This window comes from Amblyomma mixtum, chromosome 10, assembly GCF_055824585.1.
Source record: "Amblyomma mixtum isolate Tamu chromosome 10, ASM5582458v1, whole genome shotgun sequence".
Classification (NCBI taxonomy): Eukaryota; Metazoa; Arthropoda; class Arachnida; order Ixodida; family Ixodidae; genus Amblyomma; species Amblyomma mixtum.
Window position 1 is genome coordinate 185,029,708 of NC_143021.1, and position 71,849 is coordinate 185,101,556.

The window sequence follows — 71,849 nt, forward strand, 5'->3', positions numbered from 1 at the left end:
GAGATGGAGTTCTACCACCACCTCCGTCAGATATAGAAATTTGTCAGCTGTTTGCAACCTGCAGTCTAATCTCTGCATCAAATATAAAACTCAGCTCACCCCCTTTAGGCTCATGCCGCTCAACCTTCACAGTCGCCAAGTTCACACCTTACAATGTTGTAAATGTTTCCTCGGTAACTTTGTCACATATGATGAAATCATGGTGCTCTCAAAGGGCCTCAACTTCTGCTTCACCAGCGGCATATTTAATGAACTTCAGCTTTATAAATAACTAAAAAATTCCTCCCGATACCTTAGACAGAGGGAATACTACCACCATCGCCTCCGAAAATCAGGTCATGGTCCAAAATTTCCCTCTATTACCCATAAATGTCTGGGTTTATATATAAAGGCGGTGCAAAAAGATATCCTTTAGGAATCTGAAAAACGGCGCTCTTACCGCCCGAATCTTACAATACTCAAACGCAACGCATTGCAAGCTCTCAGCAGCCGATCTGACAATGTAACAAAATTTGTGGATAAAGGAGGAGCCACCATAGTTATAGATAAAAGGACTACTTCTTTGAGGCCCTGACACAATTATGCGGCTTCTCATTTTACAAGGCTCTCCCTATTCATCTCATCCCAGAGTATAACAAGAAGGGTACAGAATCTATTCAACTCTGGCAAAAAAAGAAGAAAATTGATGACAAGATCGCACAAGCACTAATTCCATTACATTCAGGTCCAGAACATTTTTAACTTCCAAAAATTCAGAAAGAAAACAATCCGAGAAGACCAATCGGCTCTTGTATTGGAACTGTTACTGAAAAAAACTCGAGTGATGTCGACGTCTCATCACGAATATCCGTCTTATATCCCTTCTGTTAAGGACATTTTTTGAGCGAAATTCTCGACTTAGTCATCCAATATTATTCCCTTTTGTTGACCCAGGACATTGCTTCACTCAGCACCAACATACCGCATGCTGATCGCATGAAATCAGTCGTCTATGCTTATGAGCTCTTAGAGTCCAAACAACCTGTTGACGGCAACACGCTTGCAAAGCTGCTAAAACTTGAGTTAAACAACTTTGAGTTTAATGGCCAGCACTACGTGCAAATGAGCGGTACTTTAATGGGAACAAAAATTGGACCAAATTACGTTAATATATGCAGGGCTGTACTCCAAACGGAATTCCTCAAAAGTTCTCTATGTAAACCAACATATTACAGAAGATTCACCGATGACATTTATGGTTTGGGCAAATGGTGAGGAAAAACTGACTAAGTTCATTTCTAACTTCAACAGCGCCCACATTAACGTCTCGTTTTTCTCTTCACATTCAGCCTCGGCAATGAATTTCCTCGATGTCCAGATGACCATCACGGAAAACAAACTTCAGACAACAGTTTACAGAAAACCCACAGACCGACACCACTAGTTACGCTTCCAGAGTAGTCACACTCGACATTGTAAAACCTCTGCCGCTTACAGTCAGTCCCTACGTTTCCGTAGGATTTGCTCTATAGAAGGCGACATTAACTCAAACTGCGAGCAGCTATGGGCAGATCTAGTCCGACACAAAAACCCATTGTCAGTCGCTAATGTTTTCTACCTCCTGGAATGTGGCACCTGTAAAGCTACGTGGGGCAGACAGTTACACCGACCAACAACCACAGATTACATGTGCGGACACGGTCAAATTTTCCACTTTCAAAACACAAAAACAACCTTTGGTATCCATTCGATAACTTCAGAGCTATTGTACTACAATCAGGGTTCAAAACCCATTATGGCCGCTAGCATTATGATTATGAGCATTATGAGCATTATGGCATTATGATTCTACCTTATTCACAAATTTAACAGTCTATCAAGCGGCATCAACGAAACAGTAGGCCGGCTTTTATGCTTACACCTTTAACAGAGTAAAAAATAATTACCCCACTCCGACAGAACGGGCGGCAGAAAGCATAGCAAGCATTGCTATCCACGTCGTTTCTTTTTTTCCATGACACTCGTATTATCACGCATTTACTATTAGTATTCTTTTTTGCCCCTTTTTGTTGTTATATTGTATTGTTACACATTGCACTGAATTAATATGTACAGTCTTTGTAAAAAGCTTAGAGCCCAGGGGGTTTACTTCATAGCTTTGCACTCGGACTCCTGAAGCATTCTGAGAAGTCCTACCCATTGAAGAAGACAGAACCAGAATCATTCTTACCCAGAGGAAATTTGGAGCGCTGGAGATGCATCACGAACCACACAGTGAGGCTCAGAAGCGAGCCCTCTGGGCTCCAAACTTTTGACAAAGGCTGTACATACTGTGGGCGTTGTTTTTCGACCTTTTTTGCCCTCTTTTTAGTGTCATTTTTGATGTTATGTCCTTCTTCTTTCCATACATTGATAAACTTTCATGCTGCTCTACGCGTGATCACGCGCCATGGACCATTACATTTGTTTAACCCTGAATAATCCTGTAGTTCCGTTTGTCTTACGGTACATTGTACTTGTGACTCACTGCAGTTCGTTTCTGGTATTGGATTTGTGGTTAGCCTAGTCCGTTTTTTATTTGTTTTTTTTTCTTTTTACCCGAGCACGACGTAAGGCTCGATTAAAAACTTGTGATTTTTGCTGATGTCCTATTTTATATTCGGTTGTGCTGCCACCACCCTTCTTTGAGTGGATTTTTGCGAAGTTGTGTGCAATAGCCTTTTCTTCTTTTTTTTTCTGAGATTTATTTTTTTTATTCCTGTTCACCACCATCTCTACTAGTTTCTATTGAGATGTTGCCTCCTCGCTGCGCAGGGGTCAAGCGCTTCATGCTTGTCAAAAAAATGCGGTAATAAGCAACACCTCGAGGGTCACTCCCTTGTCCTAAGAAAGCTATGAGGTGGTGGGGAAAGGAATTTTCCTTCCCTCCTTTTTATTTTCTGCCGTTCGCTCCTTTCGAACACTTGCATCCACCTTAAGGGATCTCCTTTTTCGGGTTGTCACGGTTTCTGTTTTTCCTTTGTCGTCTTTTTCATTCTGCCCCTTCCCTCCTCTATTGTTTGCACTGGTGTTTTACGCTATTTCTGAGCATCGCGCGTGCTTTAAAAGCTGCGCATTTCGAATGCCGCAGTACACTCGAAAAAGGCGAGTCCTCCAGCCGAAACGTCGCGAATCAAATCATGTTATGTTTTTCAAGGCAAGGAAACGCAAAATGAGGAGCTCGTTTGACATACGTACGAAGGAAACCAGCAGCCACCGAAACGAAGGAACTTGAGGGAATATTTTCATTTTTTATTTGTGGTGTTGATCAATGGCAGAATATACTGGGATTAAGTTTGGTACATTCGGGTTTAAAGGGACACTGAGGAGAGCACTATTAATATTTTTTTTATAGTAAAATCCGAAAGTTCGGCATGTCATGGCTTTGTTGCCACTTGGCCGGCAGCGAAAGATGCATTTATTTCTAAGAAATTTGGATTCGAAGTTGAAAAAGTTTTTCCCGCCGCTCTGATTCAAACTTGGGATTCGTCTATGACGACAGAGGACTAAGAGATGTGAAACATGACGTGCACATGACGTAACGCAGACTCCGTGATTTCTGGCTACCAGCAGTGCGGCCTAGCAGCAGCCGAAAAGAAAGCTACCGCCGGCCGCACGTTGAAGGCATCTATCGGCTATTGCGGCCGTCGCTACAGTCGCTTCGATTACGTTTGCACTGGCGTTTTGCCAGCGTTACGATGGATCTCGTTCTCGATGTCGTCAACGAAGTTCTCGCAAATAGACACCTTTAGCATACCGTGTACCTTGTTACCGCTAGCGGAATACCGGGAGCCCGCCTACCGCCGGAAAACAGGCGCTGATTTGTCCCGATGCTTCAGGAGCGCGCGTAGCAGCCGGGCACGTGGCGCCATCTGGCGACGTCAAGGAGATTTGCGCATGCATTGGCTGCGCCTCAGTGATGCATAGTTTCTCGGTTCCTGGTGTTGCTAGAACCATTCGTTCTAGCAACACTGTTTTGTTCTATGATCTCATCACGCTTGTACTTGCGAGTTTGGCCTGTGGCGGCGATACCTGTATTTTGGTTCTTGCTCTTTTCTACGTTACAAGAGCTTTGTTGTCAGTATGAGTGGTATTTTTGTAATCAGGAGCTGGTATTCTGTCGATACAAGCCAACTTCAATTTCTCCTCAGTGTCCCTTTAACGTCCCACAGTGACTCAGGCTATGAGAGGCGCCGTAGTGAAGGGCTCCGGAAATTTCGACCACCTGGAGAAATTTCCGGAGCCCTTCACTACGACGTCCCTCATAGCCTGAGTCACTTTGGGACGTTAAACCCAAATAAACCAATAAACCAAACCTAATACCAGTATTATCTGTCGCTTAAAGACAATTGATTGTAAAGCAGAAAAACAAAAACCGTGCCGCAGGTGGGATCCGACCCCACGACCTCCGAATTTCATGACTGGTGCTCGACCAACTCACCTACGGCGACTGCTGTCCAATCTTTCGATGCTAAGCGAAATCTTTCGTCTGAAGTTTTTCTATCACTAGCATCGAGCAGTTAAGGCTGCTAATACGTTAATAAAACGTTAATAGCTAGAACTTCTGCTAAAACGTTAATAGCAAAAAAAATGCAAGAATACTTATGGGGGATCAACAGATGTATTGATTGTTCAAGTGAAACTTACAAAGTACGAAAGAATTTCATTCATAAACTATTTCCCGTTGAACAATGCTTTTGTTCAGAACTGTTAAGTACTATATCGGTAGCAAACAAGGGAAGAGAAAAGAGGGGCTGGTTATCGACGTATAGCCTTTGTCAAAAGTTTGGAGCCCAGGGGGTTTGCTTCTGAGCCACATTGTGTGGTTCGTAATGCATCTCCAGCGCTCCAAATTTCCTGAAGGTAAGGTTATTTCTGGCCCTGCCTCCTCCAATGGGTAGGGCTGCCACGAATGCCTCAGGAGTCCCACTACAAGGCTTAGTAGCAAACCCCCTTGGCTCTAAACATTTGACAAAGACTGTACATGCCGAAAGTCAACAGTCACCGAAACGCAGCTTCTTTCTTGTATATACGAGATGTATATACCTGCCAGTAGGTGATGACGTCAGAAGGCAACGGCACCGAGATGGAAGGTGGAGGAAAAACAATGCAAAGCAATGGCCTAACAGCGTTAGCGCACCTGATTGTCATTGAGCTAACCACGCAAATGGATCTTAGAGAACGTAGCGCGAAAAACGAGACACAGAAAAGGTGAAGACAGGACACAAGCGCTTCTCACAACTGAATTTTTATTGGGAAGGTTATCAGAATATATACTGTAGATATAGAAGGTGGGAAGGAAGAAGGAAATACAAAAGAACAACACACAAAAAAAAGGCTGTAGTACTTGGCAAAACACATAATCAGCGTACGATCGAGAGATTATTGAAGCATTCCATATCGCGAAAGGAGGGGGAAAGTGTGTTAGTGGCGCATCCATCGCGTTGACAAAAAGTGAGATTGTGTACCTTGAATCGGTTGTTAAGTAACACTGCACGTGTTTTATGTTGCTATGTACAGTACGGTCCATTGTTAAAGGGAACAAGCGATCGCGTGACCTCCGCGCTTCACGAAGCCCTGCCACCTAGATGCGGCGAGAATAGGCGGCGTCAGGCGCATGCGCGAAATGACCAACCGTCATGCTTACTGTGCATGCGCCTTGTGCCGACAATTCCCTCAAGTTCTCGGTGACAGCGCTCCGCGAAGCGCGGAGGCCACGCGATCTGATGTTCCCTTTAACAGTGGACCGTACTGTACTTGCTTTCATCGCCGGCCTTTTATCTCGCCTTGTTATTTTGTGTGTGTGTTGTTGTTTTGTATTTCCTTCTTCCTTCCCCTATTCTATATCTACAGCATATATTCTGATAACCTTCCCAATAAAAATTCAGCTGTGAGAAGCGCTCGTGCCCTGTCTTCACCTTTTCTGTCTCGTTTTTTGCGCTACGTTTTCTAAGATGCAATTGCTCCGACTAGCCCAGTTTAGCTTACTTGTGCAGTCCACGCAAATGGACCGTCATTGTTTCAGTCATTCATACTACAGGTATTACTGCTGTCAGCAAAGCGCGACCACACCTCCCCTACAATAAAAGTAATTCGTTGACCATTGAGAGTAGTTGTGTACCGCACCGATAGACTAGCACTGGATGGCTGCCGCGTGAGGTCCTGGTAGGCAACAAGGTCGTTGGCGAGAATCCTGGTGGCCAACAGCCTGGCCGCGCAGTGCACCTCGGACAGCTCGATACCCATCAGCATCACCAGGGGCTCGAAGAACAGCGTCAGCGCGGCCTGCGCAGAAAAAGAATAGCGCCAAGGCGCCGAGACGCGCACTCGTGGGTGGGCAAGGCAAAAGGACGAGTATCACGCCTCTAATCAGCAAATCCTCCTTCTCCGGTAATCACGGTGACAATCATCAGCCGAGTGAATGTCCACTGGAACACACGTGTATGTATCAGCAGCGCGAACACAACGCATGAAGGAGAAGATAGTACAGAGCGCTTCTCCTTCTTCCTGTGTTGTGTTCGCGCTGCTGATACATATGGATCGCAACCAACTAGCCCGGCAGATGGTGTTATGAAACACACAGCCACATCATCTTTATCCCCCGGAGTCGCCTGTCTTGAATTAGTAGCCCAAATTCATCCAGACCCCTGTGCTACAGCTTTTCTCTTAGTCTGCACTGTTTCTTTTCTGCGTAAAAGCTCATTAATTCCTTAACCCATTTCCGTGTCTTTGTTGTTTTTTTTTGGGGGGGGAGGGGGGGATCTAGCGGTAATCTTAAACTAGATAACAGTGACACCATCCTGATACGCACTGTGCGTGCGGCCGTCCCACTGATACGCGCTGAGATGTGCGCTATGTCTTGATTTTTCTCATGCAGTTCTCACAAAAGTCATGTGATCATTCTGGCTGCATGTATTGCGGGACGAAACATTAGAAGGGGGAATTTCTTGGTCACCATGCACGAAAGTCTGCCTGACTGCTCTAACATGGCGGCTGCTCTGACGCGGCGCGCGGGCGACTGAGCAAACGGCAGGCGGGCAGTCGAGGAAGAAAGAAACCAGGAGACTGTCGACTGCGCTTGTGAGCGTACGGCGTCTTTGTTAGCGCTCGGACTCCGTATTTTTTTGCGTCTCTCTTGGTCTTCGGAGCTGAGCTCATGCTGTTTCTGACGACGCCAAGGTGAGAAATTTTTTTTGCCCAACTACTCCGCATTTCAGGCAGTTTACGTTCACCGCACCGGCCGGTGCCTTCCACTAGGCAGGTCATGAAGAGGCGAGCAAGATTCGTGGCTTGCCGGCTGTTGTGACGCGGTTCATGTCGTTCCAGTTGTTTCCGTCAGTGGCAAGGTGAGAAACGTATGGCTCTTGCTTAACTACTGCTGCATTTCAAGCAGTGTCTCTGAGCACGCCGGCCGGCGCATTATGGCGCAGTTGTGAAAGGTACGCCTATCTACTCGCGACACGGCGCTAGTACGCCGGTTGGTGCGCAGTTAGTAAAGAACAAAATGGAACACGACAGACGCCTTCTTGAAGTGCTCAACCGGCTGCAACGGACAGACGTTACTCTCAGCAAAGAAAAACGTTGTGTCCGTGTCAATCAGTTAACATTCCTTGGTGTGAACTCCGACGGCAATGGTGTGCGCCTGGATCCTGAAAAGGTTAAGTCATCAAGGAGTTGCCTCGACCTGAAAACTCTGCTCAAGTTCGTTCCTTGTTAGGCATGATGAACAACCTCGCAAGGTTCCTCCAGGACGCTACGCCTGTGTCGGCACCTGTTCAGCAAAGACAGCGACCGGTCTTGCGAAACCTAACAAGAGGAAGCCTTTGAGAAGATCCAGACTACTCTCAAGTCGAACAGGCGCCTCTCAAGGTAGAACCCCGAGTACTCGACAATCGTGTCAGCGGACGCGTCTTCGAAAGGAGTTTCTGCAGTTCTACTCCAAGACCAGCTCTCCAGCGAATAACGTCCTGTAGCATATGCCTCCTGATCGCTCACGAAAACTGAGCAGACGTATTCACAGATCGAGAACGAAGCATTGGCTTTGTCTCCGGCAGCGGACCGCTTCGACGAATTCCTGAGAGGTCTCACGTTTCTATTTGAGACATTAGCGCTTGTGTTGTGTCCCGTCAATTTTGTGCGCTATGGATCCTCATGTTGACTACCCACTAGCCCGAACCCTGACCCTTTTAAGTTATATTTGAGACAGATCACAAGCCCCTCCTTCCTTTGTTAGGTCGCAATCGCCTTGACTCTTCCACCTAGAATTCAAAGGTTCAAGATGCGCCTTATAAGATAGTGGTGGTGGAAAACGTTTATTTGCTCTATTTTACAAGATTTTTTTTTTTCGGCTTCAGAAGGAGTCTTCAATCGTATCATCAGGGTCGGTTCCCCTAGTCCAGGGCTCCGCTGCCCTGCGCGTACGCCTTACTAGTCCTTGTTGGACTTTCAGGATGTCGCTGGATAGAATCCTCTCCCACTGTTCCGCACTCGGGTTTTCAATTATGGGTAGCTTGTCTATTTTCTGGCATGCCCATGTGGTATGGTATAATGTTGGTTTGTCTCCACACCACGGGCACTCGCTCTTGTACTGTGTGGGGAAGATTTTCCTGAGGATGTTTAGGCACGGGAATGTTCCCGTTTGTAACTGTAGCCATGCTACGGCGTCTTCTCTATTGAGTTGTTTGTGTGGGGGCGGGTATTTTCGTCCGATCCCTCTGTAGTAGTTAAGAATGTCTGTATAGCTTTGGGCTACCGGCTCGGGTTCCTCAGCGGTGTCGGGAATGCTGGATGCTCGTTTTGTTGCGTACCCTCGAGCTATCCTATCCGCCTCCTGATTTCCCGTAATGTCGGTATGTCCCGGCACCCAAAGTATCATGTGTTTGGCCTGGTTGTTTTCGGTTTTGCCACTTGAGCGGAGAATGCGGAGCGCGCTGTGGTTGATTCGGCCGTTTATGTAGTTGCAGCATGCAGCTTGTGAGTCGGTGAGTATTGTTAAAGACCTGTTGGATCGGTAGCCCTCCGCTGCCGCTAGAGCCACGGCTGCCTCTTCGGCCTCGACTACCGTACAGTTCCGGATTGACACGCTGGTGATTTCTTTTAGGTCCGAATTGATCACCGTTGCCATTTTGCTTTTCTTGTGGTTTCCGTAACCAGTGTATGTAGCGGCGTATACGTACACAGTGTGGTTTCTAGTTGCCAGTGTTCTTTGTACGTACTCTGCTCTTGCTTCTCTTCGCACCATGTGTAGGTTCGGGTCTATATTCCTTGGTATCGGTGCTACTTTGATGGTGTTTCTATATTCGTCTGGTATAGTCTCCGTGCTTTGTGTCTCCTGTATTGTAGCTTCACCGCCGTATCTGCTCAGGAGTCTTCTGCCCGTTGCCGATAGTTTGTCTTTCGATTTGTGCTATTATTTGCGTTTCTTGGAGTTCTTCGAGGCTGTTGTGTAGCCCCAGAGCCAGTAATTTGCCGGTTGATGTTGATTGTGGTAAGTGAAGCGCCGTCTTGAGGGCTTTCCTCAGGATTGCGTCCGCTTGTTGCATTTCGTATTTTGTGCAGTGGTAGTATGGGAGGCTATATGTTACTCTGCTTACCACCAGGCTTCTGACCAGCTGCAGCGTGTCTGCTTCTTTCATGCCGTGTCTTTTCCTCGAGATCCTTGTTATCATGCGAGCTACTTGGCTGGTTGCTGTTTTAAGTATTGTTAGGTTGTGGGTGCACCTTTGGTTCGATTGTATCCACATTCCTAGTATCCCGATGAGTGTTTTTTCCGGGATTAGTTGTCCCTCGAGTCGGACGTTTAGCCTCAGGTTTTCTTCCTCGGGGACAGTGCGGTTCTTCTTGCCTTGCCATACTCTTAGGAGCTCGGACTTCTCTGTCGAGCAGGCTAGTCCTCTTGCCTTGACATAGACTTCTACGCAAGCCGCGGCATCTTGTAGTCTTTCTTCCTTTTCCCCGAGTGAGCCTTTGGTTACCCATACGGTGATGTCGTCGGCGTACATTGCGTGTCGTATGTTTTCGATTTGCTGCAGTTGTTGGGCTAGCCCGATCATGGCAACGTTGAAAAGGATGGGTGAAATAACCGATCCTTGCGGCGTGCCTTTGTTCGGTGTGTTGAATTTTTCTGATCTTAGCTCTTCCAGGCCAATTGTTGCTGTTCTGTTGGACAAAAATGCCTTGACGTAGCTGTGTATTTTCGTGCCGCAGTTCAAGTTGTCTAGTCCTGTCATGATGGCTTCGTGGCTTGCGTTATCAAAGGCGCTTTTGATGTCCAGTGCCATGATAATGTGTTCTCCGTTGAGCGGGGTGTTGCTCAGTACTACTTCTCTGATTTGTAGGAGCACGTCTTGGGTTGAAAGCCTGGTTCTGAAGCCGAACATGCTGGGGGGGTAAAGTTCGTTTTCTTCCATATAGTTTTGTAGCCTTCTCGTGACCACGCTCTCGTATATTTTGCAAAGGCACGATGTAAGGGAGATTGGTCTGAGGTTTTCTACTTGAAGTTTCTTGCTGGTTTTGGGATCATGATGACTTCCGCGTGTTTCCATTCTTCTCGTACGGTTCCCGCTTGCCAGTGCCTATTGAGGTATTCGGTTAGCTTATCGATTTGTTCGTCGCTGAGGTTGCGAATGAGCGCGTTGTTGATCTTGTCCGCGCCCGCGGCTGTGTTCTTTGTTTCGTTTCTTATTGCTGCGTACACCTCTTCCCGGGTAATGGGTCTGTATAGCTTTTCGTTTTCTTCTCCTTTGTAGCGCTCTGCGTAGGCTGCTGGGTTGCCTTCTCGTTGCACTTTTTGCGTACTTTGTCCAATAATTTTGAGTCTGTTCCTTCGTATTGGTGTACCAGTCGGTATATGGCTTTGTTGTTTTCTGTCTTTGTTTTTACTGGATCTATAAGTGCCTTGAGTATGCGCCATGTTTTTGCGGTGCTTAAGGTTCCGTTTAGGGAGTCGCTAAATTGTTGCCAGTTCTGTCTTGCTAGCTTCGTCGCGTACTCCTCTGCCTTTTTTGTGATTTCCGCGATTTTCAGCTTGAGTTTCCTATTGTATTTCTGTCGTTTCCACCTTTTGGTGAGTCCCCTCCTGGCTTCCCATAGCCTGAGAAGTCTGGAGTCTACGTCCGGTGTTTGCGGCGTACGCTCGATTTCTTTGGTGAAATTGCGTTGTTTTTCTGTGAGCAAGTTCCCCCACTCCGTGATGGACTCGATACTTCCTATGGCGTCGTCACATGCTGCTCTGAAGGCATTCCAGTCCGTTACGTTTGCCTTGCCTATCTGTCGTCTGATTTTATCCTCTATTGTAATTTGTGTATTTAGGATATAGTGATCGCTTCCTAGGTTTTTCATTAGGTTGTCCCACTCCGCTTGCCTTGTTCTTTTGACGAACGTGAGATCGGGGCAGGTGTCCTTGGTCACGCTGTTTCCGATTCTCGTAGGGGTGTCGGCGTCCGTGATAAGCTCACAGTCGATACTGTCGGCTGCCTGGGTTACTGCTCTTCCCTTCATATCTGTTCTAGTGTAGCCCGAGCTCTGTTCTCTGGCGTTGCCAGTATGACAAGTGCGTTTCCTTTGGCTAGTTTGTTTGCTCCCTTAAACAGCGCGTCGAATTTCGCCCTACTTTGTCTTGGGGGGCTGTATATATTTACGACGAATATACTTCCTCCCTTTCTTTTCTCCTTCGATGTGATCTCTATTATTACGTGCTCCACGTCTGTGTCGGCTATCCTATCATGGGCTATGGCGATGAGGGCTTTGTTGACTAGGATTGCCGTTCTTCTGCCTTCTTCCGAGGTTTCGTAGCACGTGCAGCCCTGGAGTGTTGGGGTGATCCCAGTTTCTTGTAGGGCAATTACATCAGGTGGAGTTAGTTGCGTGTTGATGTATTGTTGTAATAATCCGGGTTTTCTTCTGTATCCTCTGCAGTTCCACTGCCATATTTCTAATTTTTCTTCCTTCTTCGCACCTTTGGTTGTACTATCCATGTTTAGTTTTCGGATTCGTCTCTCGTACTGTAGTTTTCTAACGCCGGGCGTCTCTGATTGAACTTATCTTTGACGCCTTCGGTGATTTTCTGTTTTCGCAGGGTGCGGATTTCTGTTCCTTGCATGGATAGAACCTGCTGTTCTATTCTTTCTATTACTTGTTGCACTTCTGCCATAAACTTGGCGAAATTGGTCTGTGTCATTTCGGTGGGTTGACTTTGCGGGGGTGGTGGTGGCGGCATGGGAGGGCTGCTTGACCTGAGGTCCTGTATCTCCTGCTGTAGCCTGTTGATTTTTGTGTCCTGCTCTTCGCGCGCTCTGCGGCTAATTTCTAGCTCTCGCCTTAGTGCCCTGTTTTCTTCCTCTAGCTGTTTTTCTCTGTTGTTTTAATTGTTTTCCGAGTGCAGAGACAGAGTTTTGGGAGGGCCTGCTTCCCAGCTCAGCTTCGTGCCGCTGTTGGGTTTCTTCTTCTTTTTCTGCTGCTGCTGTTGCTGCCCCTTGATGGCCGGGGGCGGCAGGGGTGGAAAGGACCCGGACCGGCTCCGTGAACTGCTCCGTGACTGGCTCCGTGACCCGCTCCGTGAGTGCTTCCGGGATCCGCTCCGTTCGCCCTCCGAGCTGAACCATCTCGGTTGGTGTTGCCTCCGTTCCCTCTCCCTGCTGCTGCGCTGCTGTTGCTGCTGCTGAGACTGGTAATGTCGGCCTCGCGGCTATCTAGCTTTCTTTAGGCGGTCCTTACAGTCCCTGGATCCGGTGGCGTGGTCACCTCCGCATATCAGGCACTTGGCTTGGCATTGGTGGTTCTCCGGTGGGTTATGCATTCCACATTGCCTGCACGCCTTGGTGTTTGTCGTCGGGCAGACGTCGGACCGGTGACCTTGCTGGCAGCAAATGTAGCACACCTGCCTCGTCGGTCGATATGGGTAGCATCTGAATTCTGCTCCGGCTAAGATTACGTACTTGGGTAAGATGGGGCCGTCAAAGGTGATGACCGCCGATTCCGATTTTCCTAGCATTCTTGCGGTAGGCACCACAACTCCCTGGGTGCGCACTCGTATCTTTGCCTTGAGCGTTTCTGTCGGCGTTCCCGTGGGGATTCCGTGTATGACGGCTCGCTTGACGTCTTCCGGCAACGCCACGTATCTGTTCACTTCGTAGGCTTGACCTCTGACTCGTAGGTTGGTTATTCCCAGCATCATCTTCGCTACTTCTTCATTCGAAGTACTTGCTATGATGATGTTGGATCCTGTTCTTAGTCTGACTATAAAGTCTTCATCCGTGAAGTTGTTGTTGCATGCCTAGGTGATGGCTCGCGCGATTTCGATCGCCTTCAGCGCCTTGATTGGCACAGGCCATTCTTTGGTCTGATGATGATTTTTGCGTCGCCCTTTGGAAGCGGCGGTAGCCTGCGTCCCGGCTTTCTTTGTCCTTTGCGCGCAGCTGGCGCGCCAGCTGCTGCTCCGCTAGCGCCACCTGCTGCCGAGGCGGCCAGCGCCATCTTGCTATTGTTCTCCCCGCTCTGGGTCTCGTTCGCGCTTACACATTTTCCGGGCAAAAGCATCGCTACGGCGGACACTCTTTCTTGAACACGGAACTAGCCATAAGAGCACTGCCTGAAGCTAACGTTTCAGCATCTGTGGACGGAGTTGTCCGATATGCGCCCTCAGATGATATGCTAGACTGCATACGCTCAGAGCAGGCAAAGGATCCAAAGCGGATCCAGAGCCGAGAGAAACAAAAGTTGTATTTTGAGAGACGTCATGCTGCTAGACCTCTTCCCAGTTTCTCTGACGTAACCAGGTGTGGCTGCGAGAAAGGTGCTCCCGGGGCGCAGTCCTCCGTCCGTCTTAGACCCAAATGTCCTACTGGGTCCTGTCTGAAGGGGGAGCCATACGCCGAAACAGACGTCTTCTGGTGCTGCTCCCTAAAGAAGAAACCAGCCCCGCACAAGGCGGCCAGCGTCAAGGCAGCTGCCTTAGAGAAAACCACCACCAACGACGTAAAGACACGAACTGCTTCTGATCCGCTTGGTAACACCATCGTGCTGGAGCAGTCATCCAATCACAACCAAGCGAACGTACCTGAAAATGCAACTTCAACACCAGTGCAAAGAACGACGCGATATGGGCGCATCGTCCGAACGCCGAAAAGGCTCGGTATCAATCACTGAATGGTGGTGTTTTTTATTTTTTTCTGTGGCCACACGAAGTGCTTGTAAAAGAGGGGAAGATGTCAGTCATCCTGATAAGAAGTGTGCGCTCGCCCGTTCCACTGATACGCGCTGAGATATGCGCCATGCCTTCGTTTCCCTCACCCACTCCTCACAAAATTCATGTGACTGTTCTGGCTGTAGTACATATTGCACGACGGAACATTAAAAGAGGGCCTTTCTTGGTCACCATGCACGAGCATCTGATTGACTGGCCTGACAATACCTGCCCGTGCCATTTATTTTGTCTTCCTGCTGCCACTGTTTACCTTTACCCTCCATTGCTATATAATCTATCATGCCTGAAGGTCTAGGCATTGTGGGCACTGCTCATTCCGCTCTTTCGTGCCATTTTGCCTTCGTGGCACAGTGATTACGGCTCTCGGCTGCTGTCTCGAAAGATCTGGGTTCGATCTCGGCCGTGGCAGTAGCACTTCGATGCAGGCGAAATACTTGAGGCCCGTGTATTGTGCGATGTCAGTGCACGTTAAGAACCGCAGGTGGTTGAAATTTTCCCGAGGCCTCCGTATACGGCGTTCCGCATAGCCTGAATCGTTTTGGGATGTTAAGCCCCTTAAACCAAAATCAAACCACCCTTCTATAGTTTTACTTTCCCCTAGAGCAAGCGTTTATTAATGGTAGACGCTCTCATTTTGCGGACTCGGCACGGAAGGCGACGACGATGGGTGTCAAAATGCCCAGCTGTTAATGCGGACTTACGTGGGGTGTAACTTCCGGAAAGTGGACGAGCTTTCCCAGGCGACTGCACAGGTCGTTCACGCATGCCTCCGCCGAAAGGAAGGCGAAGAGGCTAAACGCGATGGCGGGAGCCATCATCGCCACGGTCGCCATGCCGCCGACGACCTCCTCCACGGCACTCCTCTCTGGGCTGCAACGCGTGCCAAGCAGCACCAAGACGGCTGTTTTTTTTTTTTGCAGCTGGGCTTGTTGGTGCGTATTCGTGAAAGACATGACAGCACAGAATGGCAACATGGACGTAAAGGCCCATCTCCATGGGCCCCTCCGAGGCGCTCGATCGCAGCGCCTACGCGTGCCAGCTTACGCCGGAGCCGGTCTCTGCATGCGCGAGGCGCAGACGCGAGCTAGCGCTGGCGCTTGGCAAATATCTGTCCATGTCAGATATCTGCGCCTCGCTCGCACCGGCGCCGGAAGTGGCTCGCTGGTTTTCGGTCGGTGTAACCCATCAGAGAACGCAGTCCTCTCGGCATCCGGTACGGCCAGGTACGGCCCTTCGCGCCATTTTCCTCGCTGAGATGAGCTGAGCGCCAGTGCCAGCGATAGGAGGAGACAGGCCATCGAGTTGCGTATGTTTTCCGACGCTTGTCGCGGTGCGGCGCTGGGCGCGTAGGCGCTGCCCTCGTGCGCCTCGGATGTGTCCATGGAGGTGAGCCTTAAGGGAACAGGATGTGCGCTGCGTGCAGCGCTCATCCTGTTTCCTTACCTGTCCGTGTTGCCATTGTGCACTCTCATGTCTTTCACGTTGATGAGAGAGAGATGTGGGCTGTATGCGTTAGCGCTTTCAACGGTGGCGATTTCTCGCGATCAACCATTAACTGCCACCTGCCAGGGTAGCACGGTGGGTGGGGACTTTATGTATAATGACAACCAGGAATTCCTTACCACTTATGCGGAAGAACATCCCGTTCTTCGCGCTCTTAACACCTCCTACGGCTGTGACAACCTCGCGACATACTTGCATAGACCTCGACTTTGAGAACAATGCACTGGTGCAGCACGTCGAGCATATATCCATCTATTTCTCCGACCACAAAGCTTCCTTCATGACAATCAAGAATGCAATTGGAGTGTTTCTTGAAGAAGCAATATGCGTGAAAAATAACAAGTTGTCTGTAATCGTACATCCATGCCTTGCTCGAATTCTTTGCCTCAATCTATCGCAAAGGTTAACCCTTTCAGCCCTGAATTTTTTTTGCTAGTTCGGGAATTTTTCTAAAGTGTTATTTTGCTTCACTGCCACCCAAGGAACACACTAAAGCAAAAAATTTTTCTAGAACTCCCTTGGTTTTAAAGGTGGCGTCGTCTCCTATATATAGGACACCAGGGCTTAGTGGTTGCAAGAACAAAAGAAAGCAATGTTTGACGTTACTCTTTATTTCAAGACTTTCACAAAAATTCAAATATTGAGAACAAACATGCTGGTTGCCTTGAGGTTCAGCTAATACTGGACGTTGATTAATCCGTGTGAAAAGTTTTGAAACAGCTGGAATGAGTTCAGTGGATGAACCTTGATAAACGAGGAAGTCGTAGAAAATCCCCAAGGCGCCGCACAGCATGAAAACTTACACTTCCCACTTATTTGGTTTCCCTTTTATTTATTGTTTTATGCCTCGCTGTCCTTTGAACGGAATGATTTGCTCATCGCTGCAAAGAGGCTCCTCGAAAGAGAGGTTTAGGCATCTTTCACGAAAGGCGTCCAAATCTGTCCTGACCTTCCAGAAAGGATCATTGCTGGTGTGGTCTTGTTAAAAAGCTTGTGCGCGCATTGCGCGTGCCGTGCTCCCATGGAACACAAACGGACGCTCGGGATAGAAAGAGCGTTTATTCATCCCGATCAGCCAGCTTACATAGCGTGACCGGGCGAGGGTAAGGGGAGGAAGGGACGAGGGAAAGCGTGAGGAGCATGCGCTTGGCGTTCGCCGTTGTGAGGCATAGCGTTCGCCGTAGTGAAGGCATAGCGTTCGCCGTAGTGAAGGCATAGCGTTCGCCGTAGTGAAGGCAGAGCGTTCACAACAGGTCTCCGTTCACGTCTGCAATGTGCAAGCAGATTCTAGCCGTGGCTAGCGAAAGACACCCATCGCTAAATGCTCTGAAATCAGCTTTCTGATTTCTTCTTCATCATCTCAACGGATTTTCCTTCTTGATAAATAGAATGCATGTTTGTTTCCTCGGCAGAACAGCAAAAACACTCTTCGGCACGTACCGAGAAAAATACGCACACGGGGTCGGTAGACCACCAAGATCATTCTCATTCTCGTCACCAGATTATTGATGGTGATACGTGGCTGCTAGCTTATTGAAAGCTCTCCTGCACCACGACCTGTCTTCCGGTGTTGCTTTGTCAACTTCATCACCGCTGGAGGCAGCCGACAGCGCAAATCCACGTCCTCCTCAGCGTCTTCAACCTCCGACACGTAACCATCCTTCAGTGCAGCAAACATGACATCTGGATCCTCGAGATGCAGATGTCTTAACTGAGGCCGCTTTACCGTTGAGTAAGGTCACAGTTTTTGCCTCTGCAATAAAACAGAAAGAAAAATTAGGCATTAGAAAAAAAAATGTTCCGCACTTGCATGCAACACGCGCCGGTGGTTTATAACCACTGAAGCCTGGTGTCCTATATATAGGACACACATATTGCGGCGTGCTGCGTCAAATGTACTAACCGCACAGAAAACGTTGTGCAACTTTTAAAGCCTTTAGTGTCTTTAAAACAACCTGCAAAATTCTAATCGCGAACACATTCTTAGGTATGGAGTAAAAAAATGGCAAAATAGCACTTACCATTGCAGCCGCCGTTCCCATCTTCCGCCATTTTGTTTGTTTACTCTCGGCGCTACGATGAGGAAGACGAAGAAGAAAGTGATGTCTGTGCTTATAGGGATGCCCTGGGAGTCGGCTCAGTTCTTGTTTCAGATTACTGGGCATTTAAATCATGACTTATAGCCGTTTTGCTTCGTGTCCTTTTTATAGGACACCAGGGCCGAAAGGGTTAAACAGCTGATGAGCTGCGCTCAGATTTCGCATTAGGAAGTTAACGTAATCGTCGGCAATATTTTTGTAACATGGGCTACACCGGCCGAGGTTGAGCAGTTTCGCGTGGCTACCGGAGAGCCGCGCTGCGCGTGCGTGAGGAGCAGTGACGTCACACGGCGCACAGCTGGCGTGTCTCGCCGCGCGCGCTCGCCTTCCTTTTTAAAATGATTGGAGTGTAAAACGTTGACAACGCCAACGCCATTGAAGACAATGAACGCCGACGGCCTATAGCTTCAGCGCCGCGTTACTGACACAACCTTGTCAATGCTTGCAGCCCACATCTCACTCTGATCGCCCCACGTAGATATAAGTGCGATTCAGGCGTCCACTGACCCAGGGAGCCATTATGCGCACTTCCTTTGCTTAAAATGATCGGAGTGTAAAACGTTAACGCCAATGCCAATGAACAGAACAAACGCCGACGGCCTATGCTTCAGCGCCGGGTTTCTGGTACAAAGTTGTCAATGCCGACGCATGCAGCGCACACCTGTGACTACCGCCACTTAGCTTAAAGCACGGTTTAGGTGTCCACCGTTCCAAGAGGGCAGTTATGCGCCTTCTTTCTGGTAAAGGTGTCCACCGAGATATGGACACCTCGCCTTCACTTCACGCTACGTATATCCTGGCAGAGCAGAGAGAGAGAGAGAGAGAGAGAAAACTTTATTGCACAAGGAATTCGGGGCACGCCCCAGGGCCCCCGCACGACCCCACTGCACTCAAGTGTTTATGTTCCTAAGGTCCATAACACTGGCAGCCCGGCCGGTTGCGATGGTCTGCACGGCCGGGTCCTCCGAGCGCAGCAGGGTCTCCCAGTCCTCCCAGGTCTTGAGGTTCTCTAGGTCCCGCGGGGGAGGGTCCACCGGGCAGAGGGAAACGATGTGGAGGGAAGAGGCGAAGGGTTCAGGGCATAGGGCGCATGCCGGAGTGGGGAAGGAGGGATGATAGTGGGCTAGGGTAAGGGGTGAGGGAAGATAGTGTGTCTGTAGTCTGCGCCAGAGCGTTGCGTTTGTTTCTAGGGAGGGGTGGGGCGGGGGGTAGAGCTGGCGTGAGGCTCTGTAGGCCTGCGTCAGCTCGCTGAATGAGTGCATGCGCTCCTTCGTGAATCCCCGATCCGAGAGCACCTGAGCCCGGTTTAAAGAACCTCGGGCTAAAAGGTTGGCGGCCTCGTTTCCGGGATTCCCGGAGTGCGCGGGCACCCATATCAGCTCCACTTGGCGGGGCGGGGGTGCATCGGGTGAGTATAGTATGCCAAAAGCAGGGACATGGACTCGGCCTCGAGCAAAATATAGAATCGCAGTTTTAGAATCACTTAAAATGTACCGGGCTTCCGTGCGGGTGGTAGCAAGTGCAATGGCGGCTTCCTCTGCAGCTTCTATGGAGGTGTCTGGAGGGAGAGGTAGTGTGAGAAGGGCGGATAAAGAGGAGTCCACCATAGCTGCTGTCGCTTCATCACCCGTGCAGGTAGCGTCCACCCACACGGTGTCCGGCTGGGGGCCGTACGCTCGATGAAGTGCCTTCGCACGGGCTCTGCGGCGCTGCTCATGGTGGGACGGGTGCATATTCCTCGGGAGCGGCCTGATGAGGAGCTCCTGGTGAAGGGGTCGTGGGATGGCGAGGAGGGTTGGGTCGTTGGCCGGTATTCTGATTCCGAGGGAGTCCAGGATATACCGACCTGTGGAGGTTTGTGTGAGCCTGATGTATTGGGCCTGTCGGTGGGCCGAGCAGAGCTGTCACTGCCAATTTTTTAAGCGAAAAGCTTCACTAGGCTAGTCAAACTCAAGTCCGGCGTATGCTCCGTGATCAGAACTTGATCAGAATTAGCCCCAGCTGCGCATGCGCAGAACCGAGGGACGTCACAGGAGAGGCAGAAAAACAAACAAACAAACAAAGACAAACAGTGCGCCAGGAAACTCATATCTCGGTGCACACTTGAACCCCGCAGTAAGGGAAGGAAAATGAAAAGAAAATTGGTTTTAAGCAAAGGAAAAGACGCCTGTCTCTCTCATATCTCGGTGGATACCCGGACAGCGCCGTAAGGACCTTAAGGAAAATGAAATGAAAAGTAGTTTTAAGGAAAGCAAATGCCTGTCTCTCATATCTTGGTGTACACGCGAAAGGAATGCACACCACAGTACATGTCTCTAAAGCAACCTAAGACAGCACCGTATTCACTACACGCGCGGCTCATCCTCGGCCTGGTGGTGGTGGTGAAAACATTTATTAAGAAAGGACAGAAGGTATGTTTGGATCAGCCCGTAAGGGACCGATCCTTACAAACACTAGGTGGAGGTCCCTAGTATGGGACCCCAGTGGCGGTTGCCGCCGCCCGGGCGCGCCCTACTAAGGCTTGTTGGGCCTGTAAGTCGTGGCAGCCGAGCAGGGTCGCCTCCCAGTCCTCCCGGGTTGGGTTGGGGATGGGGGGAATAGCGGGGTTAGAGGGGCAGGCCCACACCATATGATAGGTCTCAGAAGACACTGCACTACATCCTCGGCCTCGCCGCAGCTTTTCGCTTCGAGATATACAGCCTTAACCTTACCTAAGCCACAGCCAGTTTTTTTTCATTTCGAGTCAAAACAGAAATTTTTCCGAGTGCGGAGCAATGGGAGACTCTGCTGTCCAGCGACCGCTGTGAAGACCAACGAGGTCTGGTACAGCGAGCTCAACGGGCGGCAGTGGCCAGCGGAGCCCTGGACTGAGGGCAACCGACCATTGATTTGAGGCGGACGACTTCGACGGATAAGGCTCCTGGGGATAGAACCAAGACGTCTCTGAAGATGCCCCCAAACCGCAGAAAAAAGCATTGCTGAAAATAGTTTTCCCTTCCTTCCTTCCGCACAAATATAGAACTTTTCCACACACAGCATATTCACAAGCTACCCAACCAAAAGAGCAAAGGGTAATTTTTTACAACTCGTCGCGGTGGCTCAGTGGTGAGAGCGTTCAGCTACTGGCCCGGATACTGGGCTATCGGCTACTGGGACGGGTTCGAATCCGGCCGCGGCGGCCGCGTTTTGTTGGGGATGAAAGGCAAAAGGCGCCCATGTGCTGTGCGATGTCAGTGCAAGTTGAAGGTCTCCAGGTGGTAGAAATTATACCGGAGCCCTCCTATACAGAACCTCTTCCTTCCTTTTTTAGAAATTCGACCGCCACAGCTGGGACCGCGTCTTTTGGTTCAGCAGCCGAGAGCCATAACCACTGCGCCACCTCAGCGCCTAAGTGGTTATGGTGTTGTTGCTGAGAGAAGGGTGAAAAGGAAAATTGCACGGGCCTGCCAACTGGCTCCAGCCGAGCTACCACCGCTGCCACGTGCAGATAGAGGAGAGTTCAAAGATCAGAGGAAAGAAAAAAGGGAAAGAAAAGACGCGCGTCGCAGCAACAACTGCGTCCGCCGGAGCGGACGCTGCTGAAAAAAAAATTGCGCCTCTCCCGTAACCGAGAGTAGAGTAAGCATGAAATGTTTACGGCCCTAACACAGGCTCCATTGCTCGGCTTAAGCAGCTGTGACGGTGGTGGCATTGAAATGCAGGACGATGCAGAAGCGTACGCGGACCCGACGAGACGCAGGCCTGACAAGAATGTATATGCAGCGCGTTCGAATACTCCGCGAGCGTGTATACATCTGCCTGCCAGAGGGGGAAAGAGCATGAAGGCCAAGCGGCCGGTCTTTTACATGCGTGAGTGTTAAAGTGTGTGGGACCGCAGCGCCATCCTTGGGGATAAGCGAAAGTTTTCCGCGGAAAGCCCTTCTCGCCCTCTTTCTCTAAGCGGCCTTCTCTCAAAGCCCCTAACAGATCACGTATGACAACGAAGTGTATTGTGGCATGTATGTGCTTTTTCCACGCGTTATTAGAAATCGGAAATTATAATTCCGTGCATTATCAAATGCACAGCTCGACTGATATCTTGATAAACACTCAGAAGACACTGGCAGCAGTTATTTTTTGTGACTCGTTTGGAGAGCAACCGGCGCTTGTATGCCGGTCCCGCAGAAGGGCTTAGAGAGTCTCGTTGAATCTCGTGAAGTCTCATACGGTGCCCGGATGTTCTCGTTTCAGAGCCTGGATGAGTGGATTTCAGTGCCCGGATGATGGCTCTCGGTCCCGACGTGACGTCACCACAATGCCGAGAACGGGAGCTAAGAGCATTCCATGCTTAAAACAGATAAGCGGCCGAAGCCGTGCTCGCCGAAGCGAGAACAGATACCAGTTGCTTTCACACACTCTCGCCCCTGCGCCTGGTTATGGTGCTCGGCTGCTGACCAGAAAGACACGGGTTCGATCCCGGCCGCGGCGGTTGAATTTTTATGGAGGAGAAATCCTAGAGGCCCGTGTACTGTGCCATGTCAGTGCACGTTCAAGAACCCCAGGTGGTGTAAATTTCCGGAGCCCTTCACTACGGCGTCCCTCATAGCCTAAGCTGCTTCGGGACGTTAAACCACACAAACCAACCAACCAACCTTCCTTTCTTATTGCACTCCCTCATTTATCCCTTCTATTTCGACGCGGTTCGGGTGTCCACTGAGGAGTTTGAGCTTCAGTTTCTTTATTTCTACCACAGCCAAAAAGTTACATCATAAAAATATACGAAAAAAACCGCAGGAAAAAGCATTAGTGAAAATAGTTTTCCCTTCCTTCCTTCCGCACCCTTCCTTCCGCACAAATATAGAACTTTTCCACACACAGTGAGACAGTTACTGCGCCATTCCCTTTCCTCAAAACCTATGTTCAATATTTTATAAGTGTATGCAAAATTGTTTACACTCTGGCAAAATCTTTTGGAATACCAATATTCAAACTCCAGGAATGGTGAAATTAACACCCTCGAGATAATGGAATGACTTTCTGTTTCGATGATGCACATGATGCCAGACATTCAGAAAAAGAAGTGACATCAACACTGGCGGCAAAATCTGCCTGCAAGAAATGGTGGATGTGGTGCAACCAAGAAAACTCATTGAAATACATTATTCGCTGCGTTTGCTAGTTGATAAAAGAAAAACCTTATCTGCACTATGGAAAGTGACAAATTCACCTGAAAAAACATGTGCTAGCTTGGGCTCACACTGAGAAAAAGCTGCAAGTTCGCAACATACACAACAATGCATAAAACGCTCCAGAGGGTTAGCCCCCTTATCATCCTGTACAATCGCGACTGCTATCCCGCTCGATCAAACTCTCACTGATTTCACTCCGCGAACTACAGCTAGGAGAGAGAGAGAAAAACTTTATTTCGAAAGGAATTCGGGGCACGCCCCTGGGTCCCCGCACGACCCCACTGCACTCAAGTGTCTATGTTCCTAAGGTCCATAACACTGGCAGCACGGCCGGTGGCGATGGTCTGCACGGCCGGGTCCTCCGAGCGCAGCAGGGTCTTCCAGTCCTCCCAGGTCTTGAGGTTCTCTAGGTCCCGCGAGGGAGGGTCCGCCGGACAGAGGGAAAGGATGTGGAGGGAAGAGGCGAAGGGTTCTGGGCATACGGCGCAAGAAGGAGTGGGGAAGGAGGGATGATAGTGGGTTAGGGTAAGGGGCGAGGGGAGAGTGTTTGTCTGTAATCTTCGCCAGAGTGTTGCGTGTCTGTTATCTAGGGAGGGGTGGGGCGGGGGGTAAGCTGGCGTGAGGCTATGTATGCCTGGGTCGCCTCACTGAATGAGTGCATTCACTCCTTCGTGAATCCCCTATCCAAGGCCACCTGAGCCCGGTTGAAAGAACCTCGGGCTAAAAGGTTGGCGACCTCGTTTCCAGGATTCCCGGAGGGCGCAGGCGCCCATGTCAGCTCCACTTGGCGGGGCGGGGGTGCATCGGGCGAGTCCAGTATGTCAAAAGCAGGCACATGAACTCGGCCTCGAGCAAAATTTAGAATCGCAGTTTTAGAGTCACTTAAAATATACCGGGCTTCCGTGCGAGTGATAGCAAGTGCAATGGCGGCTTCCTCTGCAGCCTCTGGGGACGTGTCTGGAGGGAGAGGTAGTGTGAGGAGGGTGGATGAAGAGGAGTCCACCGCAGCTGCTGTCGCTTCATCACCCGTGCAGACAGCGTCCACCCATACGGCGTCCGGCTCGGAGCCGTACGCTCGATGGAGTGCCTTCGCACGGGCTCTGCGGCGCTGCTCATGGTGGGACGGGTGCATATCCTTTGGGAGCGGCCTGATGAGGAGCTCCCGGTGAAGGGGTCGTGGAATGGCGAGGAGGGTTGGGTCGTTGGCCGGTATTCTGATTCCCAGGGAGTCCAGGATGTACCGACCTGTGGAAGTTTTTGTGAGCCTGATGTATTGGGCCTGTCGGTGGGCCTCCACCAGTTCCCCAATCGTGTTGTGGAGGCCCAGGCGTAGTAATCTGTCTGTGGGTATGTTGAGGGGAAGATGAAGTGCTACCTTGAATGCCTTGAGAATCAAAGCATCCAAAGCGTTTATGTGATGTTTGGATAGTTGTGTGGGGTAGTGTACAGCACACGGCTGAGGACAAAGGCATGAATGAGGAGACATAGGTTGCGCTCCTTCATTCCTCTATGATGACCCGAAACTCTGCGGATGAGGTGCGATATCGCGCCTGCAACCTGCTTGAGTTTCTTGACGGTAGTGGTGTTTTTTCCATTGTTCTGGATGTGCAGGCCCAATACAAGCAGTGTGCTAACCTCAGGTACAGGGTATTCATTCAATTCAATGGCAATGGGGGAGCGGGGACAGCGGTGGTTCTTAGGACAGATGAGGAGCAGTTCGGACTTCTCTCGGGAGCAAGACAGTCCGATGGTCCGTGCGTAATTTTGTGTGAGTGTGGCTGCTTCCTGTAAGGTGTTCTCTATGCCGCCGTCACTGCCGTGGGTGGTCCACAGGGTGATATCGTCGGCATAAAGAGTGTGCTTGATGTGGGGAATAGTTGCCAATTTTCGGGCGAGGGGTATAAGGGTAATTTTAAAGAGAAAGGGGAAAGGACGGACCCTTGTATCGCTCTATAGTTTCAGGTAGAGCTCTCCTGCATTCCATCCGGCAAGTTCTGACTAAGCATGTGAGAGTGATGCAAAATTTGAACGCTGGGCCTGGTGCCGCATTTTTTCGTTGTCCGTCACTTTACCATGCATGCGTGGTGCGTACCCAGGTAATCGCAGCATGGCGAAAAGAAGTACCGTAAACTTCTGCAAACATATGCTTATTACACTACTCAGTTCTACCGGCCCACCACGAAGTCGAAGGTGGCAACTAGACATCTTGGGCGCTTACTGAAATGGTGCAGGTGGCCGGATCAGCGCTAGTCGGTTTGAGAAATAATTAGCACAATGATGGTGCAGCCCGTGACAAGTTCCGTGTTGCATGCTACATGATTGATGGTTGAATCATGGTGACGAGAATGCGGATAATTACATTTTACCACTGCGTTATTTGACTCTGTAAGGGGGGTCGAACGGGCTGGTTGGCAGTTCATATTTGGAAAAATCCAGCGCTCCCTTAAGACATGCCCTATCTTGCTGAGTCCGTGTCTTAAAGGTGCGCGGTTTTTTCTCACTTTGACTGTGTCGGCTCGCATTTCTTTATATTTATTACGTCATCCCCGTTATCAGGGAAATGCCTCCATAAGAGGGTAATTGCTTTTAAAATGCAATGCCTGCTTACCGCCAGATCCAGGTACATGTTTCGTGATGCTGTCGACCATGTTTGGACTGATTTGGAGACAGAAGTGTTCTGATGCGATTTAGATAACCAATTATGTGTGCGTCATTGCGACAACTTCGTACACATCAGCAAGGATGGTTTACCGAACATGGGCTTCCTTTTAATTTTTTTTTCCCAGCAGCTCGCTGGCGTCCCCTACATTGAAAGCAACGGTTATGTAGTCGAGGCGCGGCATCTGGAGAGTGTGCGGAACTGCACATGAGCGCGGCACACTGCGTCATCGTGCGTGTGTGTTCGACGAACGCTGGTGTTAACGCTGTTGTTATAACTTGTACGGCAGACGTGCGCATTTATTCTGTTTCTGCTATGTGTAACAATCATTGAAGTCATTTTCCTTTCTCTAGCCGGCTTTTCGCCCGAAAGGACCTGTGGCAACAATGTTTAAGACGAAGTGCGATCGAAACCGGCGATGGAGGCCCTTTTTTATGTTTCTCCGAGACAAATTTCGAGGCATTTGGCGGTGTCTTGTAGCAAACGCGCGCCACAACCCAATATGAGGAAGGTAGCCCTCGAAGGCACGGCTAAAAATGCATTTTCAGTTCAAGCAAGTACCAACCGAAGGAGAATAGGTGCCGCTTGTCGGGGATTTGGGGTAAGAAGGGTTAGCCACTCTAAGTAGGGTGAGCAGAAGGAAAGCTGGTTTCGGAAGCTAAGGTAAGGCTGCGCACGCCGCGCTCAAGGTTGCCTTTGCGACGCGAACTAGAGAAGCGGTGACGTTTAAGGGAGCTTGTCTAGCGTACATTTGTATTGCTTGAAGGGTAGTCGTTGACCGAGGTTGACAGAAAGAACACTCGTTCTTTCCTGATAGCGCAAGAAAAGATCACCATGTCTTTGCAGTAGCAGATGGAGCGGATTGACTTCGTCCACTCGCCGCTGTCGGCATCCAGCAAATGGAAAGATAGGACGTTTCGTGGCACTCTCGTTTAGAATCGCACCAAGCCACCGATTGCCTTCCATCTTGACTGCCTCCCCGGACGGAAAAATTACCTAGTCGCGGACAATTACAATGGTCGAACAGCACGTCGAACTGCCCATCGTCAAACGGGTGCAAGCGGAGCTCCCTCCATATGAATGGCGGTAAAGGGATGACGCCATCGCCTCTTTCGCTGTATGTTTCCTTTCGGCGACTGATGCGTTGTTGTCAACCCGCTGTAGTGACTCGTCAGTGAAACAACGACAGCTCCCTCCCTTCTCGCGACCGGCCGAAAAAGGTACGTCGCCGCACCCTAGTCATTGGCAGACGTCAGCGCCGTACTGTTGGATCTTTGTTGACTTATCTACATGTACAGCACACAGAGGCTCTGCTTAAAATGCATAAAATAGTCAAAAAGTCTCCCAGCCATGGTATGGTGCGCACGAATCTGTCAGATCTCGCATTTGTCTCTCGCATTTCTACATTTACAGCGCTTAATTCCTACAGCGTAAGCGTCGTTAACTACAAACAGTTCAGCATGTGCTGAAATCTTAAAGCATAAAGGCGTAGCCTTTAGACTGACTAGCTGCGTCCCCTGGTGCATGATAAACCGCGTCACTTCCTGATTTAGGACGACGGTCCAGATTCTGTTTTCTGTGCTGTCAATGACGTCGTCATTCGAATGCACAGTTTGGTTGGGAGGGCGCTTAATAGATGCACCCGCCGTGGTGGCTCAGTGGTTATGGTGCTCGGCTACTGACCCGAAAGACGCGGTTTCGGTCCCGGCCGCGGCGGCCGAATTTCGGTGGAGGCGAAATTCTAGAGGCCCGTGCGCTGTGCGATGTCAGTGCACGTTAGAGAACCCCAGGTGGTGGAAATTTCCGGAGCCCTTCTCTACGGCGTCCCTCATAGCCTTAGTCGCTTTGGGACGTTAAACCCCATAAACCAAACCTAAACGAGCTTAATAGATGCGAAGCGTGCACCTCTCGTATTCGTCGATGTTGTAGTGGGCCGTGATGGAGAGCGCTGTCTCCGGGTAGAGCAGCTTCGAGGATGCGATGCCCGCTACCATGGACAGCACCGACGCCACGATGAGGTCCATGGAGTTGAGCTGCGATTGGCGAAAAAAGGTTAAGGAGAGTCAGGTTTCTGCTTATCAAATAATCATTATGGCTTGCTTGCAGAGCAAAAGAGTGTCATAACTATAGGCGCGCACTGAAATGCACTGAAATTTTTATGGCTGCGTTTTTCCATTTACGGATCCAATGGTAAAGTGAAATACAAGAACCATGGTCGACCAGTAATTTAAACATCACATACTGTCGTTAAGATGATTCAGACTTGTTTTGTTCATGTTTATCTCTCTGATTTTATCCACACATCCCCAGCTGTCTTGGCATAAGGGTCTAGTCCCCATTTCCCTTCCTTTTAGCTCAGCCTAGCTCATTCACGACAGCGACTGTGCATTCGACTTTCTCCTCAATAAGCGGCGCTGTCGTAAAATGGCATACTCGGTAACTCCGGCATACTGGGAAACTCCGGCTTTTATCCACTGGCAAATATAATGTTATTTAAATGGATTGCAGGACGGATGTTCGGCTGAATTTTGTCCGCGTGGGCGTGTAATATTAGCCTCGAAAGTCACGTCTAATCTCAAGAGCCGCACCTGAGGGGAAGAGGAGCTATGAAGCTAAGAACAGCTGTAATGAGCTGAGAAAGTAAGAGCTGTAATGTGACGCTCTCCTTGTGGTTCACTGAGTCATCCAAGTCATTATCCAGAGGAAGAACAAGCAGCAACAGCCTTCGCTGAATAACCTGGCAAGAATCATTAAGCTGAGCCCAATTTTTTTCGCTCCGATGCCGGGCGAATGGTGGCTTTGCATCTGACTTCCCCGTTGCCTCAAATGGCTGACGTATGCGCGGTAGTTGTTGAGGATTGACAATATCATTTGCGTTTGTGTGAGCGGATTTGTTGTTGCTGACTGGAAGTACGGCCTATTGACTCGCTTTCATTTATGCGGATGTCGTATAAACGAAACCGCCTTTTGGAATAGTGCCACTGCGTTAACTGCGGAGCTCTGTCGTAATGAGGGAAATTGCAGTTTAAAAGCTTTGCAGGACTTTGTTCTCATGCTTGTCACCAACAGCGTTCCTTATATAAATCGGAAGTATTTTTTTTTCGCGTATACTTCCTTATGTGGGCCAGAAGTCCGTGGACTATCTACCGGATGTGCAACATTACCACAAATATGGGACGGCGCCCATCCAGTGCGCTGAGCCTAGCGGCCTATCACATTCTCTTGTGCAGCCGCTCGGTCAATATCTTTCTTTTGCGCTACGGTTGATGTCAACACACTGTTTGAATGTTTAAAGCCATACGGCACCACATTGCAGCCAAGGGAACTAAAAGCCCTTGTCCCGAGCTCCTGGTAATGAGGAGCTTACCGTCCCGTATTAATACTTAGCCCCCGGTGAGGGCAGATGCAGTGCCAAGACTTATGTATTATTTATATTATTATATTTTTTGTTTAATTTTACATGGAGGAATACTTGTACGAGGACCGCTTGCTCGCGACTCCTAGGTAGCTGCATGAGAGATACCGATGAAGTCGTCACTGGCGTCATGATTCGTGGTATTTGAAAAGCCCTGAAATAATTTAACGAGTAGAAATATATCTTTAAAAAAAGTGGTTGCAGATATATGCAGCGAGAGACAGCCAAGGAGCCTGCACTAAGGGCCAGCGCCCGGCCACACTTTGTCCTCCTCGTCCACCCCACACTAGCACCATACTTCGTCACTTTATTTCTTCAAGCCTATGGCGGCAAAAATATATCCGTGCAGCCCATAAGAAACACGGGAGACGCGCAGTGTTCACTCACCACACCACCGCTCCTGTGGTTCAGCAGTATTCAGTGTAAAGGACACAATGCGAACATATAGAATCGTGCCTGTGTCACTAAGCCCGCTTCCTTTCCATAGAGACCACTCTCACCAAAAATGTAGGTTTTATAAGTCAGCAAACACACACCAAAAAAACGAAATACCGGTGTCACTAGCGTCGCAACCAATTTTTGGGCTCGCCAATTTACGGCGCTGCATGAAACAACGCTTAAGTTCTCTTTGGCGATGCATGCAATATTCTGATCAATTTTTGGGTCCACAATTGTGGCAATACTTTTGCGATGACATTTCGCGGCAAGACTTTCACATTCACGGTTTGCAGCAGCACACCTGTATTCCATAACTTGTTGCAAGTCTCGATACCAGTAAGGCCCACTAATGTCTTCGAAAGTTCCTGTGCATGCAAGAAGACCTGTCCTAATGTCAAAACGTTGTCTACACACCCTAAGGCTCATCCCTCTATTGTTAACTTTGTGTTGCAAAGAAACCAATCTTCTTGCTCTGGTCTCTGCCATGGACTGCGGTAGTTATCCATATAATCGAGGATAGGTTTGAAGTGCAGAAAGATAGAAGGTGGGGGAGTAAAGATGGCTCGTTTATAATAGAAAGGCTGCTGTGGTCAATCGGAGGCAATGCATTCGCTGGCACAAGCAGTCAGTGTTTGCAATATGCAGATCAGACTTTTTTTTTTCAATCTCGCATTACTTCCCTAGGGAAATGTGATAACTGTTCTGAGAATTTTTCCGAGGCAATGAAACGACGTTCGGTGGAGCGCGACAACTCCGCCATAGGCAGCCGTACCCCAAGGCTGGTGTAGGCGGGCAGTACCGCGGCCGACACGGTGGAAAATCCGACGGTCATGACGCAGTGCAACTCGGACCGGGTGAGCCGCTCCACGTACGGACGCACCAGCAGCGGCGCCTCGCTCTGCAACGAGGGAGAGGAGGGGCGACGACTGTTACTAATGGAATACTGTTTTTGCACCTCTCAGAGCGCAACCTTTCCGAGAAACGCAAATGAAAGGCACATATTTGCCGTCATTCCTGAGCTTAAAATACTTGAAATCTGCTTTTGGCATAATGTACAACGTTTTTGTGCTATAATGGCATAATATTTCATCCTGGTGATTACTTTATTTCTGTAACCGAAAAGAATTTCAGTAACAATGGGCCATGTAAATCTTTAGTTGGAAGGAATTGAACACCGTCACTGCGCGTCCATTTTACCGAAAACGATGGCTTAGCTTGCGCTGGAGTTGTGAAGAATTGAAAGTTATTTTTGTGCTACTTGGTCCATAATGATTTAGTAAACAATTATACCGGAAACACAGAGAACAACAGAGAGACGGCAAAATAAACTAGCGCTAACTGACAACTGAGTTCATGCCTGAATGAGACACCTTATATGAAGCGAACAGATCTGTGAAAAGGATGGGAAAGATGCATAACAAGGATTGACGACACAGCCAACATAGTTGGATAGTTGGACATGTGCACAGCCAAGCAGAAGAATAGCACACCAAATCAAGTTTGTTTAGTTTCCTCTTTTCATTTCGTCTACAATTAGTCGCGGCGGCGAAAACACGTAAGGCCGGGGGGCTGAATCATTCACTGCCCAGCTTCCTTATGTGATAAGCTTCTAAACTGTCCGCGTCACCTTCTCTATACTTTCACCGAGAATCTTTGTCCCTTCAAACAGTGCCATGCATCCCTTGAACTTACGTGCGCATTTTTGCAGTGGGCCATTTTTTCAGCGCAATGGCATGTGCATAGGTTCATGTGCGGCTCCTGTCCTTTGCGACATTTTTTAGTACAGGTAGAAATATTTTCTATATCAAGATTTTAAAAGGTGGCTGGTTTTTAAGGTTTTTGGGTATGCTGATGATTTTTTTAGTACTTCTAACACAGAAGACCAACTTCACCTACACCTCTACAGTAAGTGAAGTTCTAGCTACTTTTAACAAACATGGTTTTGGATTGAGTTTTAGCCGCCATGAACTAACGGAAGTCTGTTTTACAGCTCTTAGATCTTAAAATGATGCTCTCTGAAGGATATGTCTGTTTGGGCTATTATCCACGTGCCAAAAAGGAGTTGTTGCCGGACAATTCGATCCACTTCAAAACAATCAAAAGAGGAATAGCGTCGCTGTGCATGAAATCTGCTCTGCAAAAATCCTGCCAACATCAAATGCATCATGTTTTAATAATCAGATGAGCCGGCTTTTGGCTAAGGGGGCTCCCTATTCTGTCCTGAATGCCGTTTCTGAGACCGTCCTGCAAGACGCAATGCGAAGAAAAACAGCAGATCACCAAAAGGCCCCTAGGCCTGAGGTTGTGCCCTGCACCCACCGAATATGGCAGAATGTCAAAAAAGTGGCAAGTCGGCACGGCAAGGCAGTTCTTTTCTCGGCTCCCCAGAAAAGTGTAAAAGTTATGCCCACGGATGTGCAATACCAAAGAATGGAGACGTAACAAAAATCATGAAACGCCGTTTGTGAAGTGTTCTACTGAAGTGGTATACTCCATTCCAATGTCATGTTGAAAGTTTCGTGCCAGCCAAACTGGCCGTTGCGTCAATGACTACGTAGGAGAACATGCCGTAAATTTAAAGAACCTAGATGACGAATGCGTAGATTTAGTTGCGCACGTAAGTGGAAGATACAAAGATTCATGAAAAAAGTACAGACAAGACGGCGCGCATAACTTGAGAACCTTATTACATAACGAAACTTGGCAGTGAGTGCTTCAGTTTTGCCGCCGAGTTAGACTTCCTAGAGGCTACTATTGTTGACGAAATGAAATGAGAAAACTAAACAAACTTTATTTGGTCCGCTATACTTCTGCTTCGCTGCGCATGTGTCCTACTAAGTTGGCTGTATCATCAATCCTTGTTATGTATCTTTCCCATGCTTTTCACAGGTCTTTTCGCTTTATATAAGGCGCCACCTTTCAGCAATAAAATCAGTTAGCGATTGCGTATGTGTGCCTTCTCCATGTGGTTCTTTATGTTTGCGCTACAAATTTTAATAAATCGTTCTGAAGGATGTCGCTCATAAGAGGACAATCTGAAGCGAACTGAATCATCCTGGCTGGCCCCATTGAACGCAGTATTTATCCGTTGGCCAAGGCTAATCTGGGTGCATGCAATACAGATATGATTTGGGGGAGGGGGGAGGGGGCTTAGTACGACAGGAACAAGGACATGAGAGGGACACAGGACTTATTTCTGTCGCGCTAAGCTCCCCTCCAAATCATGACTTACCAACTAGACCACTAGACTAAACTTCCACTTTGCTTAGTACAGAACTGCATGCGATGCACGGCGACATTACATTTGTATTGCGGCCACTGGATGTCTTATTGTTCAGAGGGATGTAATGCGGTTGATATAATGAACGAGGGATTTAATACTGGTTCGCGCGCATCCACACCGACCAGAAGGCTGACGTTTGCGGCAGTAAATCAATTGGGAACTTAATAGGACGAGATGTGGGGCGCTCTCTGCCTTGCCGTAGTTCTACAAAGCTTATAGCACAGGGCAGTTTATGATGGACGGCGTGGAGGCTAATGGGATGCGATGCGTCCGAGATCGACGAGCATGTATGGCAAGATCACTTTTGAAAATTAATGAAATTACATTTATAATTGCTTTCCCAAAGTTCACGGGAATGCTTTGGCAGTTACCGCTTACAAAAAGTAAAAACATTACAAGTAATTTCGCCCCGCCGCGGCGGCTCAGTGGTTACGGCGCCCGGCTGCTGACCCGAAAGACGCGAGTTCGATCCCGGCCGCGGCGGCCGAATTTCGATGGAGGCGAAATTCAAGAGGCCCGTGTGCTGTGCGATGTCAGTGCACGTTAAAGAACCCCAGGTGGTCGAAATTTCCGGAGCCCTTCACTACGGCGTCCCCATAGCCTGAGTCGCTTTGGGACGTTAAACCCCAATAAACCAAACCAATTACAAGTAATTTCGAGTAATTTCGAGGAATGATGGAATTACTTTAAATACACTTTTAGGTTTTCGTACATGTAAAGCAGTGCTCTAGTCGGAAGCCTTACGAGCACTCAAGTTTTTTCAGTTTATAGCAGCATAGGATGAACCCGGCTTTAATGTAGAAGTCAAAAATATTGCTTTTTTTGAAGAAAGCGCCAGGACTGTGCTGATTCGGCGCTTGCTGACGCCGATGAGATTGACCGATTGTTGAAAATAATCAGCTTTTCCAGAGTTGGATCCCATTAAAAACTCTAAAATCCCTGATCTCGCTCTTTGCCACGCGGTGAGGTTAATCTTTTGATGCGTCATGAAGTGAGGGCCAGGTGATAACGAAGAATTCGTCGTCTGGGTTTCGTGGGAGTGCTGCAGTGATTGCGGTAAGCGGTACGGTATTCTGACGCACGACGAGTCAATGATACCAATGGGAGAACATTGTGGTCCACTGATAATTTTCGTCGTCTTTCAGGTAGGTCAGTCTCAGTAACTAGCTTGCAGATAAAATAAAGTAAATCCCTAATTCACACGTGCAAAGGCAAATGCACATTTTTTATATGCCAGACAGATTTTGTTAACCAAATATCCCCACACACTTTTTTTCCATTTCTCTGGCCGTTAAAAAAAGATAACAGAATGCAAGCAGAACAAAGAAAACAGAAGTACGGCAAAACTCTGGTTGCGTTTACTGCGCTAAAAACAGAATAGCAGTGAGCCCTATGTCTTGCTGCCCTGAGGGCACCGTCTTGAAGCCTGTGATTCAGGTTAATTATTGGTTTGGCAGCAATTCCGAAAGCTTCCACTCCGGACTTTTCGCACCGCGCGATTCACTCTGTATCACTCTTCCTCGATGCATAATACTAATTGTCCGCTGTTATTTGTACTGTGCTTCCTAGAAGCATTCAGCGACCGCGTTTGGAGGACGTAGGGTTAAAACTGATGAATTCATATCGGCAAGTTTTGACATTTTAATCACGTCGCTATGATTAAAGTTTCAAGAGACGGCACGTAATGCATGATGGAATTTCCTAGGCGCTGGAAGATATTCGGTTCACTGAAAAATTAATACTAACACAATATAAGCACCTGAGGACCATACCCGTAACACCAATACGCCGCTGCTGCTGGTCCAGTTCCTTTCATCTCTCATATCAGAGGTGCCGTTCAGGCAAGAATAAAACTGTGACGCTTTATCCTATCTCGGACGCCTCTGAACACATGGAAAGTATAACTGGGAAAAAGGGAAAACGCCCAAATACATTTTACAGTCGCATTATTTGCGAACAGTTCGCTAAACAGTTTGTTCACTTTGATGAAGTTATGAATACGTTGCTCCGCTCATCATCGCCTAGAAAAGGCTAGGACGGCGTACAAAAGCATTTGTTTCGTCCACGCAATACATATAAGGGCTGTGCCGACCACTGTCTGCAATGGAAGGAGAGCTGGCTTACCATTCCTAAGAAGATGTTTGCCAGGGCGACTATAGCTTCGCAGCAGGTCACTCCCAACAAGTGGTGCGCCAGCCAACCCACCTTGGAGATAGCCCGCTGCGCTACGCCGTAGTAGAACAGTAGGTTTGCCAGGAAGCCGAGGAACAGCACGTTCGGCAGGATCTGCGCAGGACAGCAAGGGTCGCATTACAGGAAGCTTCGTTGAATGAAAATATGGAGGCATGATTTCATTGGTTTGGTTTGGTTTATGGGGTTTAACGTCCCAAAGCTACTCAGGCTATGAGGGAAGCCGTAGTGAAGGACTCCGGAAATTTCGACCACATGGGGATCTTTAACGTGAAGCATGATTTCATTGCATTTGTATTGATGCACTGATACCTGCACTAGTTTCGTGGTGAGCTTGCGTTGAAAACTAACCAAGCTACCACTCACGCCTACATGTCCAATGAAATAACGGAGGCGATGCATTGTGTTCGGTTTTAAAGTACACGGAGGGCAATTCAATGCAATTATTGTTCTGAATAAATGAATCCTTCGCCTATTTCTGGGCATCTTTCCATTGGTCAGGCAAACAGGTTTGCACGCGACGAGCCTGTCACACACACAAAACTTTCTAAGAGAGTAAAGCGTACATTAAAAGCATGTGCGAGGGTGGCTACGAACTTTATTCGAACGCAAATAAAAACACATAACAAAGAACGACACTCTGCGCGTTCCAGAACCTGAAGCAGCTGCAGCTATTTCAAATATTCTGTCTGCTCATCTCCTAAGACTATTCTGCATCCATATCCGGATAATAGTTCTCATTCTGTGTAATTTATCTAAACCTTTCCTCCTCACACTTTCCGGCTTGAGGAATTACGACCAGTTTAAGAAGGCTGGTGTTGGTTGTGTCGCATTAATTGCGCGCTATTACATGAGCAAGTGTCCCTTGCATAAGCTTCAAGGACCTAACAAAACAACTAAGAAGAAGAAATCAATGAGGTGAGTCTAGATATGAAAACTCTCTTTCGTGCAGGACAACTGAGGGGTCACTAATACGTTTGTGCTGGTTCTTATAGATAGAGGCCTCTCATATCTGTAAGAACGAGCACACATCTGTTAGTGACCCATTAGGTGTCCTGCACGAAAGCGAGTTGTAATATCTAGATGCGCCTCATTGATTTCTCCTTCTTAGTTGTTTTGTTAGGATGCATTTATTCAGCATTTTGCGAATAAATTATCAGTTCGGAGTCAGCGCTTGTGATGTCTGTTCTTTAAAGACTTGCATGCCGGCATCTGCTTCTGGAGCAATGACGCAATTGCAGCGACGTGCAGTGTTATCTTGCTGTATAAATTGTTTCATTTCCCTTTCGTGACTTTATTTCTCTTTATGCTTTTGTTGTGTGTGTTTTTTTTGTGTGTTCTTTTTTTCCCCACCAATGTGAGTCATGTTCAATGTACACTCTCCCCCCTTATGTAATACCCCCCCCCCCCCAGGGGCGTTTAAGGGTCAAATAAATGATGATGATGATGATGACGAGCCTATTCTTGCATTATTTTTTTGTTCTCATCTATTTCTTTCAACTCCCTTATGTCTTCGCGCGGCAGTGGTTGAGCCCCAGTTGGAGATTGTCCTTTGCTTATGTTGTGGATGAAGGGATGTAGGCAAGGACTACAAAGAGAGAAGAGAATTTAGCCGTCAACTGCACCATCGCATTAAAAAAAAAGTGATTGCACGCTTGCGTTACAGTATTGTAGAACTCTCAGCAATGTTTTCAATGACGAAGCGTGCAGGCAGACCTATTTTTCTGGCTTCTAGCTGCTTTCTATTCACTATTCTGTGCAAACATGACGAAGCCGGTCGACTGCTGGTCATGCGACTGTGTTTCTGGCGGAGAATAAGAATCTCCGCGCATTACAGGATGATATGGGAAGGGAAACGATAGGTACGTATAACGTTACGAGACAATAGGCACCTATTTTATTGCATGTTTTCTTCTTTAAAACGACGCGTTAGAGGTTACAATATATGAATCACCGCGTGAAATTCCCCTATGACCGCTCAACAATTTGTAATTGAACTTCTCTCATGCTGTTTCGGTGAATCGAGCGATGTCTGTGACGTGCAGTTGAAATTTCAGTCAGGGGAGGAACGGAAAAACTGCAATATAAACGCAATTCGTAGTTGCGTGCTATAATTACAACAAACGATGTATGAGAACTGATATTGGCATTCTTTTTTTAGCCTGCTTTGATTCGTGAAACCGAAACTTAAAGAATGTAAAGAAGAAATTCAGTTATGAAATATTTAGCGGTCGCAGCTGAATTCCACGGCTTGCTCCATGTATACCATTGTCTAACGCATCAAAGCACCAAATTTTAGTGCCTGCAGATCTTCAAGGAACAGGAAAAGAGCAAAGAAACTGGCGTCCGCAGGGCATAGACGACAAAGGCTTGGCTTTGGTCTTATGAGGTTTACAGTCCCAAAGCGAATCAGGCTATGACAGATGCCGCAGTGGTGACTTGCGGTAAATTCGGCCACGAGGATTTCTTTAACGTGCGCTGACATGGCACAGTACATGGGCCTCTAGCATTCCGCCTTTATTGAAATTCAAGCGCTGCCGAAGGGATCGAACCCGCGTTTTTTGAGCCAGCAGCGGAGCACTAAAACCACTACGGCGCCACGGCTGCTCAGAAGAAGACGGCAATACTTGAGTAAGAATTCCAAGCTCCCTTATATGCTCGTGCGGTGAACAGCTCAGAAAACAAACGCACAAAGGTGTAGAACCCACAACAAGCGCTCGTCGTTTTTCATCGCGAATAACCAACGAAAATGAAGCGAATAGGGAGAGCTTATTAGAACCGCTCATCCCGAGGACATCATCATCATCATCATCATCAACCGCTCATGGCAGTCAGGATGGTGGACAGGTGTACGTAATCTGGAGCCATTTTTCGCATTTTTAAAGCCGCCTAGAAAAAATGTGCACACTTCTTCATAGGACTCACTGCACACTTTTTCTCTGAAATTTTGATATTTATAGTCCTACGGCCACACATCCCTGTTAAAGAGCAATGCCTTTCCTCGTTGTATGGGTTTGAGTTACTGTTGTAATACTGGAGGCCTCACCACGTGTCCGAGGCGAATTTTGAGCGGCTTGAAATGCTGTGCATAAGCGGAAAAGGCGAAATACATTTGCGGAGCGCCACTTCACATAACAACTGACATTCTTTTGTAGAAGAAAAGAAAAGCAAGCGTCCTAGTTCAACGGACCGCATTACTTTTACGAAGGTAGGTAGGCATTCACGGAGGCTTTGCGCGCTGACGCAATTTAGCCGCGTACACCAATCCTGAAATAACTGCTCTGAAGCAGGGGGACCAGATGTCTTCTTTTACAACATTCTGTTGAATTGCGCTCTAGAGCATGCTTGTCTTCAAACCATGCTACGCGAACTGACTCTCCTCAGAATTCGTGAGCCGCCGCGTGGGCTCAGTGGTTATGGCGCTCTGCTGCTGACCCTGAAAGACGATGGTTCGGTACCGGCGGCTGCGGTCGAATTTTGACGGTTGAAAAATATTCGACGCCCTTGTACTGTTCAATGCCAGTGCACGTCAAAGACCCCATGCAGGTGGTCAGATTTCTGGAGCCCTTTACTACGGCGTCCATCATAGCCTGAGTCAGCTTGGGACGTTAAACCCCATAAACCAAGCCAAACGTATACCTCTGGAGCCACAGAAATAGAAGGTTTGATTTGGGTCGAAATTCCCGGAGCCCTTCACTACGGCGTCCCTTATAGCCTGAGTGGCTTTGGTACGTTAAACTCCAATAAACCAAACCAGAAATAGAAGGAACAGGATTTTTGTGAACATGCTTGAACTTGCCAGTGAGTGCACGCGCTTTAAGAGAGTGCTTCCTGACATGGCACAACATGGAACAGAGATGCGCGTCTATGTTCTTTCACCTCTGTTATTTGGCATATGATAGCCTTAGTTGCACATGCGCCATAAAACACAACACCTCCTCTCTAACACCTCTTTCCCATTTCATGAGGTCAACCTTCTGTGCTCACAGCGTGTCATCACTCACTCTCTCGGCTCGCTGCCTTTCACCGAAAGTTCATTTCATCCAGCGTGTCATTCCATCACATAGTTTTCATTCTACTTGGACAAACTGCTTCGTCGTCCACCTAACCGGGCCTAGAGCAGCAACTGGACACAGTTTAACGTACCGGGATGCTTCTTCTGGTAGGCCTTTTAATTAGTAACGGTTTTAAACGCTGTCCAGTCCAATTTTATTTTCACTACCAGGCTACCGGGTGGAGCAGGGTAGATAAAATGTGGTCTTGGCTAACTGCCAACCCAATCCAGACAACAGTAGTGTCGAAGTCGGCTGTAAGCTGCGTCTATAGTGGCGAGACAAACACACTTTACCGCGAATGCAAAGCCGGGAGTGACGGAGACAGCCGTATCCTCGAACTCCCCAGTCACCAGGAAGCCCAGCACGAGACGGCCACCTTGTTTCGAGAAGCTCGTCGCCCTGCGTGTGTTGACGAGGTACAGTCTGACCCCCAGCACTCACTTGAGGCCGCTTACTGACACCGGAGTAACATATGCATAATGAAATCCCCGAAAAAAAAAACGCTCAGGACTCATTCATTCTGGCCGTGCCTCACACCTGGGAACCGATATGTGGAATCGTACTGAAATAGCTGTAACTGAGCATTTTCTTGCACTACCAGCAGCTACGTGAACATCTGACACTCCTTTTTAACATACTTTCTCCGAGGGATCACAAAATGAACAAGGGAGGGGAAAACCTCAAGTTGCTTGAGCCAACGTTTCGACAAGGGGACTTGTCTTCGTCTGGGCAAAGCGTTCATCATTGGCAGGGATTAAATAGGGCCGAGGGAGTTCTTTAGTGTTTTGTGCAACAACCCGCTTCTCACAAATACTACCAGTTCATAACTTTACGACAACTGTAACTCGTCCGTGGACGGGGCCGCACCACTGGGAGTTGCCACATCAGAAAGTGTTGCCAGCCAAAGGAACATCTTTATTGTTCGGTAGAGAATATTCGTATTTATCCAAAAAGGAGTAGTCCGTGGCACACAAATAACTCTCTACTGTTTTGGATAGCTCGGCTATAACTAGTAACCACGAACGCCTATAAGGTGAGACTGATATGCGGAAAAATGCGCTGAACTGGAAAAATATTAATCTCAGTGCACTTTGCGCAAACTTAAGTGAAGCTAGGGTTTTTCCTTAGCTCCTCCAAGATGCGATTTAATTTAGCGCAGGACGCCTGGCAGACAAAGTGGAAGACGATCGACGGATGACAAACGTAGAAACAGAATAACTGGACTTTATAAAACTTCTGCAATTATTAAGAAAGACATACATATAAAAGTTGTCAAAACTGACTCAACACCAAGTACTCTGCTATCGATACTTATAATGTAATCAACATTTGAGCTCACTGCTCGCACATCATGGCTTCCTGAAAGCCGGGACCTTTCCTCGACGTAGCCTGAACAAGAATCCCATTGCACCAGGAACGCGCTCGTATATACATACCCAGAGAATCTGACATAGTTTATGCACACGATTTTTTCGTGTATTGCAAAGTTTCCCTGTAAGAAACAATATATGTACATATCTCCCGTAGGAAGGCTTGCATCTTAACGTTTTTGCTACCGTCAAAAACGCTTCCCATTGGTTTTCTGTAGTAGTCTTTACTACACGATGCGAGCGATGAAAACGCTTTAAAACAAAGATTTTGCTACGTATCGGAACGATTAACCACTTCCTTCATTATTACCGCAAAAGTACTTTGCAATATCCAGTATTCGAAGTTTTCAGTGCGAAAGCATTACTTAATAATGTCCCAACAAAGAATCTTGTGCGAAGCATCGGGCAAACTCGGGTAAGCAAGGGTTTGTACGGAGGAGCGTCGCGCAAGTTGCAACCAGTGAAAAGAAGCTCAGATAAGATTGGAGTAGCGCCGCGCAAACTGGCGCTGAGTGGAGAGAGATTGTGAAGATTAATATCATGAAGCACGGTTGTGTGCACGTGTAGATGAGCACATGCTTTCACGCGTCTACTCGGTTTAACCACGTTAGAACACTATCATATTTTGTAAAAAAAATCCTGAACGTGAACCAGCCCTAAAATTTCTAGAAGCGGATGGCGTTGAGAAAGAGATTAGGCACAGCAGCAAACGCTAAGCTGCAGTCCCTACCCATGTGATCTCAGTAGTGCTCGAACAACTCGAACCATCTGTCCAAGACCATGCGCTGGGATGCCCTGGCTGGAGTTTCCGCTCTGGAGGGTGTTCGAGTAAAATTCTTTCTCCGGTGGGCGCGCCGAAAGCGTCCGGCGTCTAACACGTCTAACACAACGACTGCTGTCGAGCACCGCGATTACATCGTATGTTATGGTCAATTTCATTCACAGCTATATGCTACAATATGTCCTGGCCTTAACACGGGCGTCGATGGATCTGACAAAAGGGTGACTCTTTGTAAAGCCTTCTCCAAGGCTCTAAAGTTGGGGAGTGCTAACTGTGGCTATGTGGCTGTTGCGGACAACGGGACGCTGAGCAGCAGAACGGCGAGTCGGGGGCAGTGCAACGAGCCCTGTGTGTTGACTGGTTGCCTGCAGCGGACCGACGGCGCTGGATTCTTGGCTGCGAGGTTTGGTGAGTGCGGGACTTCCTTCTGCTGAGTTTTGCCAGGTTTTTGTTAGTGTCAGGAACAGAGCTGGCAATTGGGTTGTCGTTGCTGCTGGGTTAGTTGCAGCAAGACAATAGCGGGCAGTAGAGAAGCAGCACTCGGAGCAGCCATGGATTTGAAGACGCTGCGCAAACCAAAGTTACCGGAGCTTGCGAAAGAGTTGGGTCTGGAGGTATCAGACAAACTCAGAAAACCAGAACTGCTGAAGGCTATTCTTGCGTTAGAGGCTGAAGATGACGAGCTTGCGGAATGCCTTGAGACCATTGAGGAGAGGGAATTCGCAAAAAGAGAACAAGAGGAACTTGAACGTAAAGAAAAACAAGAGAAAGAGGAACGCGAACGTAAAGAAAAACAAGAGAAAGAGGAACGCGAACGTAAAGAAAAACAAGAGAAAGAGGAACGCGAACGTAAAGAAAAACAAGAGTAAGAGGAACACGGACGTAAAGAAAAACAAGAGAAAGAGGAACTTGAACGTAAATAAAAACAAGAGAAAGAGGAACGCGAGCGTCAATACGCTTTGGAAATGAAGCGTCTCGACATAGAGATGGAACGCGCTCGTAGGTCGTCAGGCACACGGTGCAGGAGAGCGGGTATCGTACAAAATGACTGACTTAATGCGGTCGTTTCAGACTGGAGACGACATTGGTTTCTTCCTTGTTCACTTCGAGCGAACGTGCGAGCAGCAGCGGTTTTCTCGGGAAACGTGGCCACGGCGTTTGCTCACTTTGTTGCCCGCTGAGGCGGCCGACGTAATCGCTCGCCTGAAGAAAGAGGAGGCGGAGGATTACGATCTTGTGAAATCGAGTCTGCTTAAAAAGTACAGGCTGTCAGCAGAAGCGCTCCGTCGGAAGTTTCGCGAAACTGAGAAAGACAAAAACGAGTCATATCCGGATTTCGCCTACAAGCTTATGTCAAACATGCAGGAATGGCTTAAAGAAGAGAAAGCGTTTGGCAATCACGAGAAAGTTCTGTAGTGTTTCGGGCTGGAGCAATTTTATAGACGATTACCGGAAAACGTGCGGTACTGGGTCTTGGACAGGCCAGACGTTAGTACCGTGGCGAGAGCCGCTGAGCTAGCAGAGGAGTTTGTGATTCGTCGGGCTCGCGGAGCCAGGGACGGTCAAAGGGGTGAATTCGGCTCGAAGTTTGAGAGGCCGAAGTTCACGCCCATCAGACCAAAGGAGGGCAAACGTGGTGCGGATGCGAGTAAAAATGATCCGACCGAGCGCACAGAGACGGCGGCAGCCGACAACGAACGCAGGAAGAGGTTCGAGGCAAGGCAAACGCGCGTGTGTTATACTTGCCAGAAGCCGGGACACTTTTCGGCGCAGTGTCCCGAAGCGAAAACTAAGCTCGTATTTTTGTTAGTATGCAGTAATGACGAGAACATGAAGCTTCTGGAGCCGTACATGCGAGACCTCGTCGTGAACGGGAAAGAGTGCCGAGTGCTTCGTGATTCCGCGGCGACGATGGATGTGGTTCACCCCTCTTTCGTAGAACCCGGTATGTTCACGGGCGAGTGCGCATGGATCAAGCAAGCCGTGGAAGCACATAGCGTGTGTCTGCCCGTAGCAAAAGTGCGTATTGAAGGACCTTTCGGCGCACTTGAGACAGAGGCCGCGGTGTCATCTATGCTCCCCCCTCAGTATCCGTACCTATTTTCAAACAGATCCGATCACCTCCTGCGCGAAAAGGGACTCGTGTTTGGTGAGGGTAGCGTTCAGGCCTTGACCAGATCGAGAGCTCGGGAGCTTGCTGCAAAGGCGGTAGTTGCGGAGGCGACGTTGCCGAACAGGGAGAAAGGGTCGGAGGTACAGCACACTGAGGTTCACAGCATATCCGCACAGGGCAGAAGGGAGCCTGAATCATTGAAGGCATCGGGTAAGCTAGAGAGAATCCCGGACCCGGGAACACTAGAGGAGCTATCGGCAGACCTGCTCATCGCGCCGACGTCAGATGGACTTGATAGGTTGTTAAAAGTCCGCAGTTCTGATCTGATAGCCGAGCAAAAAAATGACCGCAGCCTAGAGAATATCCGCTGCAATGTAAGAGAAGGGATCGCACAGAAAAGGGTACGTTTTGTAGAAAGAAGAGGTGTCCTGTACCGGAGGTATCTAGACCGTAGGGGAGTAGAGTTCGATCAGCTGGTCGTCCTCAGTGCTACCGTCAGGATCTGTTGCGCCTGTCGCATGGAGGTTCGTGGTCCGGGCACCTGGGAGTTCAAAAGACTAAGAACCGTCTGCTGCAAGAATACTATTGGCCGGGGTGTTTTCGTGACGCAGAGCAGTTCGTAAGGACTTGTGACACCTGTCAGCGTGTGGGAAAACTGGGGGACAAGGCGCGAGCGCCGTTGAAGTTGGTGCCTATCATTACGGAGCCCTTTAGACGGCTCGTTATTGACATAGTGGGACCCCTGCCGGTAACAACATCAGGGCACAAACACATTTTGACTGTGATCTGCCCAGCGACCAAGTTCCCCGAGGCAGTCCCGCTTAAAGAACTCAGCTCGGTTGAGGTTGTTAATGCACTACTGTCCATATTCGCACCGGTCGGTTTTCCTGCGGAAATTCAGTCAGATCAGGGCACGGTGTTTACAAGCGCTGTGACCACGGCCTTTCTGGAAAGGTGTGGGATAAAGCTTTTACATAGCTCCGTGTACCATCCTCAGTCGAACTCCGTTGAAAAGCTCCACTCCGTCATGAAGCGTGTGTTGAGAGCATTGTGTTTTGAGAGTAAAACAGACTGGGAGCTGTGCCTGCCTGCAGCGATGTTTGCATTAAGAACCGCGCCCCATGAGGCTACCGGCTTTTCGCCAGCGGAGCTTGTGTACGGTCGCACTTTGCGATCTCCGCTCCGCATGCTTCGAGAATCGTGGGAAGGCCGGGGTGATGACCCAGTCGTGGTGGTGTACGTGCTTGGGTTACTCGAACGGTTAAAAAGGGCACAGGAGTTGTCAGGTGAAGCAATGTCCAAAGCGCAGCAGAAGGCCAAAATTTATTATGATCGGACAGCTAGGGCCCGTCGTTTTGAGGTTGGCGATGAGGTATTGATTTTACGCACATCGCTGAAAAACAAGCTCGATGTGCAGTGGGAGGGTCCGGCACAGATTGTGGAAAAATTATCAGACGTTAATTACGTGGTGAAGCTACCAGGAAAGCGTAAAGTCCAGCAGGTTTATCACTGTAATCTGCTCAAACCATATAGACAAAGGGAAGCAGTGGTGTGTATGATGGTAAACGCTCCCGAAGAGCTTCCGGTCGAGCTCCCGGGATTGGGTTCAGTGACGAACAGGGAAGGCACTGAACAAGTAATTAGTGACTTGATATCGAAAGCACCGCTGTCGCCTGAGCAGAAAGCCGAGTTGCACGAGCTCCTGCGAGAGTTTCGAGGTCTGTTCTCTGATAGGCCTGGTAGGACTTCCGTGCTTACTCATGACATTGAACTTACCTCGGCAGAGCCAGTACGGTCCAAGGCGTACCGGGTGCCGCCGCGCCAGCGCGAGATTATGGCAGCTGAGGTAAAGAAAATGCTGGAGCTGGATGTTATTGAGGCTTGTGAGAGTGATTATACCTCCCCTTTGATTTTAGTCGAGGTACCGGGCAAGGACCCTCGCCCTTGCGTCGATTACCGCAAGCTTAACTCCATCACTAAGGATCAAATTTATCCGATCCCAAACATCGAGGAGCGCATCGAGAAGGTTAGTAACGCTCAGTTTATCTCCGCACTAGATCTGGTCAGGGGTTACTGGCAGGTTCCCCTTACAGAGCAGGCTAGTAGATACGCGGCGTTAATTTCACCTATGGGAACATTCCGTCCTAAAGTTTTGAGTTTCGGTTTGAAGAATGCGCCGTACTGCTTTTCTAGCCTCATGGACAAAGTGTTGCGAGGGCAGGAAATGTTCGCTTTGCCGTATTTAGACGACGTAGCCATATTCTCCGCATCCTGGCCTGAGCATAAGGCCCACTTGCGTGCGGTTCTAACCCGCCTGCGCGACGCGAGCTTGACGGTCAAGGCTCCCAAGTGCCAGTTGGCACAGGCCGAGGTTGTCTACCTCGGTCACGTGATTGGTCAGGGCCGTCGCCGCCCTTCTGAAATAAAGGTTGCCGCGATACGAGAGTTCTCGCAGCCGCGCACGATGACTGATATCAGGTCTTTCTTGGGTGTCGCCGGCTACTATCAGAGGTACATTCCCAGGTATTCTGATATCGCGAGTCCCCTGACGGATGCTCTCAGAAAAACAGAGCCACAAACAGTCGTCTGGGACGAAAAGAAGGAAAAGGCCTTTAGCACCCTAAAGAGCGCTCTAACAAGTCAGCTCGTGCTACGATCCCCTGACTACACTAAATGTTTCGTGGTTCAGTGCGATGCTAGCGAACGCGGCATGGGCGTTGTTTTGTGCCAAAGGGAAAATGGAGAAGAGGAGCACCCTGTCCTGTATGCTAGTCGTAAACTGACCAGTCGTGAGCAGGCGTACAGCGCCACCGAGAAAGAGTGCGCGTGTCTCGTATGGGCCGTTCAGAAATTGTCGTGCTACCTTGCCGGCTCGAGGTTTATCATAGAGACGGATCATTGCCCTCTCCAGTGGCTGCAAACCTCTTCCAAAAATGGCCGCCTCCTGCGCTGGAGCCTCGCATTGCAACAATATTCTTTTGAGGTGCGCTACAAAAAGGGTAGTCTCAACGGTAACGCCGATGGCTTAAGTCGAGGTCCCTAGCGCAAGAGTCAGCATCATAGTTGCGGTTTGCTGGTCTTTTTCTTCCTGATGTAGGATTTTGAACCAATTGGTTTTGTTTATTGTTTTAAATTGAGATGCGCTTTGTGGTGTAATGTGCCGATCTGTGGGAGTTTTCTGAGTGCTGCTGAACTACTCCCAGTGATTAATTGGCTTTGTAAGAGGGAAAGAGCGTGGCATCGCTTAGCGGGGATTGTGTCGTGCTTGCTGACTGAGCGGTTGGGTTTTCGGCGTGGTTCTAACGCTAGCGGAGCACGAGTCACTTTGCAGTGCCCTTTGGGAACCTGCACATGCGAAGGAAGACTTCGGGGTGCGCTGAGCTCCAGAACCGCCGAGAGACAACTGACTCCGGTTGAGACCAGCCTCAAGCGACATCCCTCCGGACAGCGGATGCTGTCCCCTGTCCATCGGGATCTCCTTACCCCGGCGGGGCAGTCTGTTACGTCTCGCCTTCGTCGTGGGGAAGACAACGACATGGCAGCAGCGAAACGCCGACAAACCCCGAGACGCGCGTTGGGTGAGCGCCTGGATTGCCACGGAAGCCGCGTCCGTCTGCCCGGTTGAGCGAGCGTTTCCCGTACACCGAGTGTGAACGCGCGTTCGAAATGCGCGCGAACGCCGCTCATGGACATTCCGGCGTCTGCGCTACGTGGATGGCATCGTTCCCCTCTCCCAGCGCGTGACGACGGCGTGATCTCTCGGGAGTGAGTGAGTGCGTGTGTGTCTGTGATTGGTGCCAGTGAGAACTTCCTTCCCCTGCAGGCCCGGCCCCCATCTAGGGACCCTAGGGAAGGGAACTCTTAAAAACCCCGGCAGCAGCACAGCCGAAGAGCTCTTTGTCTTTGAATGATCTCCTGATGAGCTGTCGTGATGCAGCGTTCCTGCAGCTCACTTGTAAATATGAAAATTGCTGTATAAAGTCCTCTTTCATTGTCTTTTTCCAGCAGCCTCGTCTCAGACGTCCCTCATTCTCTCTCTGGCACACGACCATGCTACCTCGTATGTAACAGTGGCACAGACACGTTTAAAGTTGAAGGTTAGTTGGCCTGCGTGTGTTCTGCGTGTGTCGCTAAACCGTCATTGTCATTGATGAATCGTGAATGTGCCCTTCTTGAGAAGTCTTTGCCGGATGTTTAAGATAAGTTAAGTAGGTTTTTTGTGTGTTTGTTTGGCGGGATTATGTGTAAATATCTTTTGTGTTAATAAATTTTCAGTTGAAAGTCAGCGCTCGTGTTGTTGTGTGTGTAAACGTCGTCGTCTTTTCGCGCTGTTAAAAAATGGTTAGTTGGCGGCCTAAATAATTTTGTTAACCCAATCTAGAATCTGCTTATCAAGTACATTGCACCAGCACTGAAAAAAAAAAAAACGAGACGGCCAAACAGATTCCACAAAGAACGGCCCTCCGCGTACTGCCCAACTGGTCTGCAAAGTGTCACGCCTCGTGGCGAATTTCGGCGTCGAAGCTTCGAAAGCTGCGCCGAAGCACTCGCTATGATATGACGAGTTCCGACGGCTGCTACAGGTCCCAGAGTGCAATTTGTGCTTGAGTTGATAGGCATTGCGGCGCCATTTTCGCAACAGAAGCTAGTCATTAGGACGAGTGGCATGATATTCGAAAGGACGTTCCCTCTCACTCATGACTATGGGCACGCAGGGTGAGCTTCGCTGTTGTTCTGAAGACCTTGTGGTTTGCTCTGTGGACATAGAAAACTTTGTACTATGATTCCCCATAATGCGTATTGAAAACTACAGTTATTTCGCTTTTCACGCATGCGGGTCGCCCGTTCAGGGGATTAATGAACTCATTTCTGTGTACCACAATTGAGCACTCGTTCTCTGCGATGAGAAGGTGTATCAGCAAAAACGTGATCCGTGTGTGGGGTCCCCTACACGCCTGCACTCATTTATTTGCACTGATGTCATAAAAACAGGTCACTTACTAACAGCCTCGCAGGAACAAGGGTTTAAAGTGGGCTCGGCAACGCGCGCGCGATGGCACGCGCTCATTCGCATCCTCTGCTCCTTCTGCAGGCTATCATGCTGATGTTTGCTCCGGAAAGCCATCCTCGTGCCCCTGATGCTTCCTGCCTGCTGATACCGCTGTCAGCAGATAACTGCACTTCTACGCCTACCGACTGCCCGAGTACGGACCCAGGACCGACCACCCGTAGACCGACCACCACCCCTCAAGGCTTCTGCCCTACAGCGCCCCCAACCGAACCGCCCTACAGCTTGGCATCCCCCTTTTCGCGGCTTTCATCAGCCGAATCGGCAACAAGATCAACACCCCTCAATACATAGAGTTTCTTACTATTACCTAGAGGGAAAGCTGGCAAGCCGTCTATGGGAGTTTGCATGGAGACCCCACGTGACCACCTCAGCCACCATGGGCGCTCAAAGCATCATGGGGCGGTGAGCTACTTGTTGCGGAACTGCAACTTTTGGCCAAAAAATAATCAAGAAATAAAGCTGTTTGATAACTACAAACGTCCTGACATTGAAAATATTGTCTAATGATTGCAACAAACGAGCAGAAAAGCATTTAAGTGCAAAATTTGCCCAAAATAAGAGACGACTCGCTCTCCTATTGGCCAAGCAATGAACACTATAAGAACTAATATTTCGTAATTAACAAGCGCACTTTTAAAAGTAAATATGTTTTCAAAAAAAATGTTGTTGCTTAGATACTTTAAGAGGTTTTTTAATGGCATTTATTGGCGTCGTGTGTCGTCGCGTTTTCACTACTATGGTTTTTGCACACTGCGGTCGCGCGAAAGTCGTCTGCGCACACACGAACAACGTTTTTGAAATGAAACGTCTGAGTAGTACCACTCTGTGTTCCCGAAAAACTACGACTGTTCCGCAACAAGTAGCTCACCGCCCCATGATGCTTTGGGCGTCCACGGTGGCTGAAGGGCAGCGCCGCCAGCTTTCCCTCTAGGTAATAGTAAGAAACTCTATGCCTCAATATAAGGACGAACTGGCTCGCGCCTTCCTTCAGTGGGCTCGGCAACGCGCGCGCGATGGCACGCGCTCATTCGCATCCTCTGCTCCTTCTGCAGGTAAATAATCAACTTTCCTTATTTGCCCCGTGCACGCGCTATCGTGGTTTATTCGCGTTGCCAAGCCCACATTACTGTCTTACTGTTGCTTACGACTGTGCTCACATTCTTTGTAGTCTTCTTACCATATCCGGCGATATCGAAGTTAACCCCGGACCCAGCACCCGCTCCACGTCTACGCAAGCGTCTTCCGACGTGCTAAACGCCTTGGACGAGATTAGACCTGGGCAGAATACGCTCCTCAATGAAGTAAAAACTATTCACAGTAAGCTGGTGCAAACCGACAAAGCTATCGAAGAGATAAGCAAAAGGCTCGCTAAAATTGAAGAAGATTGCTCCTCTTTAGTCGATCTAAAGGCTGAAGTGGCATGCACGAGGACGCTTGCTGAAGACAACGCTAAACAAATCACTATCATGACGGCCAGGATGGATGATGCTGAGGACAGGGCCCGTCGCTCTAATCTTCTTTTCTTCAATTTGAAAGATGCAGCTCAGGAGACATGGAACGAGTCTGAAAAACACGTAATTAAGCTCTGCGAAGAAAAACTTGATATCACCATCCAAACTACCGACATCGAACGCGCACACAGGCTTGGACGCTACCAAAGTAACAAAACTCGACCCATAATTGTAGCGTTTGCTCATTTCAAAACTAAGGAATCTGTCATGTCACGCGCCAAGAACCTTAAAGGCTCTTCATATGCAATATCCGAAGATTACTCATCTAGAACCCGGCTAGTCCGCAAACGTCTCCTTGAATTCGCCAAATCCGAAAAGAAAACTTACAAATTAAGATATAACAAACTCATTGCAGATAACACCACGTACGTTTTTGACCACTCTTCCCAGACTGTCGTCCCCTGTCAGACTGTTGCTCCACGTCAGCCATAGCTAAAGACCGCGTCGCGCTCCAAATCCCATGCTAAGTGTATACCTTTCATTTACACAAACATCAGAAGCATTTTATCAAAATCTGATTCTTTGCGCAGCCTTATTGACACCACCGAAAGTAAAATAGTGGTACTAACGGAAACTTGGCTGTATCCTTCCGTTTCTAACTCTGAATTGTCTTCCATTTTTCCTAATTATGATATCTTCCGCCATGATCGCGAGAACAGGCGTGGCGGTGGCGTCTTAATTGCCACCCATCAAAGCTTACTCTGCTACCCCATAAACGTCACCTCGTGTTTGGAAATCGCATTCGTTGGCTCCAAAGCATTTAACCCACCCGTTATCATCGGCTCCTGCTACAGGCCTCCTGACGCTGATGCCTCTTTTGTCGTGCACTTTCACGATGCGCTCCAGTCCGTAACCACATCATATCCGCGGACACCTTTGCTTATATTTGGCGACTTCAATTTCCCTCTCATAGCGTGGAATGACCTTGCAACAACATTAAACAAGCATACTATCGAGAGCGATTTTTTGAACTCGTGCCTCACATTTGATCTGTCTCAGCTCGTCACCAACCCGACTAGGCAGGATAATCATTCTTCTAGCATTCTTGATCTCGTGCTCGCTACTCATCCTGAGAGCATTTCACCGCTTACGCACCTAGCAGGCTTGAGTGATCACTCGGTAATCTACGGCACCTATCACAGTCCTTTATTACGCCCTGAAAAATTAACGAAAACATTGACGCTCTACGACAAAGGTGACTATGATGCCATGAATAACGACCTCACGGAATTCTGTAGCTCTCTCCTCTCGAACTTTTCAAATCGCTCTGTCGAAACTAACTGGTCTCTGTTCACTGATAAAATGCGCGAGCTCATCCACACCTACATCCCTACTAAAACAGTCACCACACGGTCATCATCGCCATGGTTCAACGGAAAGTTAAAAAGGCTGCTTAACAAAACGAAAAGGCTCTTTCGTTCTGCAAATCATTCCAATGACGCCCGCGCATGGGAAAGGTATCATACTGCCGAAAAGAACTTTCTTTCTCACGCAGCACAAGCCAAAAAAACCTTCTTCTCATCCACATTACCTGATATGCTTCACAACAACCTCAGGCAATTTTGGAAAGCTATAAACCCAAAAGCAACCCCGCCAATATCGCTTTGCGACGAACACGGTTCACCAATTCCACATACTGACACGGCTGAAGCATTAAATTATACCTTTTCATCCAATTTTACCCACGATCCTGTAGGCGACATGCCTGACTATCCTTATTTTGATTACCCCCCTATGCCTGACATACGTTTCGACCCTAACGGAATAATCGCGTTGATTGATTCTATGAAACTAACCTCATGTGCTGGTATAGATGAAATTAACACAAAAGTTCTCAAGAATACTAAAAACGTTGTAGCTGTTCTTCTTTGTCGTATCTTCCAGCAATCACTCGAGTCCGGTATTGTACCCCACGACTGGAAAGTGGGGAAAATCATCCCAGTACACAAAAAAGGCCCCCCATCGTCTAGTAAGAACTACCGTCCCATCTCCCTCACTAGCGTTCCCTCTAAATTAATGGAGCACGTAATTTACTCACACATCATGACCTTCTTGCAGTCTGTCAGCTTTTTTGACCCTTCTCAACACGGATTCCTGAAAAACCTATCCTGCTCTACCCAACTGGCCCTCTTTACTCATGACATCAGTTCTAGTATGGACACGAACACACCCGTCGACGCTCTTTTAGACTTTGAAAAAGCTTTCGACAAAGTCTCCCATGAACGCCTCTTATTTAAACTTTCGCGCCTAAACCTCCACCCACTAGTATACGATTGGCTCCGGAATTTTTTGACTAACCGTCAGCAGTTTGTATGGGCTAACAATCATGCATCTTCCATCTCCCCTGTTACCTCCGGCGTACCTCAAGGCACGGTTTTAGGACCTCTACTATTTTTAATTTACATCAACGACCTCCCAAGTAATCTATCTTCCACCGTTCGTTTGTTCGCCGACGACTGCGTCATCTACCGGAGCATCACTTGTAACAGAGACACTTACCATCTGCAGTACGACATAGGACTTGTGGAAGAGTGGTGCGCAAACTGGCTGATGTCTTTAAACGTTAATAAAACAATGCTAGTATCATTTCATCGTCGTCAATCGTATCCTACTCCCAATTACACCCTTCGCGGTTCCATGATAACACACGCATCTTCATATAAATTTATTTATTTTATTTACAAATACTGCTATCCCAGTTGGGACATTGCAGGAGTGGTACATAGGATGGAAAACAGATAAAACAGTAGGATAGTGCATAAACATAAACAAACAAACAAACATAAACAAAAGTGTGCTATTAATAAGAAAGTACATGATTAGACAATTCTTGAGCAAAGCGGTCAACAGACATGTGACGTAATGTAATATCCAAATTATTCCATAGCTCCACTGTCGAAGGAAAAAATGAATATTTGAAAGAGTCCAAAAACGGCATAAACGGCACAATGTTAAGCGGGTTAGTACGGCGAGTGACACGTGCTGAAGAACTGGCGAAAGAAAAGAAAAGCGGGGCGTCAACATAAATGCATTTGTTGATGATCTTGTGAAGAGTGATAAGGCGATCACATATGCGTCTGTGTTGAAGTGTGTCAAGTGATAAGGTGCGGGCATGAGCTGTGGGAGAGAACTGGCGGTCATAACGTTTATATATAAATCTTATTGCTTTATTCTGCACATTTTCTAGTTTAGTGATGTCTTTAGCGAAGTGCGGTGACCAGACTGCCGAGGCGTATTCAAGCACAGGCCTTACCAGAGTTTTGTACGCCGTCAACTTACAGTTTTTAGTCGAATCCTTTAAGGTGCGTTTTAAAAATCCGAGTTTCTTCAGTGCCTTGGAGCAAGTTAAATCGACGTGTTTTGACCAATTTAAGTTAGAACAAAAGGTTACTCCTAGGTACTTGAACTCGTTTACGTGCGTTAGTTGATGAGTGCTGTTAGTGTACGAAAAACGCAAAGGATTCTTCTTGTTAGTGAATGTCATCGACACAGTTTTACTGAAATTTATCTTCATCTGCCATGTGTTGCTCCAAGCACAGAATGAAGAAAACACATTATTTAAAATTAGCTGGTCGCATGCATTACTTATGTTTGAATACAGAACGCAGTCATCTGCATATAGACGAATTTTAACAGGTGTGTTAGCAGTTATCTGGACGACGTCATTAATGTAGATGAGAAATAGAAGTGGCCCTAGAACTGATCCCTGCGGGACGCCAGATGTTACAGAGACAGACGCTGATTGAGAGTGATTGAAGGTGACAAACTGGGATCTTAACCGTAAATAGTCCTTGATCAAGCCTAGTAGTGGAACGCCGTGAGTTCCTTTGAGAAAAGCGCCAAGTTTAGTAATGAGTTTACTATGAGAAACCAAATCGAAAGCTTTGGAGTAGTCAATAAAAATGGCGTCCAGCTGACCGCGGTTATTTAAGCATGATGCAATGTCGTGTGAGAATTCAATTAACTGCGTTAGTGTGGAGAACCCAGCCCGGAAACCATGCTGATTATTACAGAGAAGATTGTTGTTAGACAAGTACGACACAATATGTTTATGAATAATGTGCTCTAATACCTTGCAACAAGTACACAATAAGGAAATTGGTCTATAATATTTAGGTATTAGCTTTACACAGGATTTCTCTTGGACCACCCACATAATGAACATAACCAACGAAGCTAACCGTGTTCTTGGTTATCTAAAGCGTAACTTGCGTTTGGCACCTGCTTCCGTAAAACTGTCCGCCTATTTAACTCTTGTCCGTCCTAAACTTGAATATTCATGCTCAATCTGGGACCCCCCACAAATTAACCTAGCCAAAACCCTTGAGTGCGTCCAGAGCCGCGCGATAAGATTCGTATATTCTGATTATTCATATCATACGAGCGTAACAGCATTGAAAACAAAAGCTAACCTCCCCAGCCTTGAATCCCGTCGAAAAATAGCCAGACTTTGCCTTTTCCACAAGTTTTATCATTCGCATTTCAGCCAGTCTGTTATCACCCCTGCATACCGCCTTTCACTTCGCATCAGTCATCCGAAAGCTGTTCATACACCTCGAGCATCTACTTCTGCGCACCTAAAATCATTCTTCGCCCAGACCGCAAGAGACTGGAACGACCTCCCCGCTGAAGCTTTCATACATCCTGGCCTGGAATACTTCAAATCATTCATCACTGATTTTTTTATTCAATGATGTGTATGCCCACCCCTCATGTAATGCCCCTAGTGGGCCTTTGAGGTACTAATAAATAAATAAATAAATAAAAATAAATAAATAAATAAAAAGTATTTAGTTTTCGCCGATGGCTTGCGAAGGCCAAGACCTCCTCTTGTCAGAAAGCACCGTTGGAGGCAACAGCATGCTTCTGCAGGGCTCTCGAATCATTCGCTATCATGCGCGGTACTCTGAAAACTAAAGCAACATCCCGCTTCGACATTGGGGGAGCGGTGTTGGGATTCGCGAGCCAGGGTGCTACCCCAGAAGTGACACACCACCAGCAGCAGCAAACACCGTTTATTATGGGCTAACGGAACAACTCTAAAGTATACAAGAAAGCAGATGCACCGGCGTCGGGCTCAAAACAAAGTGCAGCGCTGACACTAACGCAAAACCGCAATAAATTCCGAGCTCTTCAAAGCTACAGTCGTATGACGGTTCTAACGACCCTAGGCTACATGCAGATAAAACAACATGACGCCATCCGCTGCAACAAACTGAGCTACGATAGACCAGCCTCAACTATACACAAATGAGAGGACCGCCAGTGACGCAACCACGCATGCCAGAGCCGGGAAGGACGCCGCTCCCGCAGATAGCGAATCATCTACATCTGACCCGGCTGAACCGCGCTGCCGGAACCAGTGTGCGGCTGGTCTCCTCCCGCGCGCCGCTAGTTCGGCCGTTCCCTAGCCGCTAGCTAGATCACACGCATGCTCACCGCTATGCAAGCGAAGTACTGGCCGGTCAAGCGCGGTCGCGGTGTGCTACGATGCACCTGCTCCCACCGGATTCCCGCAGGATGACATGTTCTCGACCAGCGCATCCTTGTACGACGAGCCATAGTGGTTGTGAGCCCCACAAAACTCACTCACGCTGCGCGATGTATGTATGGTCACTTATTTCCCCAAGGGCGGGAAAAGAGCTTAGGAAGGGCTCCGCCGAGGGACTACGATCTAATTTTCACCCGTGGCATCCTTTAAGCGGTAATACTTCAGACTTATACGGTTCTAAACACGGCATATGGCCATGCTACATATTCTCCAAACTCTATAGTATGCGGCATGACTGTTATGACATCTTCATCCACATGACCTCACTTCGCGTCACAGAGGCATGAATACAATGGAAACTGATCCTGCCATTGGTAATACAACAAACACTAATTTGAGACTTTTATTGGCGCCTCATATATCGGTTCTTCAAGATTATGCAAATGCAGGATGAACTGTTACAGTGGTTGTATTTTGTAAAGATACAATTCATTTTCCATGTCATTCCGCCATGGCATCGATCCTGAGGAGAACAGCAGCAGGTGGCGAACAGAACGGCCCTTTAGAGACAATTCGATGAAGCCGCGGCGCTGCCTCTAGCCACCCTTCATACTTCGTCTTCAATTTGTGTTATTTAAACGGATCACACTGCGCCAATCCGTCGCTTAGACGACGCCAATATCTTTGTCGAGACTGGACTCCGTCATTCGTAAGGCATGGGTGGCACCATGAGCGTTTTTCTGCCACGCCCAGGGTAATGTTTTCCATCGCCTACGTCACTGGGACCAGAGACCGAAGGGTAAGCACGAAACCAATGGAAAATGAAATGGATCTTAGTAAAATACCACCCAGGACTCGTTGCATGGCTGATGTTACCTTCTATTAATAAATTACCATTGCGCGCTATAACTCACGCATATTCATTGCTGTTGCTTCTCTTCTTTAGGAAATATACAATTGCTAAATGTATTAGCGGTCGAAGTGCTCAGCGTGCCTGGCAATCAGGTGGGCGAGGCAGCCGAGCGGGCTGTGTCCGGCGCCGTAGCGGACGAGCAGCAGCGCCAGAAGATGGTGTGCCAGCAGTGCGCTCAGCACGGTGCCCCATGCGATGCGCGTCGGGTGCCGGGAGTAGAGGCAGCAGAAGGCAACCAGGGTCACCTGACCCGCGGCGCAGGTGGGGCCCTCCAGGGCGGCACTGCTGCGCATGGTAGCCAGGGTCGCCAGCGAGCAGAAGCACGCAGTCCAGAACAAGCTGCGTCACCAGCGAAGAAACGACCCCAGAATTTTAGCGACATCCGTGAGAAAGCGGTCAATAAAAGTCCAAGCAAGGGCAGCGGCGAGCTTTACCGAGAATATTTCTTTCATAGCCTTACGAAAGACAAATCAAGAGGCACGCATGCACAAGACGAACAGCCCTCGGCTCGGATTCGGGCGGTGGTGGCGGGTTCTATTTCCGGCACCCACGGATAAGAAACGGCTTCCTCAAATGGTTGCAAGCTATATTTAGGCCTGGTGCTCGGCTTCTAAGAGTGCATGGCTCGGGAAGAGAACCTGTGCCGTTATATCCGGCCACTGTCGGCTCGAATAGCCCCGTCAGTAAAAGAGAAGTACCATGGGCTTAACAGCCACTTCGCTCGCGAGGGTATCGACGATCCGTAGAGGAGGAGGAGGAGGGGGTGCAGTAACGCATTTTCAAGAAGTTCGCCCCGGAATACCCGGGCAACAGGCTGTCGAAATCTTTTGCGCACTAGAAAATCGCAGCAGCAAAGGATCAAGTCCAAAACCTCCCGAATACGAGGCAGACATTCCGCCTCGCATTCAGGAGGTTTGGAATTCATTCCCCAGCGAAGTCGATTTCCCACTGCGCAAAATGTTTCCCCAGCCTGGAGCTCGGTTCCTCTGGGGTGAATTGCTTCGGCGTTACTGCCCTCTCCGCCCTCCCCCTTTCTCTGTAAATCATCGAATGCGAGGTGGATGCGCTAGCTACTTATAAAGAGTAGTGGGCGCCGTGAATGCAAGGCTTTTCGGTAGAGATTCCGCCTTGCTTTAGGGAGGGGCTGGATTCTATCACGAGTGCCGTTGGGAGCCCGCCGCTTTTTCTAATGTATGCAAAAGATCCCCATAGCCTGGTGCCCAGCCATCTAAGGAGGCAGCTGCTCGAAAGGGGACCTAAAGTGGCTATGTGCATGGTTCCTTCCAGATGATACCAGGAGCCCCCAGCCAGGCGCTAGGACTTTCGTGTGGAGCTTCAACGCTCGGAATCCTCTGGAGACTGTACCACAGCAGGCTCGCAAGTCTCACAGCGTCCGGCCTGGTCTCTGAAGAGAGTCTAGGTGCCACGGGCGGGAACATACCGGCGTAAAGGGTACAGATCTCTTACGGCCAGGTGCTGGGCCACTAAGCAGACTCCATCTGTAAGGGCGCCTATGGCGCTCCCTCCTACGGGTGTCGTCGGGCCTTCCCGTCCCACGAAGGATAGCCTCGCGCTTGAGCAACAGGCATGGCGGTGGGAGACACCTCGTGTCACAGGGTACTTGACGGAAGTATAGGTACGAGCGCTCTGCTGACCTGGCGTATGACAACATGGGACCTCTGCGCTCGGCAAGATTTCGAAGTTAGTCCTGGGAAGCTGTCCCCTCGGTAGGGGCGGACACCTTTTCCCGAAGCGTTGGCTCAGTGGTGAAACATCCACTTCCCATTCGGTAGTGCTGGGTTCGATTTCGCCGCCAAGAACCGAACACCAGGCCGGGGAAGTCTCACATTATTCGCCCACTCTGATCCGGAAGGGAAAGCCGCTCTAGAAGCCGCGTTACGCAATCAAAACTGAGAAAATCATTCCCGAGCGGAGTGTACTTCATTATTGGACAGAGAGCCTTGGTTTCCAATATTCTAGTATGTATCTTAGCCAACAATTTTCAGTCACTAGAAGCAGTGACTCGGCGATGCATACCTGGGATACATGACATCGAGTTTCTGCGATAGTCAAAGAAAACGAGATCCTTTTCAAACGTAGGCATTTTTATTCCTTTCATTCTTATATCCAGTTGTAATTACACCGAAATTGCGGGAGAACTATGTAAATGGGGGCCGGTGCTCACGGCTTGAGGAAGGCGAGCGCCTGGAGGGCCGCGGCGCCGTAGTCCGAGGCTGCCTCTAACCCGTCCTTGGCGATCGCCCACGCTCGCGTGTCCCTCAGAAAGGTGGCGCCCGTGATCAGGCTGACGGAGCCCAGCATGACGACCAGGAAGAGCACGTTGCTGCAGCTGCCACCCGGCACGGGAGACACCGGCTCATGCAGCACCCAGGCGCGCCATGCGATCCAGGCGGCGTAGGCGTGCGCCCATAGCCACGCGCACCAGGCGAACGCCATGCGGATGCGCTGGTGAACACCGTCGACCACGCTGGGAGATGGTGGGCCTGCGCGGTCAGAATGGAATACCTTCTAGCAATACTTTGATTTGAGCTAGTTGGTTGTAGCATGACATGTTTACGCAAAAGGCGCACTGGCGCTAAAAAACGAAGACAACACACACAACAGTCCTGTCCTGTTGTGTGTGTTGTCTTCGTTTTTTAGCGCCAGTACGCCTTTTGCGTAAACATGTCAAGAATACCTTCTGTTCGCAACTAACACCCCCATCCTTAGAGAGCACTTAAAACAGTGGACGGCAAGATGGATGGACGGATGGAAAAACTTTATTTTCCTCAGAGAGCATGTGTGGACGATTCCGTGTTAGATGGCCATCAACCCATGGCTGACGGCGACCTGGGTGGCCCACTCCACGGCCCTAGTCTGGACGAACGGGTCTGAGCTGGCCAACACGACCTCCCACTGCTCGAAAGAAGGATCACGCATAATATCCGCCGGTGGCGGTGCTATGCTGCAGCTCCATAATATGTGGTCATAGGTTGCCAATTCCTGATACCATTTGCACTCCGGCTGAATGTCCAGGTAGATTTTGCTCAACACTTATGGGCTGAGCTTGGCGCATGATGGCCTCAGTTGGCTATGCGCCATAAAACCCAACAAGCAAACAAACTTATGGGTTGAAGAAACATCTGGTCTGCAATCGTCGCCAGACGCATTCCTACGCCTTCACCAATTGCTTGGCCGGGGGTGGGTAAATCCTCCGCTCAAGTCTGAAATGGTTAGTAATGTCATGAAAGGATACCAGCCCATTTCTCGTGGACCTTTCTGGGACGTCCGGCTCACCTACTCGGCTGGCAAAACCTCGAGCATTCATGTGAGCCGTCTCGTTCCCAGGGTTCCCAGAGTGTGCAGGTACCCAGACAATTTCCGCCTCCGTAGTCCCTCGCCCCGTGGCCCGATTCAGCAATCGCGCCGCTGTGACAGATATTCTGCCCCTCGCCAAATTTCGAATGTCTGTTTTTGAATCGCTGAAGATCAGGTCAGCGTTACTACTAGTTACGGCAAGAAGAGCCCGTGGCCCACAGCGAGCTATATCACTTCCTTTAATCAGTCACAGCTGTAAACAAAATACCCACCGGGGTGGCCAAGTGGTAAGGCGCCCGTCTACCGAGCCGGACTACCCGGGTTCGAACCCGGCCGCGGTGGCCGCGTTTCAATGGAGGCGAAACGCAAGAGGCGCCCGTGTGCTGTACGATGTCAGTGCACGTTAAAGATCCCCAGGTGGTCGAAAATATTCGAGACCTCCACTACGGCACCTCTTTCTCTCTTTCATCTTTCATTCCTACCTCCCTCCCTTCCCTTACGGCGCAGTTCAGGTGTCCGCCGAGATATATGAGACAGATACTGCGCCATTTCCCTTCCTCAAAAACCAATTTCTGTAAGGAAAATGGAGGTTTTCCTGCTTCAAATTACAATTATTTCTTTATTTCCTGCTTTTACATGTCACGGATCACAAAAGGGAAGCTATAAAATGTACGGAAACTTGTACAAAGGTTTTTAGCCGATAAAAAAATGCCCTACTTCAGCTTATGAGCAGCTAAGAACTAAAGACCCTTAAGCGCATAAGCGGTTTCATGAAATCCAGCTATTCTGTTAGAAATTTCAAGTTAGAGTTTGCCTCAGTGAATCTCGCGCTTATGATTTTCTCTTGTGATTCGCACTTTTCCGAATTAATAAAAAAAACTTTAAGAGGCTCAAGAAGAACTCTAGTTTGGGCTACTTCGTTCATGATTCAGGAGGAAAACGGCGCAAAAAAACTTGGACAAAAGAGAGAAAAACACGACAGGACCCGTTTTGGCGCTGGTCCTGTCATGTTTGTCTCTCTTTTGTCCAGGTTTTTTTTTGCGCCGTTTTCCTCCTGGATTTAAGAGGCTGTTTCCACCTCGCAGAGCAAGCGTATGGCAGCGTAGATGAAACTCGACTGTGTTCTATATTAATACACTTAGCTCTGAGAAGGTCTCCTTAGACGTCCAGGTTTCGTTTCTCCCAAATAACTTTCGTATCTCTTTACATTCCGTGTAATCTGACTAAACTAAATTTCGCTAAAAGCGATGCTGCATGTGGCCTTGGCTGAACAGTGGGGTTGTTCAGAAGAGCCCTAATGGAATGAGTCTACGGTGAAGCTGCCTATACCTAACTCCTTTTCTGACTGGGTCTTGTTTTTGTGCTTTCGCATGAACATGCTGCCAAATGAGCCACACATTTGGCTAAATACACTTCGGCCTCAAGATCTCTTTTTTAATATGTAATGTGCTTCGTTGCGCAACACCAAATCTCCAAACAAAGCGTTAGTGTGAAGCTCACGTCAGTGCGCTTTCAGAATTAGGATTGTGGCGAAATTTATTATTTCAACGAGACCATCGATCGCCCAAAATCAGCTGTTTCGTATATAAACCTAAGCATTTTTTATCTTATATTGAGCCACGATGTTTCTGCAAATTTAAACCACCTTTTCCAACACAGAACTGACCCACAGCAGATAAGAAGACTACAGTATTCGATATCCCTTTATAAGCCACCCTGCCATTTCTTTACTATCGTCAAGTTCGGCACTGGTTCTTTTTTTTTGCGTATTTCTCCATAAAATGAAAGCCCTGTTTTTTTTTTTTGTATTAGCGTAATTGCTTGCAGGCTCGACCAGAACTTTTTACCACTAGCCGCACCAGCTTTCTGCTTAGTTATTCTTTTTTGTGCAGAAATCAGTATCGTAAGCACTGGCTCGCTTTTATTGTCAGTGATAATCACCGCGGAATGAGGTTTAGTAGGTATCTAGGGCAGAAAACTTCAGGGCTTTCTTAACCACATTCATAAAGAAAAAAGTGTTACAGCGTTTAGGTTCCCTGTTGCGGTGTTTGCAATGACTGCGTAATGATGTTCTTGCTATTTTCCCGACAGAACATAGGTTAGAACCGATTCCACTGCCTCTATATGGTAAGCATGAGAGTCATCACCTTCTAGAGTGTTCCAGTACGTTCCATTGTGTTATCGTATGGAACTATACTAATCCGACCCACTAACTCACATTAATTCACTTTCTGGAGTGGGATTAGCTTGCAATTTTTGCTGCCTTAGATCTATGGGGCTGGGCAAACTTCAAAATTTTGGGCGTCCTGACATTTTTAACTTTGGCGGTGCCCTATCATTGGTTTATTTGGGGTCACACGGCGTTGACGTCATAATCCGCTCAATAACGACTGTGTTGTTTGTCAGGAGTTTGTAGTGATGATGACATACTAATACTTGTGACAGATTTAAGTCGTGGTGCATGGACTCCCATATAGAACTATAGAGTAACAATTTTAAAATATTGCGTGTCTCTAGACAAGGTGAAAGTACCTCGGTGTGCACACCCAATAATCAGAACACTTTATCTCACTCTGTTGAAATGGTTAAAAATAATGCTATTCGATTTGTACTTTTTAGTTATAACCGAACAGCCACCATAAGGGTAAAGAGGTAAAGTGTAGGTTTACCGTCTCGGTCATTGCGCCGCAAAATCTTTCACATTTCCTTCTTTCATAAAATCGACTACCATGAATCTCTACATAGTGAACCCATCATGTAGCCTAACTACCGCTCCTAACCTGTCGACCATCGTCACAAAGTTGCTCTTCCTCACTGCAGCACGAACACCTTTTATTTTATTAAGGCGGAAGCCTTTAATGCCTCATCGTTGTAAGCAGGAGTTGTCGACAGAAATGTCACGCTTTTCAATTGGTCGAAACGGTCGTGACGTCACAGTGCGCCAATTTCAAACGGGGCCAGTTTGGTCTACGACCCTTTTCCCAAGCATCTCACCCTAGAAGAGCCGAGCAGCAGGCCGGGGGAAATCTTGTACCCATTAAAGAAACCGGTGGGTACCCGGCGGCACTGGGGATCGAACCCAGCACCTCCCGAATGCGAGGCGGGTGCTCTACCACAAGGCCACGCTTCTCCACTCCAAGGCCACTCATGCAACCAATTAAAGGGATCGTATAGTGATGGTCCAAGTAAGTGTGTCTGAGTTTAGTTAATTGCTTAATTACCCAATTAGCCTAATTAACCTTTCTAGTCAGGCCACATAAATAAATAAAACCGAGTATGAAATTGGTCGAGCTCAGGAATCGAACCCCGGTCTCCGGAGTGCGAGACGAGCATGCTAACCACTCCGCCATGCCAGCTCGATGGTTCGGAATGAACAAAGGCGCGTCTAGTGAATACGTTGTCTTCGCTGACTCCCATCTTCCTCCCTTCCCGTTACGGCGCGGTTTATGTGTCCACCGAGATATGCGACAGAGATACATTTCCTTCCCTCAAAAAAACCAATTTACAGACGAGCAAGGCGTAAAACAGAACGGGCGATGGCGCTCTATGGACTTCCTGGCAACGTTGCAAGACGCTGTCGCGTTTCACTCTTAGAGGCGAAGCCTAACATCTTAGCAACGCATCAGTGACACAAGCAGGAGCATCACGCTTATGGCTTTCGCCTCACCGCACTTTAGGTCAACAAAGTGCCGCCCTGAATTTTTTATTAATTCTTGCCGAAATTTTCTATGTTTATCTTTTTACCGGGCTTGGGGATGAACGTCACTACGGATGTTTTCCAGTCGTTCGGTAATTCTCCGGTCTCCGGAGTGCGAGACCAGCATGCTAACCACTCCGCCATGCCAGCTCGATGGTTTGGAATGAACAAAGGCGCGTCTAATGAATACGGTGTCTTCGTTCACTCCCACCTTCTCCCCTTCCGGTTACGGCGAGGTTTAGGTGTCCACCCAGATATGCGAGACAGATACATTTCCTTTCCTCAAAAACCAATTTACCGACGAGCAAGGCGTACAAACGAACGGTAAAAAGATAAACAGAAAATTTTAGCTCATGGAGGTGGCAGTGAGGCAGAGGCTCTCTAATTATTTGGAACAGCAAGAGCTGCTGCCGCCCTCAATGTTCGGCTTCTGGCCATATTTATCAGCGCAGGACGTGCTGCTCCAAATCAATAGAGAAGTCATCGACCCCCCCTCTTCGGGAATCCGGCGGACAGGGATATTTTGGCTCTGGACCTGAAGGGGGCTTTTGACAACGTTAACCATAGCAAAATTCTTGAGAATTTGAAAGCCACCAATTGCGGCGAGAGAGCATTCAGATATGTACAAAACTTTTTAGACAATAGCAAAGCTTTTATACGACTTGGCAATGAAAAATTCGGGCCCATCGGGATGGGAACCCGAGGGACGCCTCAAGGAGCAGTTATCTTTGCGCTGCTTTTTAACGTTGCCCTCATGGGCTTCCACGAGAGGCTCAATGTCGTGGATGGCGTACGCCACGCCATCTACATAGACGACATTACTATCTGGTCGTCCCGGGGCAGCGTGGGGCAGATGGAGGGAGCCCTCCAAGAGGCCGCCTCGGTAGTGCAAGATTACGCTCGGGAGTGTGGTCTGGAATGCGCTCCGAACAAATCAGAACTTCTACACATTAAAACGGATAAAAACTCAGGTGATAACATGCAAATTTACGTTAACGACACCCAGATATCAGTGGTGGTTAACGTCACCCAGATATCAGTGGTGGACACGCTTCGGGTATTGGGATTACAAATTAATAACCGGGGTAACAATGCGACGGCCTTGTAAATATTAAGTCCACCTGCGAATAAATTAGTAGGATGATTGACAGGATATCCGGCAAGCATGGTGGACTTCTAGAAAAAGAAACCGTTCGCCTGGTTCAGGCGTTCATCGTCAGTCGCGTGGTTTATGCGGCGCCCTACCTCAAGCTCAGGAAGAGCGACCGCGGGAACCTCAACGCGATGATTCGGGCGGCGGTTAAAAAAACGCTAGGACTCCCTGCCAAAGCGTCCACTGAGCGCCTGCTCCAACTTGGTGTCCACAACTCGGTGGAGGAGCTGATTGAGGCCCACAGAACAAGCCAAATTGCCAGGCTGTCGGTGCCCAGCGCCGGCAGACAAGTCCTTCGGGACCTCAATCTCGCGCTGCTCCCCACCACTGAACGCAGAGTCGACATCCCGGAGGCATGGAAAAATACTTTGTCGGTTAAGCCGCTCCCCAAAAATATGAATTGGGAGTATAATCAGGGGAGGCGTGAAGCCAGGGCAAAATTTATTCAAAACTATTACGGAAATGAGACAGGCATATACTACGTGGATGCAGCGGGTCCAACCGAGAAGGGCATCTGCACCATCGAGGTGGTGCACGAGGGAAGAAAGCAGGCGAACGGGCTCTCGGTAAAAGGTAACGACGCGCTAATGTTGGAGGAAGTGGCGACTGCACTGGCCGCCACCCACTCCGACACAGCGTACATAATGTCGGACTCGCAGCAGGCCTGCCGAAATTACGTGCGGGGTAGGATAGCGCCACTCACCCGCAGAATACTATTGGCATTTGAGAGCAATTGGAATTCTGCTATGACTGAAAAACAGATATTGATAGTATGGGTGCCCGGTCACCAGGGGGTTGACGGAAACGATGCCGCTCACGCGGCTGCCCGAGCGTTCCTTCCCCCAGGTTCCACTCAATTCCCCGGTTCTGCCGCGGCAATCATACTGATTCCGCTAATCTCTTACGCGGATATTACAAACCATTTACGCCTCTGCAGGAGGGTGCTCCCGCGACCCGCCAAGGGTCTCGACGGAACCGAGGAGTGCCACCTCAGACGGCTCCAAACCGGGTATTTCTTAAATCCCGCCGTACTAAAACACGTGGACCCGACATTCACGGGCAGGTGCAAATTCTGCGGGCAGTATGCTGACCTATAACACATGGTGTGGGCCTGCCAGTTAAATACAAGTATAGCAGTTATAAGTCAGCCAACTAGGCAGGGCTGGGAGGCGGCCCTGTCCAGCTCGGACCTGGAGGCCCAGCGGGCCCTGGTCCAGAGAGCACGGGCAGCGGCGGCAGCCAATGGCGTCCCGGAATAGGGACTGCCACCCAGATCAACGTCCATCCACAGCTTCCCTTCCCAATTCAATACAGTGCTACAATAAATGTTTTCTCCTCCTCCTCCTCATGCCGAACACATCCAAAAACTGAAACCACCTTCCTGCACATATCGCATATGTATCAGATACGCACTTTTCAGGCAAGCATTAATTATTCACGCTTTCTCTGATGCTACCTAAGTGCTTGCTGTAGCCTTTTTTCAGTTTGCCTTTTATTATTTATTATTATTGTTATTTGTCTACTGTGTTTTCGCTTCTTGATCTATTTCTATTTGAGTTATATTCCCTTTTTCTCGCTTTCTGACATATCACGCTACCTATTCGTATATAATTTTTTGTACTGTATAACCTGCCGCTTTTATGTTGCATTTTTGCTTCTTGAAACCCACTCCCGTCCACAATGCTTCGGCAATTGATGGTTTATGATTTTGGGGGGTTTAACGTCCCAAAGCGACTCAGGCTATGAGGGAGACGCCATAGTGAAGGGCTACGGAAATTTCGACCACCGGGAGTTCTTTAACGGGCTCTGACATCGCACAGTACACGGACTTCTTGAATACCGCCTCCATCGAAATTCGACCGCCACCGCCGGGATAGAACCAGCGTCTTTCGGGTCAGCAGCCGAGCGCCATAATCACTGAGCCAAAAATAAATCGTATTCATAGATCGCTGGGAGTCCTCATGCCCCTACTGACGCAGTGGTATACCGCGGTTAAGTGATGGTCCACTGCCCTGGCAGGTGGCTGTTTCAAACACAGCCACCGGTGGTGGTGTGTGGTGCCCAAGATGCTCTTCCCGACCCCCGTAAGGCTCATTAACACCGCATTGGTAGACAAGTGGGAACTGCATTGGACTTGGCAACGGTGGGCAGTTTGCCAAAATCCGCTAGGCACGATGTGATATCATATGGTCTTTGGCCTCTCTCGACCAATTAGAATATTTCGTAGAGAATTCCAAATTTCGTAGTGGTCTCTGATTAGTCATTTTGTGTCGCGTTACCCTGATGACGTTATCGGATAATTGACCAATCAGGCAACTTCTTGACAAAAACAGCGAGCTCGGAACACGGACGAGAAAGACACACAAACACAGGCGCTGACCAACCGTGTGCACGGCACTCTTGGATGGCGTTTCCTTCGATGGGAGGCCTTGCCGCAGCTGTAGCAGTATCTGTTGCCACAGGATCTCAGTGGTCCTATCGATGAGGCGGGATACTTGATGCCAGCGCCACTGAGAACCTGTGGCAACAGATACTGCTACAGCTGCGGCAAGGCCTCCCATCGAAGGAAACGCCATCCAAGAGTGCCGTGCACACGGTTGGTCAGCGCCTGCGTTTGTGTCCGTCTTTTTCGTCCGTGTTCCGAGCGCGCTGTTGTTGTCGAGATGTGTAACCAAGAAGCCAGCCATTATATATTAAGCAGGGAACGTCTTTACGGAGAAGGCAGAAATTTTTAGTCAGATGATAGCCTAAATGCTTTCGCATTAAAATGAGTGCTCAGTCAGATTCAAGTTACTTTCAAATCAGAAGAAACGTAGTGTACCGGCCTATACAAAGGCGCACATTCAGACAAATTGTTGGGTTGGTCTCCTACAAGCGCTGCAGGCGCTTGTAGGCTCTCTTTTTGCCGCCTTACCAGTGCGTCTGATGCGCCAGTTCTGCGCTAGTGGCACGACGGATCCATCGCCTAAGAGTCGGGTGTGCATGTCGGTGTCGTAGGCGGTGTCGCTGCGCGCTCCCGTGGTCACACCGAACAGCGTGTAGGACTTGCTGAACGTGGCCTGTCCGGGGCTCTCGGCTATGGTCCCCTGCTCGACTTGCTGCAATGAAGTGGCAGCCACAACCTCTGTCGTCAGAACGGGCTGCGGGCTGCTCGAAATGGAGCGCCCGGCTGGGACTGATGGCGGTGCCGGTGCCTTCACTTCGACCTCACCATCTGGCGGGACGTTGCTGGGTAGCGGAGCTGGCGTTGCCGCCACCTCGGTGGTGGACTGCTCTGGATCGCGTTGGTTCGGCGTATCAGCTGCCACCTCCATGAAGGGCGTGGTGCCGCGGTGCGATCGGTCTGCCGGCGCCGACTGCACCGACTGACTCGTCGTTTGCATGAGAAGGTCCTGCGAGCGTGGCGCCAAAGACCGTTTTGGCTTGAGCATTGTTGCGAGTGGATATGTCTCAGGCTTACACACTGTGTAAAAGCAATATTGAAGTCACCACTGTGCCAATCGAGAATTTTGTGCTCCACAGATTCCCGCGCCAAGGTTGCACAAGGCAGTGCCAAATTTAGGTCTTCTATGCACAGGTACATGATACATCGGCATTTTGGATCGCAGTGGTGGGCTGGTGCTTTGAACATCCGATTTTCATGCAGGAGGTGCTGGATTCAGTTCTCAGCGCCACAGGGTTCCCACCGGCTTCCATTGGGTATCACATTAGCCATGACCTGGTTCTCAACTTTTCTGGGAAAATTCGTCTAAAAATGGTCTTTGATCCCACCTTGAGTGTACAAAACAAACTCGCCAATGGCGTTCTTACGGCTAAGTTGCCTTAGCCGTAAAATTTATTTTATTGACTATAATTTAAAATTTATAGTCATCCTCATCATTCTTTGTGTTTTATTTGTATTGTTCTTCATTGAGCGGTACCCTCGGCCCAACAGTGTCCGCCTGCGAGAAGTCTAGGGCTGTCCCCTGTTAGAAAAGTATACACAAGGGGCAATGACAAAACCGATCCATTTATTTGGCTCCAAATGGGGTAAGAATTTCTCTTGGCCAATTAGCTCGTTCGTGGTCTCGCTACCCTTAGTTCTGGACATGTCGAATACGGAAGTTTTATCACTCCGTCTCTACAGACGTTTTCCCGTGAAGAGGACATCATAGTACGCCGTAACTGAAATCTTTTGTGGTCAGTGGCCCCGGGCAAAATACTCAAACAAGGGCCATAATGAAGGAACATGACAACTCTGCAGCATCCACGAGAATACGCACTTCAGGCTGTCGTCATCGTCTCATTTTTCGGGGTGGATGTCATCATAAACGTAAAGAGGGGTAATAACTGGAGGCGTTTCTACAACATACATGTAGTCTGCTGGATGGCGTTACTGCTGTCGTTATGTACCGTAACAAAATACAGGCCCCCAAACAACGGCTCGGGTGTTTTGCCAAATACAAAGCTGTGAGGGTGAGGAAGGGTGACTTTGCAAAGGGAAAGGATTGAGTTCCAAACCAAAGTTTTGCGAACCACTGCAATACTTACTCCAGCCGGTGCGTGCTTTTCTGTTTTAAACGTAATAACTACACAAAAGAACGAAGCGCTTACTTCTGAAAGTTGTAACTTGTTCGGCAACTGGCAAACTGACGCAGTGTTGTGTCTAATAGTGTAATGTACTGCGTCACTCATTTTACTTCTGCGCTCCTTACCTCCACGCCAGTCGTTCATCTACTGATAGCGCGGAGCGAGCCCTTGTTAGCCATGCTTAACGCCGGTAATTTTTAGCAATTTTTCTTTGTGTGGTTGTGCAGCGCCTAGGAAATATAGAATGGTGGTAGACTAACATTTACCATATTGTACAATGGCTTGAAGAAATTATAAATAGTAATGAACTATACAGTAAACAAAAACTTCAGACACTACAGCCAACAACAATTTCAGAATTTGAAATTTTGGTGTACAAAGAGCAAGCCACAGCGCAATGGAAAATAGTAATTATCGTGGTTACGAGTTATTGTTCAACCGAGTAATAACCTCTTCGCTACCAGTGTCCACGTTCCGCTGTACTTCAAGGAAGTTTGGAGGAACTGAAACGTTGCGCCTTTGGAAGAGGTGTTTATGGTTGCCACCACGCCTGAGAGGCGCCATCATGTGCCCAGTAAAAGCGCCGTGAAGAAAGGTTGAAATGGCGCCATCCAGCCTCCCCCCCCCCCCCCCCCCCGAGTCGGGCAGAGACCGAGAATTAAGTTTTTGCCTATTACGGCGTCTTTTTTTTAAAATTCTTGCAAAATTATTCATTTTCTAATGAAGTTTATAATTCCTGCAGGCATCGTGAATCATTCTTTAGCCCAAAAACACAATCGTTGATTTCAAACGCAAGTGTTTGCAGTGTGTAACATTTTTGTACGAATGTTGTGAACGTAAGCCTCGCTCTCTCCGGCTTATTCTCAACAGCCAGATTCCTGATGGATGAAGAGATCGCTGCCCTGTTAGAAGAAAGCTATGCGGACCTTTCAGAATCAGATAATGAAGATTAACCTGCTTCGTCCTCTACTGGAAGCGAGCATGGGTCGTCTGAAGATGAAGCTGAACCAGACACTGTCGGCCCGCCAAAAAAGCGCAAAAAAAGGTGCTGGAAGCAGAGAACGTAAGTTCTTGCCGTTTGCTGCAGTAAATTTTCACCCTTAACACTACACTAAGCCCTTCTGTAAAAATACTTCGTTTGATATGCGTTTACCGTAAACATTTTTCGGTATCATTTCAGATTCGCAAACCGTGACAGCATAGACAATGAAGACCGACTAGACCTCTATTTTCGGCAGCTTCTGTCACCGCATAAGTATTTTGCCAAATATTTCTCCTTGGATTTTTGGAGGGAGCTAGCTGAGCAAACACATTTGCATTCCGTACAAAAACGGAATCACCGATCCGTGCGAACAGACGTACTTGCGGTGAGAAAGCTCGCTGGCATACACCTACTGATGGGAATAATGAGCCTTAAGTCCAGCTGTACTGTTCTCGAGCAACATGTACACCTTTTATTGCGGACCACATGATGCGAAACAGATTTTATGAGCTTCGCAATAACCTGCATTTTGTCGACCTTTCCGCTGCTATAAAACTGGAAAAAGAAGACAGGTTACACCTCGTGCGGTCAATCGTCAGCATTTTTTACTGCGCTTGCCGGTTATTGCTGCGCACAAAAGAATGCTCAATAGATGAGCAAATGATACAATTTTCGGGAAGATGTGCATTTAGACAGTATTTTCCATCAAAGCGAAATCACTAGGTTTAAAGAGTTTTGTCTTAGCTTCCCCCGATGCCCTTGTTTTGGACTTCCTGATTTACACCGGCAGAAATACAGTGTCTACTGACGACATGAAATTATATGGCGTGGGTGACGCAGTTGTGAAGTGTCTTCCAGCAACCGTAAGCGGCCAGAAAGTGTATCTGTTCATGGACAGGTTTTTCACGGGGCTCACAATTGTAGGCTACCTCACTGAAAAGCAAATGTTTTTGACTACCACTGTGAATGGAAACCGCACGCAAGGGGCAGTCGGAAATTTGCTGAATGACAAATCAATGAATCGTGGTGAAGATGCTTGCCTCCTGCGCGAGGACAGAAAAGTCTGCCTTGTAAAATGGAAAGACAAAAAAGGAGTTCTTTCTCTGTCGAGCACGGTTGGGTGCAACCCGATGGGCACGTGCGATAGTCGAAGGAAGATAAAAAAAAAATATGAGTTCCCCAGCCAGCGATAGCCTCACCATACAATAGGTGCACAGGCGATGTGGACTTGGCTGACAGGTCTGTGTTGTACTACAGAATTAAGATAAAGCAAGAAAATGGACAATTCGATGCTTCACGCACTTCCTTCACCTTTCCGTGTCCAACGCATGGACTGCGTTCGGGCGGGGCACCCAAGAACAGGGCGTTCCGAAGAAAGAAATGCTTCCCTTCCTTCAGTTCAAGCAAGCAAGAAATCGCAGAAACATTGACCATGGGCAACCAAAAAAGAACTGCAGGACAGAGAGAACAAGTAACGGGCCCGCAATCAGCCAAAGAAGACCTGCGCAACTCCCCAACAATGACACCCGTAGCGCCCACTTTGATCACTTTCCGGAGTATTGCCAGCTGGAAAACGCAATGCCGCGCAGGAAGAACAACTGCAACGGAAGAAAAAGAGTAGATGCATGAAATGCAATGTTGTCCTGTGTCTTCAGAAAAAAAAACTGCTTCGCTGAATTTCACAGCGCCGGCGGATGTGGACGATGCCCACGGATGTGGACAACCTGTCCACTGTGTACACAACTTATCTCCACATTTGTGGACATCCTTGTTTCAGGTGATATAATTAAACTTTCTTGGCTGTTTTTCTTACGCATTGCTAAAAGGGTTATTAATGAAAATAGCACAA

At 48.6% G+C, this 71,849-nt stretch overlaps 1 protein-coding gene and 2 pseudogenes across 1 annotated transcript; 1 reads left to right on the forward strand and 2 right to left on the reverse strand.

Annotated features, from left to right (window-relative positions):
• Positions 1 to 12,379: 12,379 nt before the first annotated feature.
• Positions 12,380 to 13,521, reverse strand: LOC149327931 (uncharacterized; annotated as a pseudogene).
• Positions 13,522 to 27,533: 14,012 nt separating this feature from the next.
• LOC149327932 (solute carrier family 28 member 3-like) lies at positions 27,534 to 40,381 on the reverse strand. The gene is made up of 5 exons (XM_089565010.1): positions 40,371 to 40,381; positions 39,325 to 39,430; positions 34,992 to 35,072; positions 30,276 to 30,401; positions 27,534 to 27,683 (listed from the first exon to the last, which is right to left on the reverse strand). The coding sequence occupies exons 1-5, from the start codon at positions 40,379 to 40,381 to the stop codon at positions 27,534 to 27,536; spliced, it is 474 nt and encodes a 157-aa protein (XP_089421136.1).
• A 1,097-nt stretch (positions 40,382 to 41,478) lies between these two features.
• Positions 41,479 to 43,918, forward strand: LOC149327933 (uncharacterized; annotated as a pseudogene).
• The last annotated feature ends 27,931 nt before the right edge of the window (positions 43,919 to 71,849 follow it).

What these genes read in the sequence shown, in the direction of transcription:
- LOC149327932 (XM_089565010.1), bottom strand. An exon ending in CGCAGCGGGCTATCTCCAAG is followed by an intron (nt 30,402 to 34,991) that starts GTGGGTTGGCTG and finishes CCCTCGTTGCAG; the next exon opens with AGCGAGGCGCCGCTGCTGGT. An exon ending in CCGCCTACACCAGCCTTGGG is followed by an intron (nt 27,684 to 30,275) that starts GTACGGCTGCCT and finishes CGCCAATCGCAG; the next exon opens with CTCAACTCCATGGACCTCAT.